Genomic DNA, 67,493 nt, shown 5'->3' with positions numbered 1-67,493 from the left:
CTTTACTGGAAAGCCTTTGATATGCGTTTGCTTGAATCCAAGTTTGTCTTTAAACACAACTATCAGCTAATGATAGATAATTCACTGTTAATATGGTTTGATCTGCTAGGTTAACATCTGTTGACATAAACAAAAATAAGCTGAACACTAACACGGGCAATGCACAGTAAAATTTAGACCCAAAGTTAAGTTACATTCAACATGATGTAAACATGGCCCTTGTTAGGTTTATGAAAGTACACTTTTGATAAGCCGTATATATTTATATATCACCACAGTACTACAGTTATCACTGTTCGACTTTTGTAGGCACGGCAGAAAAGACTTAATCGGAAAGTTGCGTCCATTCAATATCCCACCGCATTTATACAACAATGCGAGAAAGGGGACTTCTCACAAAGATGGAAAAATAACAATAAATTCGCCATATCTCAGGTTTGATTGTATAACATTTTTTTCTTACTAAGACGATGTGTTTTTGTTTCCATCACAATCGATATTGCATTCGATTTATAATTATTTTAGCATTTATCTGTTGCTAATACTGTTTTTGTTATGTACCATAACTTATTGCCTCTAAAATCATACATGAGTTTAGCAATAACAATATATGTTCAACTCTTATATTGTTTTCTTGTTTTGTGCGGGTCATACTGACTGGTTTGTTTAAAATTTTTGGTTATACTTAAAGGTTGCAGGTTATATATGACTCACAAGAAATAAGAAGGCTTGATGTCAATTATGCTTATTTTATTCAGCTCCTATTGAATGGAAAAACTGATTTTTTCCAGTATAATTTGAATATAATACTTTGAGTTTTTTTTTCAATAAGCAATTTTTTTATATTATCCTCGAATGTCCCCGCGCCACTGTGATTATGTTCAGAAAAATTAACTGCACAATTCAAGTATTCTTAAAGGTTACAAAATTGCCATGTCAGTTCATCCATTTGTCAATGTCAATAATATAAAAATCGTTACACGAATACAAAGCTAAACTGAACGTTTTCTGTTTTACTAAATATGTTGTTGAGCGTTGATGTTTGATATTTGTAAAATTAAAACAAAACTTTAGTCAAACAAACAATAAGGACTTTTTTTAAATTGCCATCTAGTGCAATGCAAATTTGAAAGATTGTTCTCAAATTAGAATAATGAAACTCAGCACTAATTGATGCATAGACTATTAAAGAAAGAACAACGAACGTGTTTTATCTATACTGAATTTAAAGGCATTCACACATTGGGCGTTTGGAAAAGAGAATTTATCTTCATATTTTTAGTAATATACAAATTATTCCAGAATACCCTGTCGTAACTGTAAGGGGTTGAGATGCATGTTAGCAAATCGTTTTATCAAAATGAACATAATCAATTTACTAAGTTCGTCTCTATCGAATCAACAAAACTTTTATATATCAATATTTTTTTCTTAAACGGGATTATGCTGTATGAAGTTGGTTTTAAACCCTGAAACAATAATACTGCTATTCTATTATGCAGCAAAATACTTGATTGCAACACAACTCCAAGGAACTATATGCAAAAGTTTCACCACCTTTTGTGGCTTGAAGAAATACAAATGAAGATCGATATCCAACAGTATAATATGGCAGGTGTGGCGATGACGTTATGTCAAAACAAGATGCGCCTTGAGGTAGGCTTTAATATTATTAATTGATTCTCTCTACGAATAATAATTGATTCGGTTCCAAATTCATGCAACAATCATTTACACGTGTGCATATTCGAATATTCAAAGCCTGAACTATCATTAAACGAGCATTGTTTTACACTGTCTTCTTTTTGTTGTTCGACTATCACAAAAGAATTCATTGTATTATGTTTAATGCATTTTTTGTTAAGTTGAACCAATTTTTCGAGTTCAGATATTAAATTTTACTTATATTAGTAGGCATGCAATTATGGGGACGATGGCACAAAGCATTTGGCCCTTTATTTATATCGAGTACATAATTGACAAATCGACCAACAGTGAGAAACGACACAAAATTACTAGACATAAAACACACATACACATAGAAGATGTAACCAAATGATTCAAACTGCGGTCACCTCAGTGTAACAATCTCATCTCATCTTCGCCTGTGGTCCCATCTGGGACATAGGCCGCCAACCAGCTTCATCTAGGCGTCTCGGTTCTGGGCGAGTCTCTCAAGCTGCCCCCATGTTTGGCCAATCTGCTTAGCATCTGCATCCAAGTCACGGCGCCAGGTGATTCTAGGCCGCCCTCTCTTCCTTTTCCCTTGGGGGTTTCATGTGAGGGATTGCCTTGTCGTATAGGATGCAGGCTTGAGAAGGGTGTGGCCTATCCACCTCCAACCTCTCTGAAGGATGTCTTCTTCAACTGGCTGCTGGTTTGTTCTTCTCCATAATTCTTCGTTGGAGATCTTGTCTGGCCAGCGGATCTTGAGGATCTTCCTGAGGCAGGTGTTGATGAAGACCTGTATTTTATTTATGGCGGTGACAGTGGTTCTCCAGGTCTTTGCTCCATAGAGGAGTAGCGGCTTCACAATGGTATTGAAGATTCTAATCTTGGTGGTGATGCCAATTACGCTGGATCCCCAGATGTTCTTCAGCTGATGGAAGGCTGCTCGTGCTTTACCGATGCGGGTTCTGACATCTGCATCCGTTCCTCCCTGGTTGTCCAGAATGCTGCCGAGATAGGTGTAGCTGTCCACCTCCTCCAGCGCCTCGCCTTGAACTGTGATGGTTGTGTTGTTTGATGCGTTCGTCCTGAACACCTTGCTCTTCGCTTTGTTGATGGTGAGGCCCAGTCTAGCTGAGTTGTCCGCTACCATGTTTGTCTTTTCCTGCATCTGTTGTTGGGTGTGGAGAGACGCGCCAAATCATCGGCAAAGTCAAGGTCTTCCAACTGTTCCCAGAGTGTCCACTGAATTCCATTCCGCTTCTGCTTCGTTGATGTCTTCAAAACCCAGTCTATGGCCAGTACAAACAGGAAAAGTGAGAGTAAACAGCCTTGCCTCACACAAGTTCTCACTTCAAAGGCATCCGTGAGCTGTCTGCCGTGAACAATTATGCAGGTTTTTCCCTCATAAGACTTTCTGATGATGTTGGTGATCTTTTCTGGCACTCCGTAGTGTCTCAGAAGTCTCCAGAGGGACTCCCGGTCAACGCTGTCGAACGCCTTTTCATAGTCAATAAAGTTGACATACAACGGCGAATTCCACTCCAGGGATTGTTCCAGAATGATGCGCAGGGTGGCGATCTGATCCGTGCATTATCTCTCCTTTTGGAAGCCTGCTTGTTGGTCGCGGAGATGCGGATCTACTGCGTCTTTCATTCGGTTCAGTAGGATGCGATTAAACACCTTTCCTGGGATGGACAACAGCGTGATTCCTCGGTAGTTGGAGCAGAAACTGAGGTCGCCTTTCTTGGGAAGCTTGATGAGGTAACCCTCTTTTCAGACTGTTGGGATTACTTCTTCTTCCCATATCTTGCTTAAGAGTGGGTGTAGTAGGTCCATACTGGTCTCCACATCAGCCTTAAGCGCTTCTGCCGGTATGCTGTCAGGTCCTGCAGATTTGCCGTTCTTCAATTGTTTGATGGCGCTGCTGATCGCTTCCTTTGTGGGAGTGCAGCATTTGATTGGCAGATCGCTTGTAGCTGGCAGAATCTCCGGTGGGTTCACAGGGGCAGGCCTATTGAGTAGCTTCTGGAAGTGCTCAATCCACCTCTTCTTCTGCCCTTCATCATCTGGTATTACTCCTCCATTTTTGTCCCTTACTGGCCTCTCTGGCTTGGCAAACTTTCCTGCTAATCTCTTGGTGATGGAGTATAGATCTTTAGTTCTGTTCTGATAGGCTGCCTTTTCCGCCTCTGCTGCAAGCGTCTCTAGGTAGTTCCTCTTGTCTCCCCTGATACTTCGCTTGACGCTCCTATTTGCTTCGGTGTACTCTTCTTGAGCTTTCACTTTTGCGGCACGTGTTCTGCTGTTGTTTACACTTGCCTTCTTTTCACGTCTTTCCTCAACTTTCTGAAGCGTCTGTGCTGTCATCCACTCCTTGTGGGTGTAAGACTTGGGGCCTAGTACTTCTTGGCATGTTGAAGTCACTGCTTCTTTCACGTTCTGCCACTTCTGCTCTATCGTCCCTTCTTCAAGCAGCTCCTCTAGGACCTGGAACTTGTTGGAGAGAGTGACCTTGAACTCTTCTTGCTTCCAGGTGTCTTTCAGAGTGGCAGTGTTGTACCGTTGGCGTTGGTTGGGCCCCCTGTCCAACTCTTTTTCATTTTTAGTTTCAATCGGGCGACAAGGAGATGATTGCCCGAAGCCACGTCTGCTCCTCGCTTGACACGTACATCCTGAAGAGAGCGACGAAAACTTCTTGCGATGCACAAGTGGTCAATCTGGTTCTCCGTTGACAGGTCTGGTGACACCCAAGTTGCCTTGTGTATCCTTCTGTGGTTGAAAACACTTCCTCCGATGACCAGGTTACTTGTGGCGCACAAGTCGGCGAATCTCTCCCCGTTGTCGTTCATCTCGCCTAACCCTTGCTTTCCCATGGTCTCCTCATATCCTCGGTTGTGTTACAATAAGAGCAAGATAAATTTCGTTTAAACTGGTTTTAAAACTCTTTTTATTTTCGCAGATATTATTATTCATAAACCACTTATGTGTATTTATATTATCTCAATAGAATCAACATATAAGTTAAAAATCAATTAAAGAAAATATATTCCAATTTTATTATCATTTAACTTCTTAATTAATGGATGTTAACCATTGGAACAGAACGGTTATTATTGTAGGCACTCTGAACTGAAACTAGAAAGTATTTTCTTCATCTCGTATTTAAAAAAAACATTCTTCAGAGACGTAGTGTCAAGAATTTAAAAGATCGTCGTGATGCTATTTCAAAATGAAGCCTTTTTATGATAGTTAGAGGCTTATCACATGGCTCGATTGTATTTGGTCATGTTAAGCCAGTTGAAATAACATTTCCCTAATTGTTTTAAACCAATTAGAATATGCAAGCCAATTAAAGTTCAATATTTGTTTTTTAACGGAAATTATGTATTGACACGCATTTAACATTTAAAGAATGAAAATATTCACACCAGATGAGCTACAAGTGTATACGGTCTAATTCAGAGTAAAGGAGATCAGGTAATTCCGTGATAAATTCTATACATTTTTTAAGGTACCTGGACTTGCTGAGAATAGACCATCAGTTCTGCGAGGAGATCGAGTGTACATTAAATACTCGGAAAAAACTGGACATCCAGAAGATCAATTGCTTGTTGCAAATGGAACAGTTGGTTTTAAAATGGAATGTGAGGCAGACGAATTTCGACCTAGAAGAAACATTCGTTATGAAGGGATTGTTCACAAAATTGAACGGGAACACGTTCAATTGGGCGTTGCAGCAAAGTAAGATGTTTTCTAGGCTTTCTTATGGGAAGTATAGCTACTATAAGCCATCAGTATGCAAGTGTTAGACTACAAAAGTCTCAAATTAACATAATTAAACATCAGAGATGGCCAGAAATTCGTATAAGCGTACATCGTCTCGATAATTTGCTTATGTGGCAATGACATTACAACATCGCAAGCAACTTAAACTCAACTCATAACAAATGTACAACCTGGCTAACAAAAGTGTTATCGAAAATTATGAAACGCTACGAAGTGTTTAACCTTCGATTGTGTGAACTGTTCCTCAGGCTGCGAAGAGAATGGACGCCTAGGCAACTATACGATGTTGAATTCCGAATATCGCCGTTTAACATGTGGGTCCAGCACCGCGCCTACACCAGGCTGTCGATTTCATGGATCTTCTGTTTCCTGTCAAATCAGACTCAAGGCCAGATCAATCGCGCATACGTCTTAGGTTATTTGCTTTTCTTTAAAGTGGGTGGTGATGAAAGAACACATATTATATGTTTCTTAAACTAGTCTATGTTAAACGTTTTATTCACAAAGATTTAATAACAACCAAAACTAGACTTGCATAGAAATTCCGAGATAGAAAAAGAATTGACATATGTTAACTTGTTGAAAATGTGTGCAGGTTTCAGTTTGAATTCACACATGCAGTAAACAGTGCGTTTATGACTAGGTCTTCGCCGATTACTGAAATCTTAATTTTATTCACTGTAATTTTGGCATGTGTTTTCAATATGGATAACAAATATGTATCGGACCGACTAATTGTTTTTTTTTAAATTGATACCCACTCGTATTGCGCCCATCTGACAGACGGGTTTTTAAATGCTTGTCATTGTAATTATCAGAATAGTGTATATGTATCAACCGTGTACATAAAGTAAAGCCTTAGCTGAAATAAGCATCACTTCTTTTCAGGTCGTGGTTTGACAAGACGCTAAATCCCGAACAGCAGACTGTGGTGAGGAGCATTGTGCAAGGTACCAGTCGTCCAGCTCCGTACATCATATTTGGTCCGCCGGGTACCGGCAAAACAGTAACGGTCACTGAAGCAATCAAACAGGTACTTGAATTCGTGGGATTAAATATAAAGAAGTGAAACTAAAGCTTATCCGGCAGTATTGCATTATTGTTATACAGAAGTTCGTGGTCCTTAATTTGTGGCAAGTGACAAATTGCCAAAACAGTGCGACACAATGCGAAATAACAAACAAACATAGAAGAATAAAGCTGAAATATTTTTAATAAAGATAAAAATAAATATGTATAAACTTATATATTACTTTTTTTATATATTTCAGGTATACAGCGGATACCAAGACAGTCGTATTCTTGTTTGCTGTCCAGAAAACGACTTGTTCAGTTTACAATTAAATTAATATTTATTGCAAAACAACTTGCTTATTGAACATTCTAAAAATATTTAAGCATAATACATGTACTCCGTGAACGTTTGCTTTACCAGTGCTGTTAATTAAAGTTTAAGCTGTATTTCAAAGTTAACATTATGATCAACTAGGCCAAGTTATGTAAATAATTTAATTTGTGTAGTGAATTTAAGTAAATTTCTAATAGTGGCTTAATGTGTTCATAATGTTTCACCCATTTTTGCTTCTGATAGCGACGGGTTTGTTGCTGTTTTGTGTAATAAAATCAGTTGTGGTTCGCCATTTAGGTTTGAATAAAATGAAATGCGCAATAAGCTTACGTCATGGTCGTGTTGTCGCTTATCTCAACAATCTAGTGCTTATGAATATCGAACTTTGCAAATACGTGTTCTATTTCTGCAATTTGTTGTGATTGTATTCAACAGACCACGGGTCAATACAACTACGATCAAGTGAACAAATGCTTTTTCTTTCCATCCGTAAACACACTCATGGGATACAGGATCATTGTTGTGACTTTGACAACATCTGGAAGGTGTGATTTCAGTTTTAGTACATCTATCTATGCTCAAAACACTACACTAAATAAGCTATTCAAAGTATTGAACATTTAATGTTGTTGAACAGATGAATAAATATCAACATGACCTTGACATTGCAGGATGGTTACAGAAAAGTTTCCTACGAACCACTTCACGCACATCTTTATAGACGATTGCGGTCACGCGGTGGAACCTGAATGTATCGTGCCTATATCTGGACTTATGGATCCAAGAGATAAATCTGGGCGAGCACAGTTGGTCATTTCCGGTGATCACAAACAACTTGGTCCGATAGTCCGTTCTGCTATTGCTCGAAACCTTGGGTTACGTGAGTACATTTGATTTTGTAGGAATAAATCGGGGATAGTATCCATTACGTAAATAAGCTGAGTATATACTGCCGTCATTCGTTCAAGTTATTAACTTTATTACCAACAAAGAAGAAATACATTTGTCGCTGTATTTGTTATAGGATTTGTGTTCGTGGCGGCAGTATGCGGACCTTGTAGAACATTTTTTATTTATTATGGCTAGATAATTGATAAAAATGCCATTCCCTACCAAATTTAAAATTGCCCGATGTTCAAGTGTATGATACGTCAATGCAGTGTATGAATACTTTTTAAATGTATATTAAAATACTAATATATGTTTTTTAATATTCCGCTTGCATTGCCTATGATTGTCTGATGAGGCCATGGTCCATGTTCGAGTTTTTAGCTATCTATATGTCTGGAATACTAGCATTTATGGCATGGATATGTGCTTAACAGTAAACAGATAAAAAGATAAAAATGACTACAGCTTTTCACAACAGTAACGAGATAGAGAGGAATTATACTGCGACATTTTGCATTCATTGATTTCCTTTGACAGCTACATACAAAATATATATTTCTAAATCTCTTCGTCATATTCGTGAATTGTTTTCATATCATTGAGTCAAACGTCAGTGTATTTTCTGAATTCCGTATAGCTGTTTCTCTAATGGAGAGAATGATGACCGATATCGAGATGTACAAAAACCAGCCGTTTAACGAACGCTACATCACACAACTTATCCGAAACTACCGGTCACATGACAGCATTCTGGAAATCCCAAGGCGTATGTTTTACAACAATCAGCAAGAGGCATGTGGTGACTCCAAAGTCTTAAACTGCATGCTTGACTGGGATATGTTGCCAAACAAGAAGTTTCCTGTGATGTTTCACTCAGTGTTTGGAACAGAGGAACGGGAGGGTGAAAGTCCATCTTGGTTTAACAGGTTAGTTTATTCATGGCATTTAGCTATTGTGATCACCCGTGGTCTGTCGTCGTGTATTTGCGGTGTTCTTTGTCACTTTTAGCTCGTTACTACTCTAGAGGCCAATGCTTTTATCCAATTTTGATGAACAATTTTCATATTGTTTATCTGGACAATATATAGGCGAAAATAATTTGGGTAACATGCGTCCAAAACTTAGGTCACACTGTCATTCATAACAATATGACGACTGTGTCTGAATGTCGGTAACATGCTTACAAAATAAGTCCCTTGGTCAAATCTTATAAAACCTTTGTAGCGAATATGGAGGCAATATTTTCGACACAATCTAAGCTAAACATTAATGTAAACCTGTCACTAGGCATTTCTTAGAAACACTTTTAACCACTCTGGGGTCCACATTTACGAGTCAATCTTAATTTAACTTGGTTAAAATGTATAACTTCATTATCTTGACATGATTTGGGCAATGTTTAAATTTGGTTCAAATGCGTCAAGAAAATAGGTCATCATGTTAATCCTAAAACACGTCCTGTCAATCAAGGGGCATTAATGACTCACGCTTGATGAAAGTTGGTTACAGTGTTAATATTTACAATATATAGGACATTCAAATCTGGTTAAAAAACATCTAGGTAAACAAAAAAATCTAGGTAACTAACTAAAATTTCAAACACAGTCATTATATCTTCCAGCTGTTATCAAAGTCACAACAATAACCCTTTAACACCGGATGCTCTAACTGATATTATTTTATGACATATTACACCTATTAAGCATTTTGATATAGTACATATGTGCTTGGTCTTCTTTCTTGATTATGTTTTACTCTTCTTTACAGAGATGAAATAGCGCAGATTGATATGTACCTGACCGGATTGCTGAAGAAGAAAAAAGGAACACAATTAAAACTCTCTGATATTGGAATCATCGCCCCATATAAGAAACAGGTGAGTTGATAAATACAATAGAAATTTTTTGAAATCCAGCACTTGTCCTTTAAACAATAGCCCTACATGTAATCTAACTGCATCAAACTGTACGAAAACAAAGATAAGTGCATGCAATGCTTAAAATTCAAATGCGTATAAAGAATAAAAATTAAGTTGATGAAACTCAGAAATAGCGAGCGTTCAACAAGTATGTATTGTACTACAAAGCGTTTATGTTTGCTCCATTTCGATCATCACGTCTTATACATAACTGTAAATATACGACATTTTTGTTGCTGTCGTTGTCTTAATATTGTGTAATCATAAATGTTTTGGCTTATATACTTACACCGAAAATGATACGTGTTATTAATTTGGCGGCAATTCTTTCCATGGGCAAAGGTTTCCAAGATAAGACAAATGCTGCTAGCTAAGAGACATATTGATAACCAAAATGAAATACCTGTGGGGTCAGTCGAGGAGTTCCAAGGTCAAGAGTTCAAGGTCATCATCATATCCGCCGTGCGCAGTGATATGACATCTGCTTACACGGACATAGATATGGTATTCAACCTCGGCCTTCTGTGTAACCCAAAGGTATGTTTGTTTAAAGGCACCAGCACTCGTATTTACATAATTATCAATTACATGGAAAACGCGTTACCATGGATATAATTAAATGATCCAGTGATGATATAAATGAACTCGTGAAACACGTATTAAAGATATTTCAACAATGAAAATGTATTAACAAATGATGAGATTGATTATAGTTCAAAATGCATCAATAGTTTCGTTTGACAGTCGTTTTTCTTTATTATATAAACAAAAATTAAAGTGATATTATGCGCATCTAACAGTATATGCTATGTTAATAGGTGTCTATCGCAACCGTTTTTTATTTTTGGTGTTTCACTTCATATAAACTTATATGTATTAATGCAGCATCAACATACTAAAACAATATCCCGGAAAGAGACAAAAATGCATTTGAATATCAACCGTACTTTCGTTTGACAACTGATCATGCATGTACTATATAAATCTAAATTTAGTTTAAGTGCAGATTCGTTTTTTTACGACACAAAGATACAATTTTGTTTTACGGATCATTTTAATGTCCTGCAACGATATCTATTTAAACGACACACGAACACTTATCTCCGATCCTAATAAAAAGACAGTTCCGCTCGGCTTAAAGGACTGGGGCAGTCATGTAAAATATCGAATATAATAGATATTGAGTATAAACAACTGGTAGCAAGATAAGTTGCAGATAATTGGTCAGTTACCACATTTTAACTAACTCTTTTGACCTGTTAATTCTTTTCAGCTCAATTCAACAGTGAAAAATGCGCATAATATCACTTACAGAGATTTCGATTTTGAAAAAGGAAAAGAAGGAGGATGAACTGCATTCTTGTTTATTATGTTTTAGCGTTTCAATGTTGCCATGACACGTGCTCGTGCTCTGTTGATTGTGATTGGAAACCCTATAACGCTCGAACAGGATAAATGCTGGAAGACGCGAGTGTGCATCGGGGAGAGTCTTTTCCCCCTGGTAGTTTATCTGGAATTTCGTTATTCCTGTATGATAATAAATATGTCCCCAATCGTTGAAGCTGGATACTAATGCATTTTAACAATCCGTTGTGGGTCGTCTTATCTGGTGGTATATCTTAACAGCACTTTGACAAACGATCTTTCATATAACGCAAACACTGGAGGAGAGGAAGATTTTGTGGTCAACCTATTTTTACTAAACTTTAAATTATATTTTTATGATGGCCATTCGTACCAAACTAAAAAACGTTAATCAGCCTTTAAATTACACTTTAATACCGTATTGCTAATAATAAGATAAAATATAGGGAGTCTATCATTATATGTGTGAAAACATTTCATCCTCTTCAAACGTGTTACAAAGGCCAACGTGTTACCAAAGGCATGTTTCAGACATTTAAATATATAAATTTCACTTTCTTATATTGGTACTTCATTACTTTTCATGCAAAGGCTGACAATTACATATGATAATATACAATTATTCGGACTATTAGTACGTTTCAAAACAACGTTTTTGACGATGCTGCTTTCAGCAGCGAGTCTAAGTTATTATACCATCTAAAAATTCTTCACAATGGCGAGCTATGTAAAAGACCGAGCCAGTCCGATTGAGATACCGCAGTTTTTCTAATCGGCATACTTCGCTGATTAGAATTGATAACATTCTCCAGCAGAGTTGTCGTTCGTGTCTAAACATACAACAACGGCGGCGTCCATGAGAGAATGTTCAATCTCGTGTCAAAACTTTCTTACAGCATACATCGGCTTGTTTGGCTATTTAGAAACTGTCTTTTAGGATATATGAGTTATTTTTTTAACTAAATCTCCGCTAATGTCAACCATAGATTAAAATCGAAGGATATATTCGATGTGAATGCAGGACTTTCTGGATCTTAAGACTTGACAGCTTGGCTACGGCAAAACTGGTATTTTTTGTTATCAATTTAAGTCACAATTTGCTTTGGAAATTGTATTCGAGCATTTTGCGACTTATTGAATGACTTTGATACCCGATATTAACGTATCACATGGGATTTGCAGATCACCAAGCTGTCCTGAAAACATTGATTACAAAATCTTTATTCAAATTACTGGTTTGTATTATTTCTTCTTTCTATTTTAGTATTTGATATCATTTTAAAGTGAAATGAACTGTGTCACAGTAAAAGAGACATTAAGGCAATGTGGCCAATTTGGATCTAGATCAGCCTGCAGTCGCTTAAAAGCTGCTTAAAAGCGGTTTTCTGACAATAACAAATAGTTAAATTGGATACTGATTAGACTGTCCTTTCCCTGTGACCTGGCTCAAATAATAGTATTGTCATTAATAAAATGATTTTATTTCGAACATTAATCAAGTGTTTTTTTTCTGGTCCCTCGGGATCAATGACTCCAGCACTTTCTTGTTGAGAATTGAATACTGCTTAAGGCGATGCTCGGGGGCATGAGAGATGTTGCATCTTCCATTATCTCTCATGAACTGACTCAATAATTCCGAGTCGGCAATAATTTATTAAATTTTTGGTTTGTTTGCTCAGACGAGAGATCGAAAAATTTCTAAAAGCCTAGTGGTAGAGTGTCGTTTTTAATTGCAGAAGGTTGTGCTACGGGTTTGATCCCCAGAAGCGAAATTGAAAACTAGCCAACTCTGTTATCTAAAAGGCTGCTCAACCTGATATACTAAGATAATTTTAATTTTCTCTCACAATGACATGATGGTCATCAATTATTTTATATAAAACCTCACAGTAGTGTTAAACAATGGGACAATGATTAATGAACGCATCTTTCATTTGTCTTTGACACTTTGAGTTGGACATGGCCTAGATTGAAATATGTTACTTGACTTTACCAGCACTCTTGTGACAGAGCTAAAGTGTAAATGTACCATTGAAGATCACCTAAATCCAGATTTGCTATTATAAAATAGAAGTGTGGGAAGTTTTAAGGTTGTGACAAGTAAGCAAAAATGGGTCATTACGGAGAGGCCAAAACTGACCTATGAATGTTTTAAAACAAGATAAATCAGTGCCCGATTTAGATTTCATTACATAGTTCAATAAAAATTATTTCAGAAGACTGGTAACAGTTTAATGTTAATGTTACCAATGTGTCAGACCAGGGCCTTTATTTTGAAATCTAGGACATGCATGGTCAGATGATGTCATTAAAGATTATACATTTTATCAAACAAATACAAATGTAAAACTGTATCTTTAACTAATGTAGATGTTATAAATAGTAAAATGCACTAAGTCAGATGGCATTTGACTTGTCTGCTGGTGCATTGGTACACCAAGTGGCTCTGTTGCAATTGTTTGATGGACTGCTTGGATGTGTAGTTACATTATAAAACTGATTATATACAGTATATCAAATTGTATTATTTCAAATATGTTTGCATCTTGTATAATTATATTGATAATATATACAACATTAATGAATGATATGAATGATAAACTTGACTGAAATCATTTCAATGATACTGAAATCATGACAGTACTTTATACTGATAATTATTTAATTATGTTGCTTGATACAATCATGTACATCTATATCAAATGAGACCATACTGTTACTTCAGTGATGAATTTCAGTGATTAAATAAATAAATCAAAATGTAAGCCACTCTCATTTCTCTCCCGCAGCGCGCATACCTAAAGGTCCTGCTGTGTACCAGTCCAGATGCAGATCCAAAAATATTATACATAATTATGTATCATGTTGTTTAGAGGGGATGATATTCCCTCTGTTGATTCATTGTATTGTTTTACTTTTTTAATCAGTGTATTTAAAGATATATAAACATAGCATCAGCGTCAGAGCTTCAGGCAATGAATATTTCACCCCCTGATATTTTTTCTTATGGATATTTTAGCTAGTTCCTACATTCAATACAGTCAAATACATGTTAAGTAGTATCTGTACACATTGGTAGATTAATTTTTTTCATTAAATATTATTTTTTAGTGTTAAAAAGATAAAGTACAAGTGTTCATGCTAGATAAATAAAGAGCCTTGGTCAAGCGGTAAACATTTTTAAATGGTAAAATTTTCTGAAATGTACACATTTTCTCTTGAGCACTGGCCAGATATAAAATGTATACCATATAACCACTTTTATATGAAGCCCTGACCAGATGTCAAATGTATATCCCTTTTCTCTGGCACCCTGGTCATCTCCTGTTGATCACCTAACAAACACCTATCAAAATGGCAAATTATATGCAGAACAGTTCATTTTATTTAATGGTTGAATGAAATACTTCAGAAAAAAATTTGACATCCTTTTCACATGAAAATTTAACTTTCAAAGTCATGGAAAAAGAGCCTGCACCAAACACAGATCAAAAAAACTTTTCATTTGTGGATCAACCCATATCTTGATACTCTATGTGCATAAATATCTCAAGTCTTCATGAAATCGGGACTACAAATGTATTTTATGTACTTTATTGACCTGGCTATAGTTATCAGATTATTATAGGCTCATCCAGTATGTTTATATCATTATTTATGCTTTGTGTATTGTAAACATATACACAATCATGCAGTTACATGATAGCAATAAATTATAACAAAGCAACCCATACTATAGAGGCCATTGGCAAAGCCTATGGTAAAAAATGTGAACATATTGAGTGTAATCGCCCTCTCGTGCCAGGAAAAACAACACATTGTGAGGTTGTCATTTTTGACATTTCTACTTTCACTTTCATTTTGTGATATCAAACTATCAAAAATTATGTGGCTGAGAAAAATATCGCCATTGCTTATTTAACATATTTTCTGTACATTTCTTCAATAATCTTACATGATTTTCTTCATTAATTCAAACATTCCTTACAGGCTACCACATGTTTACATATTTCGCTTACATTTTGACGTGCATAAGTAGTCCACATTACCGAAATGTGTATGGCGTACCATTTGGGTCGAAATTCAACAATACCTATTTGGTGACAAGAGAAATGTACTTTGACGTACAATATGTAGTTCACGTACAAAATGAAATACACTTCGAAGTATATATTTGAACGTCGAAGTGCAATTTGTACAAATTTTCTTAACAGCCGATAAAACACTTGTCTCATGAGCCGCTTTTCCTTCAGATTTATTCATGATAAATGTTTAAAATTTCTTTTTAAATTGAGGACAAAATAAATAAAATTATCAAAATTGAAAACAAACATTTTACAAAGAAGTTTCGAGTATTTAATGCATTGAAATAGATTAAATACCCATTTGAAGAAGATTCAAGGTTACCTTTTTTAAAATTAAAATTATCAATCATATTGTGATTATTTATTGACCATGCGGGGCGGAATATCACAGTCCAGCGAATTGCTGTGTAAGAAATTCCCAACGGTAACCAGACGATTACGGGATTAAAAATGTAAAATAACCTCCCTGGTTTGGTTGTATTTTGTGTTAACCATTATTTGCATAAGTCAGAGGTTAATTCCGCCACACCAGGTCTATAAATACGCACACTATCTATGAGTTAGCGGTCGATAGTCGCATAATTTGGTATAAATAATTATAATAATGTACAATAAGCTCAATATCTATTAGTTAGCAGTCGATAGTCGCATAGTTTGGTATAAATAACAGGGGCTGTTTGTAAAACATGCATGCCCCCCCCATACGGGCTGTCAGTTGTAGTGGCAGCCATTGTGTGAATACGTTTTTTGCCAATGTGACTTTGACCATTGACCTAGTGACTTGAAAATGAATAGGGGTCATCTGCCAGTCATGATCAATATACCTTTGAAGTTTCATGATCCTAGGCGTAAGCATTCTTGAGTTATCATCCGGAAACCATTTTCCTGTTTCAAGTCACTGTTACTTTGACCTTTGATCTTGTGACCTAAAAGTTAATAGGGGTCATCTGCCAGTCATGATCAATGTACTTTTTAATTGTCATTATCCTAGGCGTAAGAATTCTTGAGTTATCATCCGGAAACCATTTTACTTTCTCGAGTCACTGTGACCTTGACCTTTGACCTAGTGACCTGAAAATCGATAAGGGCATCTGCCAGTCACGATTAATGTACCTATTAAGTTTCATGATCCTATGGCCTAAGCATTCTTGAGTTATCATCCGGAAACCCTTTTACTATTTCGAGTCACTGTGTCCTTGACCTTTGACCTAGTGACCTTAAAATCAATAGGGGTCATCTGCAAGTGATGATCAATGAACCTATGAAGTTTCATGAGCCTAAGCGTAAGCGTTATTGAGTTATCATCCGGAAACCATCTGGTGGACTGATTGACCGACCGACCGACAAACCGACGGACCGACCGACATGTGCAAAACAAAATACCCCCTCTTCTTCGAAGGGGGGCATAATAATAATAATAATAATAATGATGTTCATTGTCAAATATCTCTAAAAACAACAGATGTAAGGCGTCGTTTGATTGGCTTACACTCAAGGGTCAGTAAAGACTGAACGTCGAATTACAATTTTGTATGTCGAAATACAAAAAATGTACTTCGACGTACATATTGTACGTAAAAGTACATTTCTCTTTTTACCTGCTAGGTCTTGTTGACTTTCGACCCAAATGGTACGCCACAAATGTGTGTTCATACTTTTGCCTTCAAGGTACTTATCCGATGTTTGACGGAAAGGGCCAAGAATGTGCGATTGTGGGTCAATTTTTGTTATACCCAATTTTTGTTTCGTTCCAAAAAAGTTTCGTACCAAAATTTTTGTCATACCCATTTTTTTCGTACCCAATTTTTTTCGTACTTTATTTTTTTTTCGTTTCCAAATTTGTTTGGGCAAAATTTTTCGTACCCAAAATTTTCGTACCAAATTTTTTTTTCGTACCCACATACACAATTGTTATGATGTAGATATACTTAAATTGACGCTTTTATATCCATCCTCTTCAAAAGCATCGTCACACCAGTACTGTCAGTACTTTGATTAATCTCCGGAATGCACATGAACGAACTTTAAGATTCAAACTATTAAAAATTACTTATTTTGGATAGATGATTCATCACGGCGAGTTTTATTTTGGTGAGAGACATCCTATTAAAGCACATTGCAACATTGTTCAAGCTAGTTTTAGGACATTAGTACTGAGGCGATGTAAAGAAACAAGTTGGTAAACAATACTACAACAAAATATGGACGATAATGTTATGGTTTAATACTTACTATTTTATTCAAATATTGTAATGCCATGATACGATGTCCGTTTACAACTATCATGAAGCATTATGGTAGACTATCTGATAGTTGATTGGATCAACTAAGCTTATTATCCCCCGCCAGAGGCGGAGAGATATTGTTTTGGCGTTGTCCGTCCGTACGTCCGGCTGTCCGTCCGTCCGTCCGGCACTTTTGTGTCCGGAGCCATATCTTGGAAGTGCTTCGGCGGATTTCATTGAAACTTCGTATGAGTATATATATGCATAAAAGGATGATGCACGCCAAATGGCATTGTACACCATCTGTTCAAAACAGAGTTATGGCTCTTTGTATCTTGAAAAAATGCTTTTTACTATAGGCACTTTTGTGTCCGGAGCCATATCTTGAAAATGCTTTGGCGGATTTCATTGAAACTTGGTATGAGAATATATATGCACAAGGGAATGATGCACGCCAAATGGCATTGTATACCATCTGTTAAAAACAGAGTTATGACCCTTTGTATCTTGAAAAAATGCTTTTTACTATAGGCACTTTTGTATCCGGAGCCATATCTTGGAAGTGCTTTGGCGGATTTCATTGAAACTTGGTATGAGTATATATATGGATAAGAGGATGATGCACGCCAAATGACATTGTACACCATCTGTTAATTACAGAGTTATGGCCCTTTGTATCTTTAAAAAATGTTTTTTTCAGTGTCAAATATAACCCTTTTGTGTCAAGAAGCATATGGGCGGGGGATATCAATTCAACGAATTTGCTTGTTGAATGGTAATTTGTTACTCACCTTAAATAAGAAACTCGAGCTGGAAACAGAAGTTCTATAATGTTTCTAGATTGTATTATATTATACTATATGAATTTACATTATACAAACTACTAAATGAACTCTACACAACTATGCCATGTTTTCTGTAAATATAGTCGTATGTATTACATTCGTTTACTGCACTGTAATGCACGTCCGTTATTAAAAGCCATTCATCCCCTTTGCATCTTAAACATATTGATATATTACTTTTAGATTCATTGACTACTGTTACGAGAACAACGCATTAAGGGGGCAAACATTGCAAAACAGAACATGACCACCTGATGACGGAATGGATGGAGGCCGAGGAATAAGTGGTAAGTTGTCTTATTTCGACCTGTTACGTGCATCTTATTATGTGGGTACTGTTAGTCGTTAAGAAAGCTAGATTTTTATTGGTCATGTGATGGCCACAATCTTCCCAATTTTAGAACAATTAGTTTTAACTTATTTTAGCTCGATTGCATCGAAAGCCTAAAGCTTTTTGAAACGGTCTCGAATCCGTTTCATGGGGCTAGAACCAGTACTTTGTGTCTTTGAGGGAAATCTTAAGAACGCTTCCACAGTGGGGATCGAACCCATTACCTCCCGGTCGCTATTCGGACACCATATCCATTACACAACGGCGACCTTATTTATAACAACTGGTTTATATGCAGCCATTAAAGTACTTCTTTAAATAAAGCGTCAAAATAGCTTTACAGAAACAGAATTATACAATTAAAACGGTATAGCTACGTAGAGTCCCATTATTACGGTGCTGCATTCTAGTGAAAGCTAATGACAACGATTATAATATATATTTATTTGATGAGACGTGTATACGTGAATAGATTTAGGATTAATATTTTCAAATATGGTGAATTTAACGTTTGCACGATGGATACATTATTAATACTAATATTTTTTGCAGGAGATACATCAAGTAAGGTTTCAATTCATAATTTTGGACGGCCGAAAGCCGAGCAGAAAAAGATAAAGCAAAATAAGCTAGCTGGGAAAGTTTACACAAGGCGCAAATAATTACGTAGAGCGAGTACAGTAGCCGTGGAAGGAAATTATCAAATTGAACAACTGGTTTGAGTGTGTGTGCATTATGCATATGTTATATGTAAATAGATATGAATTCATTCGTCATCAATTACGTATATATTTAATGGATGTCGGTTTGGTACAAATGAAAACTATTTAGGTGCTTTCTGAACTTCAGAAGTGTGTGGATCCTATTTTGGTATTCTGTTCATTTTATGCTAATAATGGTGAGATGCATTTTATGCTTTTCAAATATATAAACCCATCATCCACCAGACACTAACGAAACAATACGCTGAGTCCACTTTTTTCAACCATTTTCGGTTCCATCAACCATTGTTAAGTTTAAATTGAAGTGTTTTGGAAAAATTGTTTGCTAGTCTTATTTTTTGTACGCAAAATATTTTGATTGAACTCGAGAATACTTAATAATGATTTTGGACATTGATACATTTACCAAGGAATACCAAAGATATGTGGGTTTTGAAAGCATCGTTAAACCAATGGTTGAATGTGTGACGGAACACAGTGGGAGATAAATATAGCTTTTGTGATGCACTAAATAAAACATGAACACGCACTAAATAATACATGAACACGCACTTAATAAAACATGAACACTCACTAAAGAATACATGAGCACACACTAAAGAATACATAAACACGAACTAAACAAATACATGAACACGCACTAAATATCACTTGAACACGCACTAATTAGTACACGAACAGGCACTAAATCACGAGAGAAGCGATGCATTGTGATACGTGGCGTGAACTTAGGGTATCCATGGTGCAGAATCAACGGGGTTTTCAGGAGGTAACACAATGGCTATACAGAATGTAAACACACCGTTTAGAACTTCATATTTGCAAAAATCTTTGGTACATAAAAGATAGTTTTTTCTTGCAGTTTGTGCCGATATCTTAAGGTATAAGAATAAATCATTGAATACGTATGAATGACACAATTTCACCTTGCGCGACGCAGAGTCATAGAACATGGACTTTTTTAACAAAAACACAAGCTAATTAAATAAAGTAATTCTGATGTATTTCAAATTGCAATAAGCATCATACAAATCTGTCGTTTATGCACTAGTTGAAATTCTTTAGAAAAATTGTTTAAAAAAGTTATTTGGAAAAAGCAGCACTTACCGGTGTGTTACATCCAATCATGTTTAATTCAGAAAACCCAACAAAGTAACGTGACCATGCACGTGATATCAAGTTTTGTTCTTTTATATAATTACCAAATTAAATTATAATTACCTTATACATAAAAGGATAAAAATATATACAGGGAAAGTAATTAAATATATTATTTAAATTTAGCCTTACAAATCCGGAACATATTTCACACTTCTTCGCTTATCAATCAGTAACTTACCAAATAGTCGTTGCAACACTTCATATAGCTTGTTTGTTCCAAGAAAATTCAAACATATTTATATGTACGATTCCCTTTGTTAACTTGTTAAAATGCATGGTATGTTAAGTTTCTGACAGCAATTTATCATGTTAAACACTGAAATATGTAAACTTAGATTTATAGTAACGATATTGTTATACATTTTATATGTATGCATCATATATTTTATATAACGAAAAACGTATTTATATGTCGCTTTTGCTCTGTCACGCTTGTTTTGTAAACTTAAGGATGTGTTCACAATTTGAATTTATTAGTCCGCTACCGATGTATCAGGTAACGAGAAAGAAAACTTTAATATTCATACAAAAATGCAATTAGATACATGATCGCAAATAAACATATACAAGCACTTTAAAAGCATTTGAACTATTTTTATCTGATCACAAGTCGTATCCGCGGAGAGCATACGAAAAAAAAAAACGCCCGCAATTAAACGATCAAATTTTGCGGACGCGGCGACATGGTAACTAAATATACAGTTATTTAGCGTAGTGAACGATGAGATTGTTGCACACAATCGCCCAAATCAAACATACAAAACATATAATATTTACCAAGATTATTTGGAGTATAATGGCTGGTTCATAACGAGTTTCATTTGACAGACATATTTGATGAAATTATAACTAAGCAGCAATATTAACGGATATTTTTAAATCTAAACATATGCACACAGTAATATTGAAATGATTGCATTGTTAGTTATACGCCTATTTACTACTTTAGCAGATTGTAAAAGTAAAATACTTAATGGTACATGTTGGTACATTAAAGGAGCTTCCATGTATAATTCATTATTATACGGAAATGGGTGTGTACATATAAGAAATACAATTTATACGACACCTTGTTGAAGAAACTACACACCAAAACTTACAGCACAAACTCCGGAAACATGGACCCACAATTTTTTATCCGCTCTATACAGTGTTTACTGCTCATTCGTCAGTCCAATCTAATGCTCTGGTGACGTCGTGGTGACTCTAACCTTCGTCGATGATCTCTACCTACACGCAACGACAATTGACAGCAGCGTATGAAACAAAAATATAATAATAGGCGAAGGGCATATTTAGCTGAATCTGTTGATATCTTTCTACAAGGGAACTACACACAGAAACCCAATTGTGCTCGTATTTGTTTAAAATATATTAATTAATTTATTTTTGATTTTTATTACAAGCGTTGGAAATTAATTAGCGTTGGAAATTAATTAGTGATATTATTAAATTAATTACTGTATAAACCTTACCGAGGTACATTTTGTTTACAATGTGACGAGATCGTTCGTGTGTCCATTCACTCTACATGCGTGCGCCGTATATGATTATAACATTGAATATTTATATTTATAAATATCACTAGTTTTTCGCGATATGCCATGTACATACTTGTAAAAAATGAACATAAACAATAATAATAATAATAATAATAATAATAATAATAATAATAAAATAACACGGTGTCTCTCGACCACCCATGTCCACATTACTCACCCCGGGGCCCCACCAACATAGGCCTTGCCCACCCAAAATTGCCTTTTAATATAACATCTAGGCGGCGTGGGGATACGCGTCGGCCTCTGCCGCGCAATTTCTAGTTTGTTGTTGTGCTTTTCAAACAATTTCAATCTCTTTCCAATGAATTAATTTGTTCAAAGCTCATGTTAACAAAATGTCTTTATGTAGAGGTTTTGATGTGATTGGTTGTCGTCCCTCGGTCGTCCAGAACCAAAAATGCATCGAAAATGAAAATCGTGTTATTTTAGCGAGGATTCACTGTATCCAGGAGTGTGTGTTTAATTAGAAGGTTATGAGATCCTTCCCGAGCCATCGGTTAAATTATGCATTGTAGCGGAGTGTGTCCCAGCACTCCTACCTAATAAACTTACTAGACTCACGAAAGGTGGGAATTGTTCAATTTTAAATTGTAACTGCAATTTCCAGCTATTGATGCAAAGAACAGCAGCTAATCATCTTCTCTTTCTGCTCAAAGATACAAATCCAGATAATCAAATGTCTGAAAATTTATATTATAATGTCTGAACACATTTCCCATCAATTTCTCTGTCATGATTCGTAATATCCATTTATTGTGTGGACATTTCTTCCAATATAGGAGTTTAGAGATTCCAGCAACTGTTGCCCCAAGCAGCTCTTCCAACCAATTATTTTCTATAAGCGTTCCCAATTACCAAGTAATCTTTAAAAACGTTTAAACTATAAAATGAAAGTAACTTGTGTAATCTGTTATTTAGTGTATGAGGAACATAATAAAGAATTATATTTATTAATTATTATAAGAATTATAATTTATTAATTAGCATAGTCCATGCATATCCGATTTAAATCAAATGGGTGTAAATAATTTGTGCTTAACGAATATGTGTACTTGATTCTCATTAAAACCTATTTATCTTACCTCGATTGCTTGAAAGCTTCAGACTTATAGAAACGCTCTCGCGTCCATTTCCTCGGCCTTTAACCAGTACTTGGTGTCTTTGGGGAAGATGTAGAAAACGCTCTCTAAGTGAGGATCGTACCTCCAGATCGCTAGGCGGACACCATACCCATGATGCACTTGATGTTCGTACCAAGTGTATTATGCAGAATTGTTGTATATTAATTATGGTTTCTGAGTTTCCTTGAATGTAATCTCTTCATGTAGAGGTAACATAATACATTTAAGGGATTTGAGTGGATAATATTGAATGGTCTTTACAAAATGTCATTACAAATTACAATTATATTAGTTTGCATAGCATGGAATTCAATTCCGATTCAATGTAGTTGAATGATATGTTAACTACAATTATATGACGACCATATTAGCACCCATCTTGAGTATAATCAGGAATTTGAATTCGATTACTAAGTTTCAAAACATTAACCCTCATAACACCATTATGTGTTAGGCTGGACACATCCAAACTAATTCAAAAAGTCATGATTATATCACCATAAACGTAAAAAGGCTGAAAATGGCGGCCATCTTTGACGTCATCTTTGATTTCGCAAAACACCAAAAGATACCAGCCCGGCATCATTTGGATTCGTCATCAGTGACATTTTCCTTAACAAAACATTTTAATATTTTCTATACACCACAATGTGGTTATATGTCATTGTCTGCTGGACTTTTATCTAAAAATGAAACAACGACTTTGAGATCAATACCTAGAGTCATAGTCTGTTATAAAAAAATCGTAAAATAAATAATGTAAAATGAATTATGTATTTAAACAAAGAAATGACTGTATTGATATTGATTGTCAGAGAACAGCTCTGACAAGATTAAGACTTAGTGCTTACTTACATGTTGAATAGAGATTTAAACTGGTAAATACAAAAACGTCTGAGATGAAACAGGGATTTCAAACTTTGAAGCAGTAGCATTGTTGAATCAAAATTTCACTTCTTATGTTTATGTATGCGTTATTCTGATTTATTAGCTAAGTGTTAAGTTAATAAATTGTTTAACAATGTCAAAAGGTTAACATTTACGATGTCCTGCACTAAAACTAGATAATTAAATCATGTTTTATAAATGTATTTACAATGCTTTGCGATAAAGAAATGATTACCTTGCTAGTAAGCTACTGTGTTGCTTCTTGACAACACGAACGATCTAATATAACTAGTTATGTATATATATATATATATATATATATATATATATATATATATATATATATATATATATAACTAGTATATAACTATATATGTCAGGTATACAGCGGATACCAAGACAGTCGTATTCTTGTTTGCTGTCCAGAAAACTCTGCAGCTGATACTTTGATGCGGAAATTGTTAAAGGATAAGCCCATCGTTAAGGAGGACATCTTCAGAATGTATGCTTTGTCACGACAACCTGAAACATTGCCAGCCGAAATAGCGGTGAATCTTCAGGACTGTTGGCATTTCCCCTTATTATCCCTGTTTCTCAAGCGCCGATAAATATAACGACTTGTTAATTTTACAATTAAATTAATATTTATTGCAAAACAACTTGCTTATTAAACTTTCTAAAAAAAATAAGCATAATATTCCGTAAACGTTTGCTTTACCATTGCTGTTAATTAAAGTTTAAGCTGTATTTTGAAGATACAATTTTGATCAACTAGGCCAAGTTATGTAAATAATTTAGTGTAGTGAATTTAAATAAATTTCTAATAGTGGCTTAATGTGTTCATAAGGTTTCACCCGTTTTGCTTCTGATAGCGACGGGTTTGGTGTTGTTTTGTGTAAAAAACAGTTGTGGTTCGCCATTTAGGATTGAAGAAAGTGAAATGCGCAATTCGCTTACGTCATGATCGTGTTGTCGCTTATCTCAACAATCTAGTGATAATGGATATCGAACTTTGCAAATACGTGTTCTATTTCTGCAATTTGTTGTGATTGTATTCAACAGACCACGGGTCAATACAACTACGATCAAGTGAACAAATGCTTTTTCTTTCCATCCGTAAACACACTCATGGGATACAGGATCATTGTTGTGACTTTGACAACAGCTGGAAGGTATGATAGTTTTAGTCTATCTATTCTCAAAACACTACACTAAAAAAGCTATTCAAAGTATTTAACGTTTTTGTTGTTGAACAGATGAATAAATATCAACATGACCATAACATTGCAGGATGGTTACAGGAAAGTTTCCTACGAACCACTTCAAGCACATCTTTATAGACGATTGCGGTCACGCGGTGGAACCTGAATGTATCGTGCCTATATCTGGACTTATGGATCCAAGAGATAAATCTATGCGAGCACAGTTGGTCATTGCCGGTGATCCCAAACAACTTTGTCCGATTAGCCGTTCTGCTATTGCTCGAAACCTTGGGTTACGTGAGTACATTTGATTTTTTAGGAATAAATCGGGGACAGTATCCATAACGTAAATAAGTTGAGTATATACTGCCGTCATACGTTCAAGTTATTTACTTTATTACCAACAAAGAAGAAAAACATGTGTCGCTGTATTTGTTATAGGATTTGTGTTCGTGGCGGCAGTATGCGGATCTTGTAGAACATTTTTTATTTATTATGGCTATATTATTGATAAAAATGCCATTCCCTACCAAATCATAAATTGCAAGATGTTCAAGTGTATGATACATTTGCTGAATTTTTAACGTCCATGCAATGTATGAATACTTTTTAAATGTATATTGAAATACTAATATATATTTTTTAACATTCCGCTTACATTGCCTATGATTGTCTGTAGAGGCCATGGTCAATGTTCGAGTTTATAGCTAGCTATATGTCTGGAATACTAGTATTTATGGCATGGATATGTGTTTAACAGTAAACCGATAAACAGATAAAAATGACTACAGCTTTTCACAACAGTAACGAGATAGAGAGGAATTATACTGCGACATTTTGCATTCATTGATTTCCATTGACAGCTACATACAATATATATTTCTAGAAATCTTCGTCATATTATGTGAATTGTTGTCATATAAATGAGTCATACGCCAGTGTAATTTCGGATTTCCTTATAGCTGTTTCTCTGATGGAGACCGATATCGAGATGTACAAAACCCAGCCGTATGACGAACGCTACATCACACAACTTATCCGAAACTACCGGTCACATGACAGCATCCTTGAAATCCCGAGGCGCATGTTTTATAACAATCAGCTAGAGGCATGTGGTGACGCAGAAGTCTTGAACTGCATGCTTAACTGGGATATGTTGCCAAACAAGAAGTTTCCTGTGATGTTTCACTCAGTGTTTGGAACAGAGGAACGGGAGGGTGACAGTCCATCGTGGTTTAACAGGTTAGTTTCTTCATGACATTTAGCTATTGCGATCCCCCGTGGTGTGATGTCTGTCGTCGTGTATTTGTGGTGTTCTTTGTTACTTTTAGCTCGTTACTACTCTGGAGGCCAATGCTTTCATCCAATCTTGATGAACAACTATTATATTGTTTATCTGGACAATATATAGGCGAAAATTATTTGGTTAACGTGTGTCCATAACTTAAGTCACACTGTCATTCATAACAATATGACAACCGTGTCTGAATCTTCGTAACATGCTTAAAAAATAAGTCCTTTGACCAAATTTTATAAAACCTCTGTAGCCACTCTGGAGGCAACATTTTCGGCACAATCTAAGTTAAACATTAATGTAAATCTTTACAATATATGTGCCGCTTTCGAATCTGAGTCATGTTCTTTCGCAAACCTGTCACTAGGCAAATCTTAGGAACACTTTTAACCACTCTAGGGTCCACATTCACGAGTCAATCTTAATTTAACTTAGATAAAATGTATTACTTCATTATCTTGACATCATTTGGGCAATGTTTAAATCTGGTTCAAATGCGTCAAGAAAATAGGTCATCATGTTAATCCTAAAACACTTCCTGTCAATCATTTATGACTCACGCTTGATGAAAGTTGGTTAGAGTGTTAATATTCACAATATATAGGACATTTAAATCTGGTTTAAAACATCTTGGTTGAACAACAACATCTAGGTTACTTACTTAAATTGCATACACAATTGAAACCATTAAACCGTCCAGCTGTCGTAAAAGTCACAACAATATCCCTTAAACACCGGTTGCTCTAACTGACACTATTTTATGACATATTACACCTATAAAGCAATTTGATATAGTACATATGTGCTTGGTCTTCTTTCTTGATTATGTTTTACTCTGCTTTACAGAGATGAAATAACGCAGATTGATATGTACCTGACTGCATTGCTGAAGAAGAAAAAAGGAATAAAATTAAAACCCTCTGATATTGGAATCATCGCTCCATATAAGAAACAGGTGAGTTGATAAATGCAATAGGACTTTTTTGAAATCCAGCACTTGTCCTTAAAACAATAGCCCTTCAGTAATTTAACAGCATCAAACTGTACGAAAATAAAGATAAGTGATTACAAAACCTAAATTCAAATGCATATAGACACTATAATTTAAGTTAATGAAACTCATAAATAGCAAGCGTTCAACAAATATGTATTGTGTTACAAAGTGTTTATGTTTTCTCCATTTCAATCATCACGTGTAATACACAACTGTAAATATACGATATTCGTGTTGTTGCCGTTGTCTTAATATTGTGTAATCATAAATGTTTTGACTTATATACTTACACCGAAAATGATACGTGTTATAAATTTGGTGGCAATTCTTTCCATGGGTAAAGGTTTCCAAGATAAGACAAATGCTGCCAGCTAAGAGACATACTGATAACCAAAATGAAATAACTGTGGGTCCAGTCGAGGCGTTCCAAGGTCAAGAGTTCAAGGTCATCATCATATCCACCGTGTTTAGTGATATGACATTGGCCTACATGGACATAGAAATGGTATTCAACATCGGCTTTCTGCGTAACCCAAAGGTGTGTTTGTTTAAAGGCACCAGCACTCGTATTTACATAATTATCAATTAAACCATGTCCACATTAAAAACTCTTTACTTTGGATATAATTTAATGATCCAGTGATGATATAAATGAACTCACGTAATACAATATATTTCAACATAGAAATGTGTTAACAAATAGTGAGATTGATTATAGTTCGAGTTTCATCAAACGTTTCGTTTGACAGTCTTTTTTCTGTTTTTTATAAACAACAATTACAGTGATATTATGCGCATCTAACAGTATATGCTATGTTTATAAGGGTCAATCGTTATTTTCGGTGTTTGCACTTTATATTCACTGTTATGTGTTAATGCAGCATCGTCATACAAAAACAATATCCCGGAAAGAGAAAAATAATGCATTTGAATATCAACCGTACTTTCGTTTGACAACAGATCATGCATTTACGAAATGAATCTAAATTTAGTTTTAGTGCAGATTCGTTTATACGACACAAAGACACAGTTTTTGAGTTGCAGATAGTTGGTCTGTTAATTATTTTTAGCTCAATTCAACAGTGATAAATGACCATAATATCACTTTATTATGATTTGGAAAACGGAAAAGAAAGGAAGATGAACTGCATTCTTGTTTATTATGTTTTAGCGTTTCAATGTTGCCATGACACGTGCTCGTGCTCTGTTGATTGTGATTGGAAACCCCATAACGCTTGAACAGGATCAATGCTGGAAGACGTGAGTGTGCATCGGGGAGCGTCCTTCCCCCCTGGTAGTTTATCTGGAGTTTCGTTATTCCTGTATGATCATAAATATGACCCAAGGCGTTGAAGCTGTATAGTAATGCGTTTTACCAGTCTGTTGTAGGTCGTCTTATCTGTTGGAATATCTTGACATCACTTTGACCAACGATCTTTTAAATGGATATAACGCGAACACCGGAGGATAGGAAGTCGCCTATTGATTTGTGGTCAACCCATTTTTACTAACCTTTAAATGATACTTTTATGATGGCCATTCGTACCCAAACTAAAAACCTTTAATCAGCCTTTAACTTACACTTTTTCACCATATTGCTAATAATAAGATAAATTATAGTGCGTCTATCATTATATGTGTTCAAACATTTCATAATCTTCCAACGTGTTACAAAAGGCCAACGGATTACCAAAGGCATCTTTCAGGCATTTACATATATAAATTACAATTTCGTACATTCGTACTTCATTTTTTTCAGGCAAAGTCTGACAATTACATATGATAATATACAATAATTGGGACTGTTTGTACGTTTCAAAACCACGTTTTTAATATCCGCAATGCACAAGATTTAGGACATGAGTACTGAGGCGATGTAAAGCATCAAGTCGGTAAACAAAACTACAACGAAATATGGACGATAATGTTATGGTTTAATACTTAATATTTTATTCAAAGTATTCAATGCCATGATACGATGTCAGTATGCCACTTTCATGAAGCATTATGATAGTCGATTGGATCAACTAAGCTTATTGAATGGTAATTTGTTGCCTACCTTAAATAGGAAACACGAGATGGAAACAGAAGTTCTCTCACTATAATGTTTCTAGATTGTATTATTTTATACTATATGAATTATACTATACAAAATACTAAATGAACCCTATACATCTATGCCATGTTTTCTGTAAACATAGTCGTATGCATTACAGTCGTTTACTGCATTTCAAAAGCCATTCATCCCCTTTGCATCTTAACATCTTGTTATATTACTTTAAGATTCATTGACTACTGTGACCAGAACAACGCGTTTAGGGGGCAAAAAGGGCAAACAAGAACAGGACCACCTGATCACGGAATGGATGGAGGCCGAGGCATAAGTGGTAAGTTGTCTACTTCCGACCTGTAATATGCATCTTATTATGTATGTTCTTTAAGTCGTTCAAAAATCTAGATTTATTTTGGTCATGTGATGGCCGTGGTCTTCCCAAACTTAAAAACAATTAGTTTTAATCTATTTATTTAAGCTCGATTGCATCGAAAGGATCAAGCTTATTGAAACGCTCTCGAATCCGCTACATGGGCCTAGAACGAGTACTTTGTGTCTTTAAGGGAGGTCTAAACAACGCTCCCACAGTGGGGATCGAACCCATGACCTCCTGGTCGCTATGCGGACACCACGGCGACCTTATTTATAACAACTGGTTTATATGCAGTCATAAAAGTAATTCTTTCAAACAAGCGTAAAAATAGCTTAACAGACACATAATTATACAATTAAAACAGTAAAGATAAGTAAGGTACCGTTATTACGGTGCTGCATTCTAGTGAAAGCTACTGCCAACTATTATTATATATATTTATTTGATGAGACGTGTATACGTGAATAGATTTATGATTATTATTTTCAAATATGGTCAATTTAACGTTTGCACGATGGATACATTATTAATACTAATATGTTTGCAGGAGATACATAAAGTAAGGTTTCAATTAAAAATTTGGGACGACCGAAAGCCGAGCAAAAAATGATAAAGCAAAAGAAGATATCTGTAAAAGTTTACACAAGGCGCAAATAATTACGTAGAGCGAGTACAGTAACTGTGGAAGGAAATTATACAATTTAACAACTGGTTTGAGTGTGTGTGCATTATGCAAATGTTATATGTAAATAGATATGAATTCATTCGTCTTCAATTCCGGATAGATTTAATGGATGTCGGTTTGGTACAAATGAATACTATTTAGGTGCTTTCTGAACTGTAGAAATGTGTGGATCCTATTTTGGTATTCTGTTCATTTTTTGCTTATATTGGCAAGATGCCTATTGATGCTTTTCAAATATATAAACCCTTATTCCACCAGGCGCTTACGAAACAATACGCTGAGTCTAATTTTCTCAACAATTTTCGGTTCAATCAACCATTGTTAAGTTTAAATTATTTTTTTAATTGTTTGCTAGTCTTATTTTTTAAGGAAAATATGTTGATTGAACTCGAGAATACTTTATGTTGATTTTGGACATTGATACATTTACCAAGGTTTATCAAACATATGTGGGCTTTGAAAGCATCGTTTAACCAATGAATTGAATTGAATGTTTTGAAAATTTAAATTTGGCCTCAAAATTCCTGAACATAGTTCACACTTCTTCGCTTATCAATCAGTAACTTACCAAATAGTCGTTGCATCCCTTTATATAGCGTGTTTGTTCCCAGAAAATTCAAACATATTTATATGTAAGATTCTCTTTGTTAACCTGTTAAAATGCTTGGTATGTTAAGTGTCTGACAGCAATTTATCATGTTAAACACTGAGATCTGTAAACTTAGGTTTATAGTAACGATATTGTTATTCATTTTATATGTATGCATCATGTATTTAATGTTACGAAACCGTTATTTATATTTCTGCTTTTGCTCTTGTTTTGTAAACTTAAGTATGTGTTCACAATTTAAATTTATTAATCCGCTACCGATGTATCTGGTAACGAGAAAGAAAACTTTGATATTCATACAAAAATGCAATTACATACATGAGCGGAAATCAACATATACAAGCTCTTTAAAAACGTTTGAACTATTTTTATCTGACCACAAGTCGTATCCGCGGATAGCATACGAAAAACCTCCCGCAAGTAAACGAGCAATGAGCGATTTTATGCGGACGCGGCGGCATGCTAACTAAATATAGTTATTTAGCGTAGTGAACGATGAGATTGTTGCACAAAATCGCCGAAATCAAACATACAAAACAGATCATATTCACCAAGATTATTTGGAGTATAATGTGTGGTTCATAAAGAGTTTCATTTAACAGACATATGTGATGAAATTATAACTAGACAGCAATCTTATCGTATAGTTTTAAATCTTAAAATATGTACATAGTAACATTGGAATGATTGCATTGTTAGTAATAAAGCCTATTTACTAGTTTATGAGTCTAAAGAAGTAGATTACTTAATGGAACATGTTGGTACATTAAAAGCGCTTCCATGTATAATTCATGCTTATACGGAAGGGGGTGTGTACATATAAGAAATACAATTTATGCGATAATTTACATTTGCAAACTTGAAGACTTACAGCACAAACTACGGAAACATGGACCCATCATTTTTTATTCGCTATATACAGTGTTTACTACTCATTCGTCGGTCCAATCTAATTTCGTGTGACGTCGTGGTGACTCTAACCTTCATCGATGATCTGTGCCTACACGCAATGACAATTGGCAACAGCGTATGAAACAAAAAATATATTTACAGGAGAAGGGCACTACTAGGTGAATCTGATGATATCTTCCTGTCAAGCGAAGCAAACTTAAGACAGTTGGCACATCAGAAGTGAGAAAGACAATTAGACGTTCTAGTAACAAACTGGCTCATGTTAAAGCTGAACGCAACATATCAGCACAATTAATCCTTTTTTCAATTCAGAATGGTATTGATCTTGAACGGACACTTTCTTATCCACTTTCTCCAGTACCTTGGTCTTTGGAAACAGCTGATGGAATGCCAGTGAAAACCGATAAAGCAATGCTTTTACATTATATGGAGACAAATGATGATGTTACTAGTATCATTGACGGCAACGCAGTACTACAAAGCCCGGTAGCAGTGCCTGATACCTTTGAAGAAGTAGCCAAGATGGTTTTTGGTCACCTTCCAAAGTGTGGTCGTGATTTTGTCACAGATACCTATCATGAAACTGCAGTCATATCATCACCATCATTTCTATTATCAGGTACAACAACCAAAACACCCAGGGAGTGGAAAAGTTTACGTTCACACAATTTTAACAAAACACAGCATCTAAAATTACTATTGGAACAATGGAGCACTGACAAATATGCAGAACAACTTTAGGATCGCCAAATGTATTATGTTCTTGGTGAACGATACTAACTGCTTACAAGATATGACGGACTGATAACTGAGGTACTACCAGACGAATCTCTGTTTTCGTCTCAAGAAGAAGCAGATACAATATAAAGAAGTGAAACTCCAGCTGCTGGTCTAGTATTGAATTATTATTATAAACAATTAGTAGGCCCTATATTTAAGGCAAGTGACCGATTGCCCAAACAGTACAAAACAGCACAATACAGCACAATACAAAACAACATAAACACAAATAAGAATAAAGCTGGGGTCACCGCCTTGGAACGGTCAATGCAAAGCATTGGGGGTTTAAACCGGTTTTTGAGCGCTCAACCTCACATTTGGCCCAGCAATTTTCATAAAACATTTAAGTGTAAATAAAATTTAACCTCAATAATTATTTTGTACTCCATGCACATACAATAATTTAAACCTGACACCAAAACAATAATTGTGAGATCACCCGATACAGATGTATCAGTGTTTCTTATAAGGTATTGGAGAAAAATTGGGTGTTCAAATTGACAATCCTATTTGACATGGAAACTGGAAACAAACGAAGACTCATCGACATAGAAAATATTGTAAAAGCAAAGGGAAATGACTTTTATTCAGTGTTACAGGCAATTCACAGCTTTTCTGGTTGCGAAAATGTGAGCGCATTTATTTAAATGGAGAAAGTAGGTCCAGTAAAGCTTCTCGAGAAAAATTAAGACTTATTGCGTACCTATGTCAAGTTTGGTGAAAGACAGGCGTTTAGTGCTGACTTGTTAGTGGAAATAGAGTATTTTGTATGCTATATGTATGGAAAGCAAAATTACTCAGATGTAAATAAGCTCAGGTCTGAAACTTTCTGTAAGAGAAGTGAGATCAAAGGTAAGAATCTGAACTCATGCGACACTATTGACTTAAGTTTGCTTCCAATTTAAAGCAACACTTAACATGCACACAAGACGTTATATTTACCAAACATATATTTGGTTACACGCCATGAAAGATATCCCTGCATGCCTGATGTTCAAAAAAGTGGCTGGAAACTTGGTGAAAATGGAATCAAAATTATTAATATGTGTGGACTGATAGTGACATTTTCCCCATTGAGCTAGTGGGCATACTTTGTACAAAGTTGCAAGAGTATAAAACCAATCAGGATGAGGATGAAAATGATGATCGTATTTAAATTGACAATTTGCATGATGAAGTGTTTGATAATCAGTGATATAACTCCAGTGTCATATGAACATGAACAAAAAGGCAATTCGTTAGTTAAACTTTGATTTGAAAGTATAAAATAATAATAATAATATTAATTATTATTATTAGAATTATTATGGTTATTGTTATAATAACAACAAGAGCACTGCATAGCGGGTGAAAACGCTCGGCTGTGGGTGTAGTGTTGTAGGTGGAAGAACTTTGATTTTAGAGCCTATGTTAAAGATTTTATTAGAGGTCACAAAGACCTTGACCTTTGACCTAAAATGGATGTGGCGTGTATAACTCATCAAAGTGCATCTACATATGAAGTTTCAAAGTTGTAGGTGGAAGTACTTTGATTTTAAAGCCAAGAATGTAAAAGTTTTAGCACGACGCGGACGCCGAACGGCGGACGACGAGCTGCCTATGACAATACCTCGGGTTTCCTCCGAAAACAGCCGAGCTAATAATAATAATCATCATAATAATAATAGTAACTATATTCAAGATGATACAATTACCAGGTTATAATTATTATTCTAATTTGAGTATTAATCGGTATATTATGTGCCTGAGAGATGAATTCCTATGTATGCTATCTCTTTATCATCATTATTATTAACACTATTATTGTTACTATTATCATCATGATTAATAATTGTTACATTGATTATTGTCATTATTTTACCAAGCTTGTTGGCATATTGTTTGATATAATAATGTGATTATGATCTGAAATAATGTGTTTGACAAACAATAAGTATGTTAAAGGAATATGTATGTGAATCATATACAAATATGTGTAAAATATATATGTGTCACATATATTTTAATAGAAAATATTATTAAATAAATATAAGAGGAAGGCTTTGAATGATTACAATCTTTTTTATTAAGGAATGTAAAAATAAGTTGTTTTCTTACAACGTTTGCATTTTGTATTAAAGGTTATTTAAAAAAATATTAAACAACGTTTTACACTCATATATTTTAAAGTTAAATTTCTCTGTAACGCCCCCCTTACCAATAGCAAACAATGTGTCATGCGAGCAAACAATGTGTCATGCGACTCAGGGGATATAGAGGATTACAAAAATAGGGTCTACAAAATTCCCCCAGGGGGTGGGAAAAAAATTGTTCTTTTTTTATTCAATATAATACATACAGTGAATACATGTATATGATCATACAACAAAGTGATTGTACAAACAATAAAGTTCAGACATGTTATACAAGATATGCTATTATATATATACTTTTTTTGGTTGCCTTAAGATTTAAAAAAAAACTGGGTTCATATGTTTTTTCTTTGGTTGTTTGTGATAGGTGTGTTTTTTTAAAAGAGAAAAGAAAAGAACAACAGAAGAATAGTTATGAAAAATGATGAGTTGTATAAAGTGGGAAGGAAGCATACAGAACTTGTGTGTTTTGTTGTATATTCACAATGATCTTATAAGATTGAAACAAAATATACACAAAAATTTTAGAAAGATAAACTAACATTGGATTGAGATGTATATAAGTGGACAAACATTATGAGAATTTAACCCGATTCCATTTTAGTTCAAAGATTTGTAATTTGTCATTACTGAGGGCTTTTTCTTTCTCCATCTGGATTTTTAGTTTAAGACTATGGACAAACAATTAAAATTTGGTACTTGTTTTTTTTTTTGTACTTCATGTTAAAGATAAAAAATTTCATCAATATAAGAATAAAATTCACAATATTATTACAGTCTATTGATTTCAATGAGTAAATTTCGAAACTTACATTTAAGAAAGATAGTTTAACGTTTAGTTGGTGTTGTTCAAGAAAAGATACTAATTGATTCCAAATAGGCTGGATGTGTTTGCACTCCCAAAAAAGATGTTCTATAGTTTCGATGTTTTCAACGCAGAAGTCACACAAATTTGAGTTAGATAATTTGCATTTAAAGAGATATTTCTTTGTAGCTATAATTCTATGGATGTATTTATATTGAACATTTCTCAGTGTGCTTTCAATAGTTGCTCTATTTGGCATGGTAAATATGTGTTTCCAATTAAGTTTATGTTCTCCGAAAAGGACTTGCCTTTTATTTTGAGTTTTGGAGTTTTCTGTAGGGTTTTTAATTTCTAGTGTGTAAAATATTTTATTCGTTTTGTTTTTTCTTCCAAGTATGTTTTCTACGAATGTTGTTTGAATACATGGTGCATTATTTGTATTGATTTCAGATTTAATATGTATGGGTATGCTTTTGATTAGTGTGTAGTACTTCAGAAAATTATTTGAAGGTATTCCGTATATGTAGCATATATCATCAAAAGAGTAGAAATCCTTAATTATGTAGTCATATAATTGGTCGAAATATTTAATGCTTCGTTCAAACCAATCTTTATAGAAAAAACGTCTTATTGTTTGAAGTTATGTCATTTTTGTTCCATAAAAAAGTTTTACTGCTGGTTTGGGTTTCTAGGTTATGAGTGACATAACTCCATGTTGATAGATCATCAGACAGAAATATGTTTTCGTTTGCAATTTCATGTAAGATAGTATTGATGATGTTACATTCAAAGAGTAAGGAGTCACCATATTTTTTTAGGATTTTCTGGTAGAATAATTTCCATTTACTCGTATTGGTATTATTTAGGTATCTTTTAACCCGGCTGCATTTGATTGCATTCAGGAATTAGTCAATGTTCGTTAATTGGATACCTCCATTTTCTACAGATTAAATTAACTGAGTTCGTTTTATTTTATCAGGCTTACCGTCCCATATGAAATTAAATATTGCTGATTTTATATCGTTAATAACATTATTTGGTGGATTTGGAAAAACTGTTAATACATACATTAATTTAGGAAGTGCAAACGTTTTCAATACTGTGTTTTTTCCGATTAGTGTAAGTTTACGGTGATGCCATGATTTTAAGCAGTTTTTTTTTAAATTCTGTAATTTAGGTAGTATGTTTTTAAGAACTGTATCCTTTTCATTTTTGTGAAAGTAATTCCTAACGTTGTGGCTTCATCGGATGCCCAATTAAATTTCATTTCTTTTTAGCTCATCTATTTTTTGAAAAAAAATTATGAGCTATTGTCATCACCTTGGCGTCGGCGTCGGCGTCGGCGTTGGCGTTGGCGTCGGCGTCCGGTTAAGTTTTGCGTTTAGGTCCACTTTTCTCAGAAAGTATCAATGCTATTGCATTCAAACTTGGTACACTTACTTACTATCATGAGGGGACTGGGCAGGCAAAGTTAGATAACTCTGGCGTGCATTTTGACAGAATTATGTGCCCTTTTTATACTTAAAAAATTGAAAATTTTGGTTAAGTTTTGCGTTTAGTTCCACTTTTCTCAGTAAGTATCAATGCTATTGCATTCAAACTTGGTACACTTACTTACTATCATGAGGGGACTGGGCAGGCAAAGTTAGATAACTCTGGCATGCATTTTGACAGAATTATGTGCCCTTTTTATACTTAGAAAATTGACAATTTTGGTTAAGTTTTGTGTTTAGGTCCATTTTATTCCTTAAGCATCAAAGCTATTGCTTTCATACTTGCAACACTTACTAACTATCATAAGGGGACTGTGCAGGCAAAGTAATGTAACTCTGACTGGCATTTTGACAGAATTATGTGCCCTTTTTATACTTAAAAAATTGAAAATTTGATTAAGTTTTGTGTTTATGTCCACTTTATTCCTACAGTATCAAAGCTATTGCTTTCATACTTGCAAGATTTATGAACTATCATAAGGGGACCGTGCAGGCAAAGTTATGTAACTCTGACTGGCATTTGGACGGAATTATGGGCCCTTTATACATAGAAAAATTGAAAATTTGGTTAAGATTTATGTTTTGGTCCACTTTACCCCTAAAGTATCATAGATATTGCTTTCATACTTGGAACACTCACAAACTATCATAAGGGTACAGTAAAAGGACAAGTTGCATAACTCTGGTTGTCATTGTTACGGAATTATGGCCCTTTTTTGACTTAGTAACTTTTAATATATGGTTAAATTTTGTGTTTCGATCCACTTTACTTCTTAAGTATCAAGGCTATTGCTTTCAAACTTCAAATACTTACATGCTATCATGAGGTTACTGTACCTGGCAACTTGAATTTTACTTTGACCTTTGAATGACCTTGACTCTCAAGGTCAAATTATTAAATTTTGCTAAAATTGCCATAACTTCTTTATTTATGATTAGATTTGATTGATACTTTGATGAAACTACTCTTACCTGACATACCACAATAGACTCCACCCAAACCATCCCCCGTGCCCTCCCCCCCCCCCCTCCCCCCCCTCCCCCCTCCCCCCTCCCACCTCCCCCCCTAATTTTTTTTTTTTTTTATTTTTTTTTTAAGATCATCTCACAAATGACCACCACACCCTCACACTATACCACCACCCCACACCCCCCCACCCCACCCCCCCCCCATTTTTTTTTAATTTTTTTTTTTTATTTTTTTTTAAGATCATCTCACAAATTACCACCACACACTCACACTATACCCCCCCCCATTTTTTTTAAAACGGTTATGTTTGAAATACCGTCCAACCATCGCACGCAAACCCCCCCCCCCCCATCGCCCCCCCAACCCCCCCCCCAATTTTTTTTTTTCGCTTTTTTGGAAGATAATGTAATAAATGTCCACAACCCCACACTAAACACCCCTCTTTACTCCACTCCTCCCTCCTTTGTGATTGAAAATGAGAGTCCCTTCACCTTTAAAAAAAAAATAGATGAGCGGTCTGCACCCGCAAGGCGGTGCTCTTGTTTATATTGGACATTACTTTGCTTTAATTTACCTACTCGTAGCACAGTACATTTACTTGTGTTTAGTTTAAGACCAGATGTCATTCCGTAAAGGGTAAGCGACTCTATTAGGTTATGGAAAGAATTGTAATTGTCGTTTAAAAAATAAGTTGCTTCGTCAGCAAAAAGGGAATGTTTTATTTCTTCGTAAGGTTATAGTGATATGCCTTTTATGTGTTTATTTGATTGGATGTGATGTGATAGATACTCGATGCAAATGATAAATAGCGATGATGAGAGTGGACATCCTTGTCGAACCCCTCGTTCGATGTTAAAACTGTTTGAAAAGAAGCCATTGTTTATGAATATACTAATAATATCGGTATATAATAGTTTGACCTATTGAATGAGACTTTCACCAAAGGTTATATTTTCTAAGCAAGAGAACATAAATGAATTATCAAGCGAATCGAATGCCTTTTAAAAGTCTGCAAAGAATATTAGACCAGGATTATATGAATTGTTGAAATAGTTAATGCATTCTTGGATAAGACGAACGTTTTCACCAATGTAACGTCCTTTTATGAAACCAGATTGAGATTTTGAAATGATTTATGATATTTTTTTTAATTCTGTTTGCTATACTTTTAGTTGCAATTTTATTATCATTGTTTAGTAAACTAATTAGACGCCAGTTCGATAAAGATTCTACGTTTTTTCCAGGTTTTGGAATAAGTGATATTATACCTTGTTTTTGAAGCGTAGTTAGGTTTTCATTATTATATGAATAGTTTAGTAAATTAATTAAATGTGTTTTAATATAATACCAAGATATTTTATAAAACTCAATGGTGATGCCATCAGATCCTGGACTTTCGTAATTTTTTGCATTTCTTTTAGTGCTAATCCACATTCATAATCATTTAGTAATCCGTCACACAATAGTTTTTCTTCTTGATTTTAAGTGTGATGTGTATTTTTAAAAAGGGTGTTATGTTCAACATTTTTTCGTTTATAGAGGGTTTCGAAAAATAAACGTTGTTCTTCTAATATTTGAGTTCTGTTTGTTATATCTTTGCCATTGACTACTAATTTGTGTCAGTTTTTTGTTCACTTCTACGTTTTTCAATGTGTGCGAAGTATTTTGTATTTTTTTCATTGTGTTCAACATGCTGTGCACGCGCTCTTAGTATTATTTCATTGAGATGTGTATGATAGATTCCATCTAATATTTGTTTGTTTAATGTTATTTCATGTTCAATTTCGGTGGTATCATTTGTGTTTGTTTGATGCAATTGTTTTTCAAGTGTTTCACTGGTTTTGATGGTTTGTGTTTCATGTTTGAACAAAATTGTGCTTGGCCCACAGCCTATCATATATATATATATATATATATATATATATATATATATATATATATATATATATATATGACGGACGGACTGACAAAAGGGAGGCGGTATTGGTAAGTGCAAAAACAATGTATCAAAATTTAATTATAATATCGTGTCTAACGTAAGTGATAACACTTTGGTTTATTGTTTTATCATACAATAATGAGTTTTAACTATGTTGAACAATAAAAGTTCCACAACAAATATACAAAACATCGTTATTTACACAGGAAGGAAAGCTTGCAGGTTGCCAAGTGGACGGACGGATAGACAGACAGACGCATTAATAGAGAGGACCTCTAAAGTATCCTCCCCTGGTGTACAATGTGTCAAACATCACCAGAAAATGTAATAAATGCCAGCAAAACAGCTATACTTGCTCCAGGCGTAGTACCTGAACTAAAACACTTCAGCTAAAGCGACCCAATTGAAGCGTTTAAATAACTGTGCATGGGAAATCTTTCCAAAATAGGTATTTTACGGTAATCATCATAAGAAGAAGCAAATTAAATATTTGGTATCTTAAATATATCTGAACTTAGCTTCTTTGTAATTATCTGGTTTGCTTCATTGCCAATTCGAAGTATGCGCCAAATGTAAATTACTGACATGAACGATATTACATTCAATATTTAGCCATGAATGATGTCCCAATAAAGGACTCGGTTTGCATCTGACACTTCGTGATGTCTGCTTCCTTATATCAACGCTTGCGTTTGCAAGTTGTGTCCGACATATATGACGGGATGCACTGTAGCAGTGCAGATGCAGAAAACAAAGCGCTAATCTAGTTAACAACCGTAAATTAATAAATTAAATATATGATAGTAATTTTAAACATCTAGAGGACAACATTAAGCAGTTATTGTTGATATATGTGTGTGAGATATTTAACAGTTCATGTCCTGTATACTAACGCACAATTTTGTCACCCGTGTCCCACTTGGATTTTGAGATAAATAGTTTTTTTTAAGTTAAAACATGCACAAAATTGTGTTTGCTGATGGTATTCTGTTATAAACAATTAAACTTCTTCACATGACTGTTTTCGTAGTTTAAAAATGATACACATTGAATTCAGCAAGATTTAAGCGTATATTAACTATGCATTTAAATACAATTCACTAACGAACCATTGTGTCTAGGTATTCAATACATATGATACCAGCTATGTCACTTTAGATAACTGACAGCTGTATCTCGCTCAAATTGTGTTGATTCATAATAGCAATTATACTACCATTATGAATAAACTTGCAATCTTAAAGCGGGTCATTTTATTATTAATCTCTTCAATTAACATTGTCCTGAACGGTTGTAACGTGATACACACACGAGTCGGGGTGGATTGATAAGTTAAAAGACAAAGCTAGATGGTATGTCGTTGACGCAGTTGGTGCGGTATATTTACGTGACAGTTTCGTTTATTGAAGTAAAGTTATTATTGGTTTCTAATTTAACCGTCACTGGGAAACCACGCTTTATGCATGTGCGTAAAGGGACGGGCCAGATTAGCTATCAGGGACAAATACAAGTGGAAAATGTGGTACCTGATAAACACATACCACGCTAGGTACACAATCCGATGAAGAAGCGCTTTACTTCGTCAAGCCGAGGCTAAACAACTCGCTCCCGGTGCTCTATGGGGAGCCCATTCGACCATGAGCCTGAATGCGGTGCTGTTGGTATTTGAACGTTATAAGATTATATCATTTATCCCACTTTTACAGCGAATTCGGTTGATTAAAGCCCCGTTGATTTAATTTCATCTATAATCAACGGCATGAAATGACTTTATCAACTGCCGAATCGGGACAACTTTTTTCCCCACGCACATTGTCACCTGTATATGCAAAGTGCATCAATAATAAAAACAATCGCAACTTTTTTTCCATTTTAATAACCTTAAAACAAATGTAAGTAGTAAAACAACGTGTTTGTTGTCATTTATTGTCATGAAACCGCTAGTATTAGGTAAATTTAACACTATGTTGCAAAAAGGCTATGTTGTTGTTGCTCCTCTTTGACGGAGTCAGTTCGAGATGCTCCCCTTTGACCGTATACAACAATCGTTTGCGAAATTGTAACACCTTAAAATGTCTGACGACTTTAACAAAAACAATTTCAAATTAATTTGGGATGATTCAAATGATGAAAATGAGCAACAAGCAACAGGAACAATATGGGATGTATCCATCTAATATGTTAACAAATGAGATGGACTTGGCAACTGAGAAAGAAACCAGCCCCAGTACTAACTTTGGTTCGGATGCACCATCCAGTAGCAATGTCATTTTCCCAATTTTAAATCATATTCCAGACATGCCTGACAATACAAAGTTCTTAGATGTTAACCTCACTGATGTCGGTGATTTCATTATCCAAAATTAAAATAAAAAGACTGTAGCGAAGACCTTGTCTGCCATAAACACATTAAAAAATCTATTATGTCAAAAGCTGAAAGAAAAGAAATCCATTACATAGAACCAACTCTGCTTGAAGAGTATTTGACCACTTTCCTGTTGTCCCTTAAAAAAATCAAATGGTACTGATTTCAAACCAAGCTCCCTCCGTGGCATCATCGCTTGTGTGGACAGGTACCTGAAACGACATCGCTATGGATGTTCAGTCATGACAGGGACTGGAGCCCAATTATCACTCACAAGGGACGTCTACAATGCAAAGAAAAAATCTTAAGAAACAGGTAAAATTAAGATGCACGGCTATAACTAAAATAAATTGTCAAAATAGCGTATTGAACAAAAAAACGCATCATTTATGACAAAATTGGGGAAAAAAACAAGTTTAGTCTGTACGAAACTATTACGCTGGCGACATAACTTTACAATTAATAAATAAAAGTCGAATAATCACATTAAACAGTAAAATCTAGGCCTATGACAGACAGAATACTAATATTAAATTAAAAATATAGTCTAAACGTTGAATGAAACAGTATAATAAATGTACATCACCAAATAAGGGTCAGGGAAACCGTTCTAGGGAGGCCCATCCGCTGAGTGATACCGACATTGATCTGCTCTGGGAGAAGGGGATCCTTGTCATCGAGTCTCCGAAGGCCTTTCTTAATACAATTTGGTTGAACAACTGCCTTCATTTCATCTTGCGAGTAGCCACGGAGCAATACAATTTTGCTCATTATTTTGCACCCGCTTTCACAAAGTACATCCGCTTCAACTTAAATGCTGTCTTTTATTGTTGTTCATATCCGACGTAAAATGAAGATTCTTGTATCTTGTATCTTGTTAGGTGGGGAGACGTTCGCCTTTGTGTGGACGCGAATGGTGTGGAATATCTCGAGTTAAACGTGCGCTAAACGAAAACACGCACATGAGAGAACATCGCTGACATAAGAAAAGTGTCTCCCAAGATGTTTGGCACGTCTGGACCAAACCATCCTGTGTTAATTTACAGGCTGCAATCGGATATGCGTCCATCTGTTTTTTCTTCAGATCAGCACCCTTTCTACCTGGCAATACGCACAATTGACACTGCATCACAGTGGTTCTTGCTTCAACAATTGGATGTCAACAAGGTAGGTCAGATGCTGATGGTCATGGTAAAAGACGCCGGCTTTTCCGAGCACAAGAGAATAACGAACCACTCATTTCGCAAATTTTTGGTCCAAAAACTTTGAAAAACAAACATTCCACCAACTGAAATCATGGCCATAAGAGGGCACAAAAATGTCCATTCATAACCAGTCATTCGACTATATCCGTTGAACAGCAGCAAAGTGTTCCAACATTCTTAGCCTAGACAACCACTGTCTACCGTTGAACAAGTTCATATGATGTTCACGCACCCCAGTAACTTCACCAGCAAATGTCTTCCTCTCGTTCGAACAACTTTGCCTCACAATTCTTTGGTGCCACTTTCTATATTCAAAATTGTAACGTATATAATTAGCTTAAATCCAAGTTATCATTGTTATTTCGTCACGAAATAACCACATATTATAACAAAGAAACAAATATTATCACCTTGTGATCGAGTTGATAGTTTGATATCGAAAGTGAATTGTGTGTGGTGTTAGGCTGCGTTGTGAGCAAATGTAGTTCCTTGTTTATAACAACTAAATGTTATATTTATGTTATAAAACGTGCAATTTAATATGAATAACATTGAAATTTTTTACGCACGACTCTTTTTCACAGAACGATATACTGATTTTTAAAATGATTATTTGATCAGCGCTTATTTTTTGAACGCGGAGTAATACATTGACCATGGTAACACTGCAGGCATTATCAAAGTGCAACAAACACTCATGAAAACTATTTTTGGTTAAAAAAAGGTTTACTAAATAAAACGTGGGATAAATAGAATAAAAGGTTAGTGTTGCTTATAGATCAGGTTTATCGTGCTCGGCACGAAGACGAAAAAGCACTCGCCAAGGCTCGTGCTTTTTGTTTTTTAAGCCTCGCATGATAAACCTGATCTATAATCAACACTAACCTATTGTTCTCTATGTCTTAGTAGAGCAGTATGATTGTTTTGGAATAATTAGTTTGTTAATAGGGATTAAGTTTTTTATTTAACATGTCACTAAATAAATTTAATGGTATTTCCTATAAGCTTCGATGGATTATTAGAATCCATAAAAAGTGTTGAAGAGTGCAAGAAGCATGCGGTGGTTGAAAAGACGACCTGCGCGAAATTAAATGGGCAAACAATTTAAGGTTTACCGTGTCTTGATATTTGGTAACACATTGTTATTGCAATTAGATTTCTTAAATATGCTAAATAAATAAATAGTTGATATGTAGCAAGACTGATATAGATATGTGTAATACTAAGAAAAAGGGAAAATAGTATTGTTGAAGTAATGTGAATAGAACATTTTGATGCAAATAAAATTTATACGTTTGCAAATGAAAGAAATCACTACAACTATAAGTTTTCTTAAGTAAATTAAAGTATAGTAAACATCAAAAATATCTTTAAGATATCAAACTTACATTAAAATATGCAGGTACATAATAATATAAGTGTGCAATGTTGTACGGATTTGAAGGAAGACTGTACGGGATGTTTAATATTCTTTAAATTACGTAAGAAAACTTATAGTTTTAGTGATTTTTTTCATTTTCAAACGTATTAATTTTGTTTGCATCCAAATGTTCTATTCACATTACTTCAACAATTCTTTTGTACCTTTTTAGTTAGTATTACACATATCTATATCAGTTTTGCAACAGTTCAACTCCTTATTTATTTATCATGCTTAAACAATCTAATTGCAAAAAACCTTTTTGCCAAATATCCAGACACGATAAACCTTAAATTGTTTGCCCACTTAATGTCTCGCAGGTCGACTTTAAAATCACCACATGCTTCTTGCACTTTTCAAACTTTCTATGGATTCTAATAATCCATCTAAGCTAATCAAAATACTATGTATTTAGTGAAATGTTAAATATAAAAATAAATCCCTATTAACACACTAATTATTCAGAAAGAATCATACTGATCTACTAAGACAATGATTGGCGTCGCATTGAAGTGCGGCGACTAGTATGTAATACGTTTTTTTCGCTTATGGGAGGAGAAATTATTTTACGGATCAATGTATAAATTTTTGTTGTCAGAATATCTTGCATATTGATGATTTGAGTGTGTGTAAATTAGTGTAAATAATTACTGCATTTGTGCCTATTATATTTACTACAACATTTATTGCCAATAATGCAAAGCTAATTCTTTTAATTAGTAACTGATCACAGAGACTGGACAATAATAAAATATCACAGGGAATGGGCAAATTCGCGAACCGGTGAAATTTTCTGATTTTGTATAAAATCAAAACTTCTTTGTTCCACTATCCTAGCAACCACTTTGTTGCTAATAGAGGCGCTATAGAGCTTGAAGCGCGACACGTATTATTAATTGTAATAATGAGTCTTGATAAAGGAAGTAGCCGCTTATCAATGAGGAGCACCATCACAGCACCCCAGTCTCATTACTATCAAGTCCTCCTACAGTTTTTTTTAAGAACCACATATAGAAGGCGGCAGGCCTGCCCCGTATCTTGCCAGTGGTTTTGACCCTTTTGTATGGACCTTAAACCCCGCTCACTATCCAGCGTTAAAACTTCCGGGTTTACATTTAAACCGACTAATAATAGCTTATTAATATCTTAGTTAGAAGCGGTTCCGTAGTGTAGTGGTTACACGCTCGCTTCACATGTGAGAGGCCCAAGGTTCGAGCCCCAGTAGAATCAAATTATTGTATTTGTGTTCTATGTTAACTTTTTGTTTTGATGTAGACATTTTAGTTTAAATAAATATGCTGTTTTATTGTAACCATTTTTTGTTTTATTATGCCCATGAAATATATGTGTGGGGGGGGCGTGGTTCGTAAACACATTAAAACTTTTACAGTGTTTTCATATCAATGAGTACTCAACCCATATCGTAAATGAGCAACGTAAGAATAAGTTCAGAATGATCACCCCTTGAAGTTGAGAAAAATATGAAATTACGCTTACACTATGAAGCAGATTTTTTTAAAGCCTACACAGTTCGGTTCCATTAATGAAAACTGCACATGGATGCCAGTAATAAAAAGGAAACCAATGTAAATAAAATTAACTATGATATATTTGGGGGTTACAACACAAAATAATAGATAATGGTTATTTGGGGGTTATAACACAACATCATAGATAATGGTTATTTGGGAGTTATAACACACAATCATAAATAATGGTTATACCAGTATCTTTTTCTATATTTTTTTAAATAATCGGCCAATATATTAATATTTACAGTAGAAAAAAATCGTTCCATGTAACTTCATTAAGTGTCTTTTACACTGAAATTCCCTGACGCCCTTTGATGCTTTGCATCAATACTTATCTTGTACAATCTTGTAACGTTGAAATGCCAACATCACCGTATTCAGGCTCATGGTCGAAGGGGCTCCCCAGTGAGCACCGGGAGCGAGTTGTTTAGCCTCGGCTTGATGAAGTAGAGCGCTTCTTCATCGGATTGTGTCCTTGGTGTGGTACTTGTCAGATACCACATTATCCACGTGTATTTGAATCTCTCGTTTAAATAGAATAGCTTTTAAACCGAAACAAAAGTGCTTTCCCAGATAGCATGTAGCTAATCTGGCCCGTCCCTTAACGCAATTGCACAAAACACGGTTTCCCACTGACAGCTATTTTAGAAGTTCAATATACTGCACCAACTGCGTCATCGACATTCCATCTGGCTTTGTCTTTTTACCGATAAAACCACTCCGACTCTTGAATTAATTACATTACAACCGTTAGAGACACCGTTAATTGAAGAGAATAATAGTCAACTGGCCCGCTTTAAGATGGCCAAATTATTCATAATGGTAGTATCATTGCTCTAAGAAGTCAACACAATTCGATCGAAATAGATTTGTCAGTTATTTAAAGCGCCATATCTGGTATCATATTTATCGAATACCAAGACACAATGTTCCATTCATGAGTTGTATTTAAATGCATAGTTAAAGAAGCCTTTTCACGTTAAACATTAAAATCCAAAGGGCGACAATGCGATAGTGCGATAAGACGATGGCGATAATGCGATAGTACGATGGCGACAATGCGATAGTACGATAGTGTTACTATCGCGTTGTCGCATTGTCGCCATCGTAATATCGCATTATCACCATCGTACTATCGCGTTGTCGCATTGTCGCCACCGTTCTATCGAATTGTCGCCATCGCACTATCGCATTGTCGCCATCGTACTATCGCATTTTTGCCATCGCACTATCGCATTGTCGCCCTCTTGATTTTAATGTGTAATCAAGATGGCCCTTACGGTATTCCGTGCATTTTCGTTGCAAGTATGATACTTGTGAGGAAACAGTAATACTGAAAATCATAAAGCGTCTCAACGCAAAACGATTTAATAATTTGGAGACTTTTGTTTTTGTCGTTGTATTTTGTGATACTACGAGGATTGGTTATATAAAGTATAAAATACATATCTCATTTTATGAGCACGAATGGCCGAGTGGTCTAAGCGATAGACGTTTACTCCAGGGGTCTTGTTTCGAGCCCAATTGGCGGTTCCTTTTTTTTTAAATTGTATTCTTGTGTTTTACCGGTGCTTTTCAGATCCGATGTTTACATGTGTCAACATAAAGCTTTTAATGACAAACTTTAATACATGCCGAAATCTGTGAAAAGACCCCTTTAATATACGCTTAGAGCTTGTTGAATGCAATTTGTATCATTAAAAAAACGAAAACAGTAATGTGCAAAAGTTTATTGTTTCTAACTTTATACATACATTACAAACAGTTTTGTGCATTTATTAACTACGTGTATTTCAAAAACCATTTCGAACTCGAAGTGTGACACTGGTTGCAAAATTGTGCATTAGTATACTAAACATACTCTAAATTATTTCCTATATGGCCCTTTTTCAACATACCAAGGATTATGAACACAACTTAAGTACGTTTTGAGTTATCGCAGGATCCAGATTCGGACGAACAGACTGAACTATAATCTGACAGACAGACAGACGAACCAGAGCTTAACTAAAAGTATTTCCCGGATACATCGCTAGCGAGCTTATATAATCAAATTGTGAACACATACTCAAGTTAACAAAACAATCTTGACAGAGCAAAACAGAGTATAAATACGTTTTCCGTTACATTGAATACATTATACATAAATATGAATTTATAACAAGTCTTTATTATAAACTTAAGTTTACAGACAAAGATCCCAGTGTTTAACATGATATATTGCCGTCAGAAACTTAATATACCATACATCTTAACAGGTTAAAAAGGGAATTGTACGTATAAATATGTTTGAATTTTATGTGTTGTTCAAACAAGGGATGCAACGAATATTTGGTAAGTTAGTGATTGATAATCGAAGAAGTGTGAACCAAGTTCAGGATGTGTAAGGCTTAATTGTAATAATATATTGATTCACTTCCCCTGTATTATTTTTTATCCATTTATTTAATTTAACATTTGATTTGGTAATTATATATAAGAACCCAACTCGATACCCTCAGGTCACGCCACATATCACGATGCATTGCTTCTCTCGCTTTTTAGTGCGTGTTCATGTATTATTTAGTGCGTGTTGATGTTCGTTAGAACGTGTTCATTTATTATTTAGTGCGTGTTCATGTATTATTTAGTCCATAACAAATGCTATATTTATCTCACACTGTGTTCCTTCACACATTAAACCATTAGTACTGTTCAGGATAACGATGCCTTCCCAATCCACATACTTTTGGTATTCCTTGGTAAATGTATTAATTACCAAATCAGCATAAACAATTTGCATGAGTTCAATCAACATATGTTGCTTTTCAAAATGATATCAAGACTAGCAAACAATTTTTCCTAAAAACTTTAATTTTAACTTAACAGTGGTTTATTTAACCAAATTATTGAATAATAGACTCGGCGTATTGTTTCGTTGGAGCCTGGTAGACGATGGGTTTATTCCTCATATTACCAGATGAAAATCAATAGTATAACAATGATAGTATAAAATTGAGCTATATACTATCGCTATTTCTAGATCAGATTTGGGTTTTCCCAAAAATTGGAGAATCTGTTTTGTCAACTACGGAAAAACAAAATCGTCAACATAATGCGATATTTAATCATTTTAAATGAAATATAGGGAGGAAATAATAGGATACATAGTGTATTATGTGAGCTTTGTATAAAAATCAACTATATAATTCTCGGCTAGAATCACTTACCTCGGTTCTAAGCCTCGCATGATAAACTTGATCTTTATCCAAAACTCACATCATACTTTTTATATATATATGAAAAGCAAAAACAGGAATCTCGCCAATATAAACCAAAACATGAAAAGAATATCAAAATAGGATCCACATCCTGCTACATTTAAGAAAGACCTTAAATATTCATTTGCACCAATCCGACATCCATTTAATCTATACCAATGAATTCATATTAATTTACATATGACATATGTATAATGCACACACAATCAAATCAGTTGTTTAACTTTGTAAATCCCTTCAACGGTCATTCTACTTGCTTTAGAATTTGCGCCTGGTGTGAACTTTCCCAGACATCTTCTTTTGCTCTATCTTCTTCTGCTCGGTTTGTGGCCGTCCCAAACTTGGAATTGAAACCTTACGTGATGTATCTCCTTAAAACAATAAGTATTAATTATGTAACCACCGTGCAAACGCCAAATCAATCATGTTATACAATATTAATAATAAATCGATTCACGTATACACGTCTCATAAAAAATATGTATAATAATCGGTGTCATTAGCTTTCACTAGAATCCAGCACCGTAATAACGGGACTCGACTTAACTTTACCGTTTTAATTGATAATTATGTTTCTGTAACGCTATTTTGACGCTTATTTTGAAATAATTACTTTTATGACTGCATATGAACTAATTGTACTAAATAAGTGGTGTAATTGATATGGTGTACGCCTAGCGACCAGGCGGTCACGGGTTTGATTCCTATTGTGGGAGCGTTTCCCAAAAGACACGAAAAACTGGTTCTAGATCCGGAACACGGACTCGAGAGTGTTTTAATAAGCCTGAGGCTTTCGATGCAATGGAGCTAATATAAATAGGTTTAACATATTTTTTTCTTAAGTTTGGGAAGACCACGGCCATCACGTGACCTGCCCTAACCAATACAATCAAGCTTTCTGAACTACTTAAAGAAAATACATAATAAGATGCATCTTACAGGTCGGAAGTAGACAACTTACCATTTTTGCCTCGGCCTCCATCCATTCCGTTATCAGGTGGTCCTGATTTTTTTTGCCCTTTTTGCCCCCTAAACGCGTTGTTCTGGTCGCAGTAGTCAATGAATCTAAAAGTAATATCACAAGATGTTTAAGATGCAAAGAGGATGAATGGCTTTTAAAAACGGAAGTGCATTACGGTGCATTTAAGACATTCGACTATATGTACAGCAATCATGGCTCAGATTTATAGGGCTCATTTAGTATTTTGTTTAGTAAAAATTATATATAGAATAGAAAAAATGGTATCAGTATAGTGAGACATCTTCTGTTAAACTCTCTTGTTTCCTCATAAAGGTAAGTAACCATTTGCCTATGCAATAAGCTTAGTTGATCCACTCGATTATCAGATAGTCTGTCATAATGCTTCATGATTATGACATACTGATATCGTATCATGGTAGCTACTTATTTGAAGGATGACGTATTAAACCATAACATTGTGGTCAATTTTTCGATGTAATAGTTTTGACCAACTTGTTTCTTTGCATCGCCTCAATCAATGTTTTACAGTAATCATGCCCTAAAACTAGCTTGAACAAAGTTGTAAGTAGCTTTAATAGGGTGTATCTGACCTAAATAAAAGCCGTCGTGATGAATCATCTATCCAAAAATAATCAAATTATAATTTGCCACTTACAGTTGATTGCAATATATACATTCCTGAAATTAAAAACATTACTTGGAAACGTATAAAAAGTCCAATTTATTGTATATAATCCCATGTAAGTTTCAGCCTTTTCCTTGAAACTAAAGAAGTGCCCATAAAAGAAAATATAATTCATTCATTTCAAAAGATATAGTGTATAGATCAAAGTACTGACAGTACTGATGTGACGATGCTTTTGAAGAGGATGGATATAAAAACATCAATTTATGTTGATCTACATCATCACAACAGGGTTCGCCAAAACCGTCGGTTCGCCGGTCCTGACGGGCAAATTTTTCTCAGGACCGACACGGATGAAAACTGGTTTCAAAAAGATCACTCAAAGTGTATAATGTGCTATTGGATTAAAAGAAGGTAAATGCGTTTTGTTCAACTTCTGTCTCAATCCTTTTTTTGTTACCTCCATTTTGATGTTTTGATGTTTAAAATTGGATTATAATTGACTATCACATGCGAGTTCAAAATCAACGGTCTTTGTTTAAAAAGCAACCGGGTGCGTTCGCCATTTTGTTTGTTCCATTTAATTTCTCCACAACAAAAACCGCATGAAAACTTGTTTCAACAGGCATTTGTTAGCATTTCTGTTAAATAGTTTCATTATTATATTGTTCTGGGAAGGATATATTTTAATTGACATACCAACAATTTCTGAAATCAAACGTAGTTTTTCCACCCAATGTACTATATTTCGGATAATTTAAAATACGGACATGTGTTAATTTGCTGTTGATAGATTGTATCATTATGTTTTGTGTTATTTCAGACAACAAGAATGGATGGTGGTAATTATCATGAGCCTTTCTATCAAGTAATAGGTGTGAAAGACATTAATTTAATTGAACCTGGAAATCAATCACCTCAGTTAAGAGAAAATATTTTAACAATAGGTGTTGTTTTAGAACTTGGGAAATTGGCTAATAAACAGAAATTGAAGTCATCCAAAGTAGTGTGAATGGGTGTGTGCAATTAAGTCAAACTTGATTGGATGTCACCCTAATTTTTCAAGAACACGGATTTGTAGAGCTGTGAAGGCTAAAAACAGTTGGACGTGCCTTTGGTTTATATGTGGTTTATTATTAATATAATAATTGATTCATTATATCGACTTTGGACATGTTTTTATTGTATTTAAATTTGATCAAAACCAATTAACACCTAAAATGTACTTTTTTTTGTTGTGTTTTCTGTTATAGTTTAGTCGGACAGTGGGACTGACAGAAACTGATTCGGACTGACAAAATTTTCAAGTCTGTCAGTCCAAATGACTGACAGATTTTTCAAGTTTTGGCGAACCCTCTCACAATTGTGTATGTGGGTTCGAAAAAAAATTTGGTACGAACATTTTGGGAACGAAAAAATTATTGTTATGAAAAAAATTAGAGTACGAATACAATTGGGTACGAAACAAAATTTGGGTACGAAAAAAATTTGGGTACGAAAGAAATTTGGGAACGAAAAAAAAATTGGGAACGAAAAGAATTGGGTACGAACAATTTTTGGTACGGAAAAAAAATGGGGGTACGGGGACGTAGTACCCCTGGGGAACTTGACCCACAATCGCAGCTTCTTGGCTCTTTCCGTCAAACATCGGATATGTACCTCGAAGGCAATAGTATGAATACAATTTATGGCGTACCATTTGGGATGAACGTCAACAAGACCTAGTAGGTGAAAAAGAGAAATGTACTTTGACGTACAATAGGTACGTCGAAGTACATTTTTTGCACGTTGACGTACAAAATTGTAATTCGAAGTTTAGTCTTTACTGACACTTGAGAGTTAGCCAATCAGAAGACGTCTTACACCTGTTGCTTTTAGAGATATTTGACATTGACCAGTATTATTAGTATTATTTAAACCAAAATTATGCGACTATCAACCGCTAACTAATAGATATTGAGCGTATTTATTAAACATTATATAATTATTTATACCAAATTATGCGACTATCGACCGCTAACTCATAGATAGTGTGAGTATTTATTGACTTGGCGTGGTGGAATTAACCTCTGACTTATGCAAATAATGGTTATTAGTAACACAAAAATGCAACCAAACTTGGGAGGTTATTATACATTTTTAATCCCGTAATCGTTTGGTAACTGTTTGGTTACCGTTGGAAATTTCCTGCAAAGTAATGCGCTGGACCGTGATATTCCGCCCCGCATGGTCAATAAATACTCACAATATGCTTGATAATTTTTTTTTTAAAGGAAACCTTGAATCTAGTTCAAATGGGTATATAATCTATTTCAATGCATTAAATACTCGAAACTTCTTTGTAATATTTTTTTCAATTTTGATATAAAAATAGATTTTAAACATTTATTATGAATAAATCTGAAGGAAAAGCGGTTCATGAGACAAGTGTTTTGATCGGCTGTTAAGAAAATTTGTACATCGAAGTAAAAACATGTACTTCGAAGTACAAATTGTACTTCGACGTACAAATTTACACTTCGAAGTGTATTTTATTTTGTACGTCGAGTACAATTTTTGCACTTTGACATACATATTGTACGTCAAAGTACATTTCTCTTGTAACCAAGTAGGTCTTGTTTACTTTCGACCAAAATGGTACGCCATACACATTTCGTAAGCGGTAATGCGGTCCTACCTATGCACGTCAAAATGTACATAAGCGAAATTTGTAAACAAAGGGGTAGCCTGTCAAGAATGTTTTAATTAATGACGAAAATCGTGTATTGATGTAAGTTTATTGAAGAAATGTACAGAAAATATGTTAAATAAGCAATAGCGATATTGTTCTAAGCCACATAATTGTTGATAGTTTAATATCACAAAATGTTTAGTGAAAGTAGAACCGTCAACAATGACAACCTATCAATTTGTTGTTTTTGCTGGCACGAGAGGGCGATTATGCTATATGTGTTCACATTTTGTACCAACGGCTTTGCCAATGACCTTTATAGTATGGATGGCTGTGTTATCATTTATTGCTATCATGTAACTGCATGATTGTGCATATGTTTACAATACACAAAGCATAAATAATGATATAAATATACTGATTGAGCTTATAATAATCTGATAACTATAGCCAGATCAATTAAGTACAGAAAATATAATTTTGTGTCCTGATTTCATGAAGACTTGAGATATTTATGTACATAGATATGGGTTGATCCACAAATGAAAAGTATTTTTGATCTGTGTTCGGTGCAGGCTCTTTTTCCATGACTGTGAAAGTTAAATTTTCATGTGAAAAGGATGTCAATTTTTTCCGAAGTATGTCATTCTACCATTGAATAAAATGAACTGCTCTGCAAATAATTTGCCATTTTGATAGTTGTTTGTAAGGTGATCAACAGGAGATGACCAGGGTGCCAGATAAAAGGGAAAACATTTGAGATCTGGTCAAGGCTTCATATAAAAGTGGTTAAATGGTAAACATTTTATATCTGGCCAGCGCTCAAGAGAAAATGTGTACATTTCAGAAAATTTTACCATTTAAAAATGTTTAAATACCGCTTGACTAAGGCTCTTAATTCATCTAGCATGAACACTTGTACTATATCTTTTTAACACTAAAAAATAATATTTAATGTACAAATTTAATCTACCAATGTGTACAGCTACTACTTAACATATATTTGACTGTATTGAATGTAGGAACTAGCTAAAATATCCATTAGAAAAAAGATCAGGGGGTGAAATATTCATTGCCTGAAGCTCTGACGCTGGAGCTATGTTTATATATCTTGAAACACGCTGATTAAACAAGTAAAGCAATACAATGATACAACAGAGGGAAAATCATCCCCTCTTAAAAACATGATACATATATATGTATAATATTTTTGGATCTGGATCTGGATTGGTACACAGCAGGACCTTTAGGAATGCGCACTGCGGGAGAGAGATGGGAGTGACTTACATTTTGGATTTAATTAAATCACTGAAATTCATCAGTGAAGTTACCGTATGATCTCATTTGATATAGATGTACATGATTGTATCAAGCAACATAATTAAATAATTATCAGTATAAAGTACTGTCATGATTTCAGTATCATTTAAATGATTTCAGTCAAGTTTATCATTCATATACATTAATTTTGTAAATATTATCAATATAAGTATACTAGATGCAAACATATTTGAAATAATACAGTTTGATATACTGTATATAATGTAACTTCTCATCCAAGTAGTCAATCACACCATTGCAACAGAGCCACATGGTGTGCAAACGCACCAGCAGACAAGTCAAATGCCTTCTGACTTAGTGCAATTCTACTATTCTACTATTTATTAACATCCACATTAGTTACAGATACATGTTTACATTTGTATGTGTTTGAAAAAATGTATAACCTTTAATGACATCATCTGACCATGCATGTTCTAGATTTCAAAATCAAGGCCCTTTTCTGACACATTGGTAACATTAACGCTTAATTGTTACCAGTCTTCTGAAATTTTTTTTTTCAAAATATGAAATGAAATCTAAATCGGGCACTGATTTTTCTTGTTTTAAAACAGTCATAGATCAGTTGTGTCCTCTCGGTAATGACCCATTTTTGCTTACTTGTCACAACCTTAAAACTTTCCACACTTCTATAATAGCAATTCTGGATTTAGGTGATCTTCAATGGTACATTTACACTTTAGCTCTGTCCCAAGAGCGCCGGTCAAGTCAAGTCACATGTTTCAATCTAGGCCATGTCAAACTCAAAGTGTCAAAGACAAATGAAAGATGCGTTCATTAATAATTGACCAATTGTTTACTACTGCAGTGAGTTTTTGTATAATATGACTGATGACCATCATGTGAGAGAAAATTCACATTTTCTTAGTATATCAGGTTTAGCAGCCTTTTAGATAACAAAGTTGGCTAGTTTTCAATGTCGCTTCTGGGGATCAAACCCGCAGCACAACCTTCTGCAATCAAAGACGACACTCTACCACTAGGCTTTAAGGAAGATTCTGAAAATTTTCGATCCCTCGTCAGAGCGACCAAACCAAACTCGGTATTATTGAGTCAGTTAATGAGAGATAATGCAACATCTCTCACGCCCCCTAGCATCGCCTTAAGCAGTATTCAATTATCAACACGAAAGTGCTGTAGTCATTGATCCCGCGGGAGCAGAAAAAAACACTTGATTAATGTTCGAAATAAAATCATTTGATTAATGACAATACTATTATTTGAGCCAGGTCACAGGGAAAGGGCAGTCTAATCAGTACCCAATTAAACGATTTGTTATTGTCAGAAAACCGCTTTTAAGCAAACAGAGCGACTGCACGCTGATCTGGATCCAAACTGGCCACAGTCGCCTTAATGTATCTTTTACTGTGACACAGTTCGTTTGACTTGAAAATGATATCAAATACTAAAATAGAAAGAAGAAATAATACAAACCAGTAATTTGAGTAAAGACTTTGTAATCAATGTTTTCAGGACAGCTTGGTGATCTGCATATCCCATGTGATCTGTTGATATCTGGTATCATAGTCATTAAATAAGTTGCAAAATGCTCGAATACAATTTACAAAGCAAAATGTGACTTAAATTGATAACTAAAAATTCCAGTTTTGCCGTGTCAAGCTGTTAAGATCTAGAAGGTCCTGCATTCACATCGAATATATTCTTTGAATTCAATCCATTGTTAACATTAGCGGAGATTTTGTTAAAAAAATAACTCATATATCCTGAATGACAGTTTCTAAATAGCCAAACAAGCCGATGTATGCTGTAAAAAAGTTTTGACACGAGTGTGACCATTCTCTAATGGGCGCGGCCATTGTTGTATGTTGAGGCACGAACAACAACACTGCTGAAGAATGTTATCAATTCTCATCAGCGAGATATGCTGATTAGAAAAATCGAGTTATCTCAATCGGACTGGCTCGGTCTTTTACATAGCTCGCCATTGTGAAGAATTGTTTCATGGTGTGATAACTTAGACGAGCTGCTGAACGAAGCATCGTCAAAAACACATGAATGCAAATATTCCTAAACGTGATTATCGAAATGCTGTACGTCCTGTGTGGTTAACATCTTTTTAGAATGACTGTTTTGGAATCAAGTTGATATGTAGATGAATGATCATTGATCCACAAATCATACTTTAGAGGAAAGTATTTATGTTATACAATGCAGGACATGAACGTTTTGAACAAGAGATACTTGTATATCATGTTTGCACTTAAATGATTACATGCACATCGAAATGATTTAAATCACTAACAGTTATAAATCAGTCTGCAATTGAATCAAATATTAAATGTATGGAACATGCATTTGGTAACACGTTGGAAGATGATTTAATGCAAGAATACATATACTGAAGAACGCACTATGATTCATCTAATAATTAGCAATATGGTGTCAAATTGTTGGTTTTAAATCGTTATTGAAAGGCTGCATAAAGGATTTTTATTTCGTAACGATATAATTGCATTTAAAGTGGAGTAAAAATGGGGTGACCACAAAATCCATAGGCGACTTCCTCTCCTTTTAAGTTCAAATTTTACCACTTTGAAATATCGTTGGTTAAAGTGCAGTGAAGATATCGCGCGAAACGAAAACGGTCTACAATCCAACCGACAAACGAACAGGTGAACAGCATTATTATCCAGCGTCGTCGAATCGGGTGGGGGGTAGATTTATAACCATACAGGAACTACGAATTTCAAGATAAACCAACAGGTGAGAAGACCCCCAACGGACTTGTGAAAAACAACATAATCCCACTTCGTCGAATTGGGGTCATATTTATGACCATACAGGAATAAGGAAACTGAAAAAAGGAGACCCCCTCCCCACGGGACACACTCACGTCTTCCAGCAAGAATCCTGTTCAAGCGTTATGGGGTTTCCAATCACAATCAATAGAGCTCGAGCACGTGTCATGGCTACGTTGAACCGCTAAAACAAAAATAACAAGAATGCAGTTCATCATCCTTTCTTCGTCGTCTTTGGATTTCTATCTAATTGCCAAATCTATTCTTACTTTTAGTACAATAAAAACGCAAAGGTCAAACGAAACTATTGATGAACCTCGGCTACACTGGGAAAATAAATATTGAAAAAAACAACACAATCGCATCATTTGTTTATATGTACTTTGCTCAAATATATTTGTTCACTTGTTTCACGAGTAATCATCACGCGATTGTTATATATATCCATGGTACGAGTTTGTAATGAAGTTATAATGAAATTCAGAGTGTTGGTGTCTTATAACAAACATACCTTTGGGTTACGCAGAAAGCCTAGGTTGAATACCATGTCTATGTCCGTGTAGGCAGAGGTCATGTCACTGCGCACGGCGGATATGATTATGATCTTGAACTCTTGACCTTGGAACTCCTCGACCGACCCCACAGTTATTTCATTTTGGTTATCAATATGTCTCTTAGCTAGCAGCATTTGCCTTATCTTGGAAACCTTTGCCCATGGAAAGAATTGTCACCATATGTATAACACCTATCATTTTCGTTTTAAGTATATTAGCCAAAACATTTATGATGACACAATATTAAAACAGCGACAGCAGCACAAATATCGTATATTTAGAGTTTTGTATTAAACGTGATGATTGAAATGTATCAATATAAGTAATTGTTATACAATACATACATGTTTAGCTTTTTCTGAGTTTCATCATTTTAAATATAATGTGTATATGCATTTCTATTTTAAGTAGTGTATGCAATTATATTTGTTTTCGTACAAGTTAATGCTGATAAATTACATGTAGGTCTATTTTTAAAACGAAAAGTGCTGGATCAAACAAAAATGTCTATTGTATTTATCAACTCACCTGTTTCTTATATGGGGCGATGATTCCAATATCAGAGGGTTGTACTTTTGTTTCTTTTTTCTTCTTCAGCAATGCGGTCAGGTACATATCAATCTGCGCTATTTCATCTCTGTAAAGAAGAGCAAAATATAATCAAGAAAAAAGGCAAACATATATGCATTATATCAAATCGCATCATAAGTGAAATAGGTTATGAAATAATATCATTTAGAACATCCGGTGTTAGAGATCATTGAAGGTATAATGGTAACAATTTTGCATACGATTTAAGTTAGTAACCTAGTTATGTTTTTAAATTAAAAACCAGATTTATATATTGTATAGATAAACACACTGACCAACTTTCATCAAGTGTTATACATAAATGCCCCTAGCTTGGTAGGAAGGTTTTTAGGATTAACTGGATGACATATTTTCTTGACGCATCTGAAGCAGATTTAAACTTTGCCAAGATGTAAAGATAATGAAGTTATACTTTTTTACCGAGTTGAATTAAGACTGACTCGTGATTGTGGCCCCTATAGTGGTTAAAAGGCTTTTGTAAGATTTGCCTAGTGACATGTTTGCAAAAGAACACAACCTCGAAATCGACCTTGATATCGTAAAGATTTACATTAATGTTCAACTAAGATTGTGTCGAAAAGGTGGCCTACAGAGTGGCTACAAAGTTTTTCTAAGATTTGACCAAGCGACTTATTTTTACGCACGTTACCAAGATTCATTTTTTATGAATGGCAGTGTGACCTAAGTTTTGGACGCAAGTTTCCCAAATGCTTTTCGCCTATATATTGTCAAGATAAGCATTCTGAAAGTTTTTCATCCAGATTGGATTAAATCATTGACATCCTTAGTAGTAACGAGCGAAAGGTTGACGACGAACACCGCAAAATACACGACGACGGACCAAGGGTGATCACAATAGCTCAATGCCAAAAATGAAACTAACCTGTTAAACCACGATGGACTGTCACCTTCACGTTCCTCTGTTCCAAACACTGAGTGAAACATCACAGGAAACTTCTTGTTTGGCAACATATCCCAGTCAAGCATGCAGTTTAAGACTTTGGAGTCGCCACATGCCTCTAGCTGATTGTCGTAAAACATGCGCCTTGGGATTTCCAGTATGCTGTCATGTGACCGGTAGTTTCGGATAAGTTTTGTGATGTAGCGTTCGTCAAACGGCTGGGTTTTGTACATCTCGATATCGGACATCATTCTCTCCATTAGAGAAACAGCTATGAGGAAATAAGTTAATACAATGACACGTTTGGCTCAAGTATATACAAACAATTCACAGGATATGACGAAGAGTTCTAGAAATATATATTGTATGTAGCTGTCACGGGGAAACAATGTATGAAAATGTCGTAGCAAAATCCCTTTCTATCTCGTAACTGTTAAAAAAAACTGTTTTCATTTCTATCTGTTAACTGTTGGAAAAAAATATCCATGCCATAACTTCTACTATTTCAGACAAACAGACATCTATAATCTCGAACATGGACCATCTCCTGGGCAATGTAAACACAATGTTTACCATTATACAATCTATTACTATTTCAATATACATTTAAAAAGTATTCAAAAATTGCATTTACGTTGACAATTCAGTGAATTTGTGCTTCACTTGAACATCGTGCAACTATGAAAAATATTAACACCTAACATAATTTGACATTATTTGGCAGAAACTCTCCTTCACCTTTGGTAGGGAGTGGATGTTTTACCAATTATTTGGCCATATTAAATAAAAAATGTTCTACAAGGTTCGCACACATATAGAAATCCTATAACGAATATAGCGACAAATGTATTTCTTCTTTGTTGGAAATAAAGTAAATGACTTAAACGAATGCCGGCATTATATACTCAAATTATTTACGTTATGAATACTGTCCCCGATATATACATTAAAAATAAAATGTACTCACGTAACCCAAAGTTTCGAGCAATAGCAGAACGGACAATCGGTCCAAGCTGTTTGGGATCACCGGCAATAACCAACTGTGCACGCCTAGATTTATCTCTTGGATCCATAAGTCCAGTTATAGGCACGATGCATTCTGGTTCCACCGCGTGGCCGCCTTCGTCTATAAAGATATGCGTGAAGTGGTTCGTAGGAAATTTTCCTGTAACCATCCTGAAATTTCATGGTAAGTTTGATATTCATTCATGTGTTCAACATAAAAAAGTTCAATACTTTGAATAGTTTGTTTTTATTTATTGTTCTGAGAATATATAGATATACTGAAACCATTATACCTTCCGGCTGTCGTCAAAGTTACAACAATGATCCTGTATTCCATGAGTGTGTTTACGGATGGAAAGAAAAAGCATTCTTTCAGTTGATCGTAGTTGTATTGACCCGTAGTCTGTGGAATACAAACAAAACAAATCACATAAATATAACACTTATTTGCAAAGTTCGAGGTTCATAAACATATTATTGCGATAATCGACAACGCAACCATGACATAAGAGAAATGCGAATTTCATTTATGTCAAACCTAATTGACGAACCAAAACATATTTTTTAAACAAAACAGCAACAAAACAGTAACTATCAGAAGCTAAAACGGGTTCAACATATTGAACAAATTAATCTACTATACGAAATTTGCCTTAATTCACTACATCAACTAAAATATTTAAAAAAAAGCTATATATTACTAAGCAATGTTGATCAAAATTTTAACTTCGAAATACAGCTTAAGCTTTAATTAACAGCACTGGTAAATCATACGTTTACGGAGTATTCTCTTCAAACATGTTTAGAATGTTTAAAACGCTTGCTGTTATGCAATAAATATTTACTTAAACTCTAAAATTAATAAAAGTCGTTATATTTATTTGCGCTTGTGGAACAGGTACAAAGAAACGGGAAATGCCAACAGTCATGAAGATTTACCGCTATTTCGGCAGGCAATGTTTCAGGTTGTCGTGACAAAGCATACATTCTGAAGATGTCCTCCTTAATGATGGGCTTATCCTTTAACAATTTCCGCATCAAAGTATCAGCTGCAGAGTTTTCTGGACAGCAAACAAGAATACGACTGTCTTGGTATCCGCTGTATACCTGAAATATATAAATATAGTATAAACAATATCAAATTAGTTTTGACTTTATTTTCAATATTTAAGCTTTATCCTACTATGTGCGTTTGTTGTTCCGTATTGTGTCGTGCTGTTTTGGTAATTGGTTAAAATTGCCATAAAAAGACCACTAACTTGTGTATATTAAGAATGCAATACTGATGGAGCAGATGGAGTTTCACTTCTTTATATTTAATCCCACGAATTTAATTAAACACTCTTGATATGTTTGTTGCCGCTGGTATGTATACCTGTTTGATTGCTTCAGTGACCGTTACAGTTTTGCCGGTACCCGGCGGACCAAATATGATGTATGGAGCTGGACGACTGCTTCCTTGCACAATTTTCCTCACCGCAGTCTGCTGTTCGGGATTGAGCGTTCGGTCAAACCACGTCCTGTAAACATGTGATGCTCATTTCAGCTAAGGCTTTATGTTATGTACACGATTGATACATATAAAATACTCTGACAAGTACAATGACAAGCGTTTAGAAACACGCCTGTCAGATGGGCGCAATTCAAGTTGGAATCTATTTAAAAACAAAGTATCGGTCTAATACATATCTTTTATCCGTAGCGGAAATACATGCAAGAAAAACAGTTAATAAACTGACGAATTCAATAATTGGCGAAGACCTCGTGTTCAACGCACCGTTCAATCCATGTGCGAATTCAAACAGAAACATGAACACATTTTCAACAATTCAGATATTTTAATTCTTCGCATATCTCTGAATTTTCTATGCAAATCTAGTTTTGGTGGTACTTAAACCGTTGTGAATAAAACGTTTACCATAGACTTGCTTTAGAAACGTATAATGTGTGTTCTTTCATCATCACCTATTAAAATAAAAACAAAAAAACCTAAGACTTATGTGCGACTGATCTGGCCTTGAAGCAGGTTTGACAGGAAACAGAAGATCCATGAAATCGACAGCCTGCTCAATGGCTCGGTGCTGAACCCACATGTTGATTGGCGATATTCTGAATTCCACATCGAATAGTTGCCTAGGCGTCCAGTATCTCCTTAACCTGAGTAACAGTTCACACAATCTACGGTTAAATACTTCGTCCCGGTTAATAATTTGCGATTACCTTTTTGTTAGCCATGTTGTGCATTTGTTATGAGTTAAGTTTGAGTTGCTTGCAATGTTGTACTGTCATTCACACATAAGCAAATCATCAAGTGGATGTACGGTTATACGAATTTCTTTCGGCGGGATGATATTTTTGATGTTTCATTATGTCCAAATGAGACTTCTGTTACAGTCTGACCGATACACTTCTTACTGATGACATTATAGTAGCTATACTTCTGATTAGAAAACTAAGAAAGGTCGCAGTTGTGTAGTGAATATGGTGTCCGCCTAGCGATCGGGAGGTCATGAGTTCGATCGCCACTGTGGGCGTGTTCTTTAGATTTCCCCCATAGACACCAAGCATTTGTTCTAGTCCCAGAAAACGGACTCGAGAGCGTTTCAAATAAGCATTAGGCTTTCTATGCAATTGAGCTTAAATAAATAGGTTTAAACTAAAACTTAGAAAACATCTTACTTTTCTGCAACGCCCAACTGAACGTGTTCCCGTTCAATTTTGTGAACAATCCCTTCATAACGAATGTTTCTTCTAGATCGCAATTCGTCTGCCTCACATTCGATGTTCAAGCCCAGGTTTCCTACTGCAACAATCAATTGATCCTCCGGATAGCCGGTTCGTTCTGACAGCTTATCAGAGTAGTAAACGTACAATCGATCTCCTCGCAGAACTGATGGTTTTTTCTCAGCAAGTCCAGGTACCTTAGGAAAAAGGCGAGAATGTATAACAGAATTACCTGATTTACAAAACTCTTAATGAGGACATATGCACTTTCAGCTGATCTGGTATGCATAATTGATCTTTAATGCGTGAAAATACATAATTGCCGTAAAGAAGGAAAACAATATTGAACTTTAATGTGCTTGCATAATAGTTTTGGTCTAAAACAATTAAGTAAATGTAATTTCAACTGGCTTCAAATGACCGACTACAATCGAGCTATGCAATAAGCATCTCACTAGAATGAATAGGCTTCATTCTGAAATAGCATCATGACGATCTCAATATTTAAATTCATTATCCTATGTCTCCCAAGAGTTTTTATCAAAGACCAGATGACGAAGAAACTTGTAAGTTTCATTTCATTGTGCCTACAATAATAACCGTTCTGTTCCTATGTTTAACATCCTTTCATTAAGCAGTTAAATAATACTTATTTTTAATAAATGGTAAAATATGTTCTTTTATTGATTCTTCATTTAAATGTTGATTCTATTGTGTAAATATAACTATATTTATACACATAAATGATTAATGAATAAAATATCGGCGAAATATTTTAGAGCTTTAAAATCTGTTTAAACGCAATATTTCTTGCTCTTACGGTTACACTGAGGTGACCGCAGTTTTGATCATTTGGGTACATCTTTTTGGGGTATGTGTGTGTTATGAATAGATTTGTGACGTATCTCACTGTTAGTCGATTTGTAAATTTGTACTTTATATAAATAAAGGACCAAATGCTTTAATAAAATTTGGCTTTGTGCCATCATTCCTCTTTATTCATTCCTGCTTATGTAGGTAACATTTAACTTAGTTTACATCTAAACTCGATACATTGGTAAAAGTTAAAAGTTAATGCCTTGAACCTTATACGATCTTTCATTTTTACATAACCGCGTATAGAACGTTAAGAAAATTGTGTAAGATTATGCTGAAATCTTGAGGCTTTGAATCATCAAATATGCACACGTGTAACACGTGCTTGTTTGGTGAACTTTAAACCAAATCAATTATTAATCGTACAGAGAATCAATTATTAATCTTAAAGCCTACCTCAATATAAATAAGTGAAACTCCAGCTGCTGGAGTAGTATTGAATTATTATTATAAACAATTAGTAGGTCCTTTATTTAAGGCAAGTGACCAATTGCCCAAACAGTACAAAACAGCACAATACTGCACAATACAAAACAACATAAACACAAATAAGAATAAAGCTGGGGTCACCGCCTTGGAAAGATCAATGCAAAGCATTGGGGGTTTAAATCGGTTTTGGAGCGCTCAAACTCACACTTGGCCTAGCAATATTCATAATACATTTAAGTGTAAATACAATTTAACCTCATAGCATACCTCAAGGCGCATCTTGTTGTTTATCGTCATCGCCACACCTGCCATATTGTATTGTTGGATATCGATCTCCATTTGTATTTCTTCAAGCCACAACAGGTGGTGAAACTTTTTCATATAATTCCTCTGAGTTGTGTTGCAATCTAGTATTTGGCTGTATAATAAAAAAGTTGTATTATTATTTGAAGGTTTACACTCAACTTGATACCACATAATTCCGTTTAAGAAAAAAATATTAACATATTAAAGTTTTATTGATAGAGCAGAAGTAAGTAGGAAGATTATATTCATTTTGATAAAACGATTTGCTAGCATGCATCTAAACCCCGTACAGTTACGACAGGATCTCCTGAAATAAATTATAAATAACTTAAACTTTGAAGATTAATTCTCTTTTCCAAACGCAAAATGTGTAAATGTCATTAAATTCCGTATAGATAAAAAAAGTTCGTTTTTCTTTCTCAATAGGGTATACATCGATGAGTGCTTAGTTTCATTAGTCTTATTTGAGAACAATCTTTTAAATTTACTTTGCACTATATGGCAATTTCACAATGTTCTAACCTTTTGTTTTTTCTGCAGTTGTGTTTTAATTTAACAAAAATCAAACGTCAAACACCATTGATACATATAATTAAACAGCACACTGTCACACTGTCAGTATTCTTATAACGCTTTTCAATTCTAATACGGAACATTGACATATTGGTGAACTGACATGGACATTATATAACCTTAAAGAATACTTGAATTGTGCAATTATTTTTTCTGAACATAATCACAGTGGTGCTGGGACAGTTGAAGAAATTATATAGCTAATTTCTATTCGAAACATTTCAAAGTATTATATTCAAATTATAATGGATTTTTTTTAATTCAATATACGCTAAATAAAATAAACATAATCGTCATAAAGCCATCGTATTTCTCGTGAGTCTTGTATAACCTGCAAAATGTATTGACACACCAGTCAGTATGACTCTCACAAAACCACAAATGAAGGTCTCGTACATAACAATAACAGTATTAGCAACAGAGTAGTGTTATTAAAATAATCAATAAACGACCATTATATCGAGTGTGAAGGAAACATAAAAAACACCACCATAATAAGAACATATTTATACAATCATACCTGAGATATGGCGAATTTATTGTTATTTTTCCATCTTTATGAGCAGTCCCCATTCTCACATTGTTGTATAAATGCGGTGGGATATGGAATGGACGCAACTTTCCGATTAAGCCATTTCTGCTGTGCCTAAAAAAGTTGAAAAGTTATAACTCTGGTACTGTATTGCATGTGTTCGTGTTCAGCTTAGTTTTTTTTTAAATGTCAACTGGTCTTTTTTAACCAAGCAGATTGAACCATATTTACAGTGAATAAGCTAACATTAGCTGATATTAGTGTTGATAGATAGATTCAAGCAAACGCATATCAAAGGCTTTCCAGTAATGTGCCGTTTATTAAGCGATCAATCAGTCAGTTACACATTAAACGTTTGAGACTTTTGCTCTAATAATACATTATACCTACTCAGGGAGTTTTTCACCGGGTTCTGTAACCTCAAAACTGTTTTCCTGAAAATGGTCTGGTTTCTCGTAAACAGATTTTGGAGCCAATTCCTCGTGGAAGTCGCCTGTGGTGTAGACACACGTGTAATATTAATTTTCAATTGCGTAAGAGGATTTCTAATAATTTACACACCACATTCAAATTGTTAAGCACTTTCAGTGGCCTTAGACTCCGCAAATGTGATCTTCTATATTAGTGTTTTGCTCAGTATGTATATTAAGAAAATATCGCATTACGGAACCAATTTAATAT

General features: G+C 34.8%; 2 protein-coding genes across 27 annotated transcripts in view; one reads left to right on the top strand and one right to left on the bottom strand.

The window, feature by feature from the left end:
* The first annotated feature begins 6,745 nt into the window (after window positions 1–6,745).
* Window positions 6,746–30,672, top strand: LOC127837155 (putative helicase MOV-10). Of its 3 annotated transcripts, none has more exons than XM_052364060.1 (8): window positions 6,746–7,350; window positions 7,477–7,685; window positions 8,334–8,622; window positions 9,464–9,572; window positions 9,957–10,151; window positions 28,581–28,669; window positions 29,693–29,796; window positions 30,383–30,672. In XM_052364060.1, the coding sequence occupies exons 1-8, from the start codon at window positions 7,307–7,309 to the stop codon at window positions 30,391–30,393; spliced, it is 1,050 nt and encodes a 349-aa protein (XP_052220020.1). In that variant the 5' UTR covers window positions 6,746–7,306; the 3' UTR covers window positions 30,394–30,672. The 3 variants fall into 3 exon arrangements, 2 of the variants coding, with proteins under 2 accessions (XP_052220020.1, XP_052220021.1); XR_008029148.1 differs by lacking the exons at window positions 28,581–28,669; window positions 29,693–29,796; window positions 30,383–30,672 and adding exons at window positions 10,993–11,115; window positions 18,318–18,421; window positions 19,018–20,928 and having other exon boundaries at window positions 6,747–7,350; XM_052364061.1 differs by lacking the exons at window positions 28,581–28,669; window positions 29,693–29,796; window positions 30,383–30,672 and adding exons at window positions 10,993–11,081; window positions 18,318–18,421; window positions 19,018–20,928 and having other exon boundaries at window positions 6,751–7,350.
* Window positions 30,673–49,895: 19,223 nt separating this feature from the next.
* Window positions 49,896–67,493, bottom strand: part of LOC127837152 (putative helicase mov-10-B.1) — a 67,369-nt gene continuing 49,771 nt past the window's right edge. For 5 of the 24 annotated variants that reach the window (XM_052364057.1, XM_052364042.1, XM_052364056.1 and 2 more), the window contains exons 16-19: window positions 58,833–59,027; window positions 58,417–58,505; window positions 50,905–51,008; window positions 49,896–50,314 (exon numbers count right to left, since the gene is read on the bottom strand). In XM_052364057.1, the coding sequence (XP_052220017.1) occupies window positions 50,202–50,314; window positions 50,905–51,008; window positions 58,417–58,505; window positions 58,833–59,027 (501 nt within the window). In that variant the 3' untranslated portion in view covers window positions 49,896–50,201. Of the gene's footprint in view, window positions 50,315–50,904; window positions 51,009–56,996; window positions 57,078–58,416; window positions 58,506–58,832; window positions 59,028–59,403; window positions 59,513–60,349; window positions 60,639–61,334; window positions 61,544–61,665; window positions 61,776–62,297; window positions 62,480–62,747; window positions 62,893–63,361; window positions 63,530–64,051; window positions 64,294–67,493 lie in introns of all 24 variants that reach the window. The other 19 variants (XM_052364046.1, XM_052364055.1, XM_052364050.1 and 16 more) reach the window with 18 other exon arrangements.

This window comes from Dreissena polymorpha, chromosome 7, assembly GCF_020536995.1.
Source record: "Dreissena polymorpha isolate Duluth1 chromosome 7, UMN_Dpol_1.0, whole genome shotgun sequence".
NCBI classification, from domain to species: domain Eukaryota; kingdom Metazoa; phylum Mollusca; class Bivalvia; order Myida; family Dreissenidae; genus Dreissena; species Dreissena polymorpha.
This window is presented reverse-complemented; position numbering and strand designations above follow the sequence as displayed.

What these genes read in the sequence shown, in the direction of transcription:
- LOC127837155 (XM_052364060.1), top strand. Translation starts at nt 7,307, where the DNA reads ATGGGATACAGGATCATTGTTGTGACTTTGACAACATCTGGAAG. An exon ending in TCGCCCCATATAAGAAACAG is followed by an intron (nt 9,573 to 9,956) that starts GTGAGTTGATAA and finishes CCATGGGCAAAG; the next exon opens with GTTTCCAAGATAAGACAAAT. An exon ending in GCCTTCTGTGTAACCCAAAG is followed by an intron (nt 10,152 to 28,580) that starts GTATGTTTGTTT and finishes ATTATGTTTTAG; the next exon opens with CGTTTCAATGTTGCCATGAC.